Here is a 72,089-nt window from a genome sequence, read left to right on the forward strand (position 1 = left end):
TATGTTTTTTAAGGTTTTGTATCCTCACAACCTCTAGCACAACAAAAGTGCCCATTAATATTTACTGAACAAATGGAGGAATTAATGTACAAGTGAAAACTTCAAGGTGGATACTATGTGAGTGCCTGGTCTAAATGCTATGCAATGTCATAATTTCAACAGGAAATCTAATTAAATATCCTTTAATACTTTTTACCATCTCTAAAATACTAAATTTATATGAGAATTTTGAATTTCTTCTTTTATAATATTCATTTTAATGAAAATTATCTCTAAAGTCAATTTCTATTATTAACATTCTATTATCTCGTTATTCTATTGACAATTAAAACATATTCCTCTACTGAGTTCCCCATTGGTCCTTATACAGAGTATCCCAAGAAACACTTGGGGGAGGAGGAGTGTTCATGAAAATAAAGTGATACATGGAATAGTTCTTTTTAATAAAAAACATTTAAAATATATATGTATAAAAATATTTAAAACGTTTATATTGTTGTTTGTTTTACTGTGCAATAGTCTGCCTTGTAAGCAATGAGGTGCTATCATGAAGAATGTCAAGATGTTGCATGATTGATCACCTGATGCATGAGTAAATGACATTCAGTTTGTGCACTGATGCATAGGCAGCATTTACAAACTAACTATCATTTTGATGTATGCGGTCTATTTTGTCTTTGCTGGTCTATCTTATATATCTTGTCTTTTTTTTGAACACATATTGTGACATTTTATTATCTTGTTTATTCTTGTTTTTAATAAAATGTTTTGTCTAATTTGGATTTTTTCTATTACAAAATAAAAAACACATAAATCAAATTATTATGACTACTCACTGTAATTAAGTAATATGTGATGCTGTTTCTTGCTGTCTACTTTCATTCATTTGCACATTATATCTTATGATCTTTTGCTGGTGTTACATCAATACATTTTAATTTTTAATCAATTCAATGTTCAAAAGTTTGGGAAATGCTGACTTAGTCAAATAATTATTTGTGTGACTATTTGATTAATGTTTCCATCTCTCATGAAAATAAGTTTCTAAACAGGCTGATGCCAATTTTTCCTGTTATGTATCTAGTACTTAGCTCAGTTTCTCACACATGAAAGCATGGAAATAAAACTGTGTATTGATAGTTATACAATCAGGTAAGTTAGCAAGGATTCCCACTATGCACGAAGCCTCACGAGGGATTAGGAAACAAGTCCTTCTTCTTTCACTGGCATGTTATTACCACTAGGCCTGGGCTGTTCCAATTTCAGCCAGCCATTTATCTCTCTATTCTATATGGAATTACCTGTTTCCACTAATTGAATATGTTATCTCTTTTTCTGCCTTGCTCTTTTATGGCAGACCTTTCTTTCCTGGAAAGGAAATGTTTGATTTACCTGGTTGTGAAAAACCTACTTTTAGTGATTTGTGGAATTTAAGTTCACTATTAATGTAGGCTGTTCCTGTATTTTTAAATGTCATATTATCTTCCTAGAATATTTAAATTTGTATTTAAATTGAACATGTCCTTAAGCATACAGAAGTTGTTCTACAACTTTGAGTACAGATGAATGAGATTTGCGCCCATATACATTGGTACTTTTAGATTTTAAACTGCTTCATTTGTCATTTTATGGGTGATAACTTCTGTCATATTGTATTCATTAGTAGTGAGTCACTCAGTTCAGTCCCCGTTCAAGGGGAAGGGAATTTGTCTCTATCTTTTGAAGGATGTAGTGTAAAAGAATTTGTCGACTTAGGTATTTTAAAGCCACCACATAGAGACACTCACAAAAATCAGTATTGTTAAGTACAATACTCCATTTCTAAAACAACTACAGAATACTATAGGAATGGAACAGTAATAAAACAAGAAAGAAAACTCATAAAAATTAAGAGAAAAATTAATAATACGATTGCCAAAATATACACATAGAAATCTAATAGAAAGGGTAAAACATAAAATTTGTTGTTAGAATTTATTATAAAAACCAATAAAGATAATTTTGGGAAGCAAGGAATATGGATATAGATCATCAATAATGAAGATCCAACATTCACCCAATAGAAATTGCAAAATAGAAAAAGAGAGGATTGGCAGTCATTGACAAACGAGGAGGTAGAATAGAAGTAGAAGAGGAGGAAGAAGGAAAAAGAAATGAAAAGAGAAAAAAGAAGAAAAAGACAAGAAAGAAAAAATTTTCCCAGATCCAATAAGTTGAGTTTTCATTAGCAACCCAAAGTGCTAGAAGATAATACGACAAATGGCTTCTAAAATTTGAATTAAAATGACCAAACAAAATACCACTGCAAGAAAAACTTCCTATTGAATGGAAAACAAGTATTTTTTAAGACATATGAGAACAAAGAACTTCTATCTTTCACAAAAGCAGGGTTAGGGAATGAATATTGCATACTGGAACAGAAGAATTGATGACTCTGGCCAAAAGTCTCCAGAGGAAAAATGGGGGAAATTATACAAATATCAACATAAAAAGGCAACTGAGAATTCCCCTTCTACTAATGCAGACTAGATAGCTTAGACCATCCCTTCCACTGAAAACCATCTAAAAAATCTGGGAGAAAAATCTGTCTGAAGCATTGAGATTTAACAAGGCAGCAAAAAAGTATTAAGCCAAAAATCTTTAACAAAAAACATAGAGAGGGAGCTTTTAACCTTAGGGACATCATGGATTCGGAAAGCATAGTGGGGCAGAGCTGTTAGTAGACTCAAATGACTTGGGAGCAGATACAGACAATCTCCGATTTACAATGGTTTGACAACGAATTTTTGACTTACAATGGTGCAAAAGTTATATGCATTCAGTAGAAATAGTACTTTGAGTTCCTATACAACCATTCTGTTTTTCCCTTTCAGTACAGTAGTCAATTAATTCCATGAGATATTCAACACTATACTATAAAATAGGCTTTGTTTCAAAGAATTTTGCTCATTGATATGCTAATGTAAGTGTTCTGACTACCTGTAAGTTAGGCAGGACTGTGCTGTGATGTTTGATGAGTGAGGTGGCATTAAATGCATTTTTGACTTGCAATATTTTAAATTTAGAGTGGGTTTATTGGGTTGTAATCCCATCATATATTGATGAGCGTCTCTACTGGAGTTCACAACCTGCAAACACAGGAGCTTTGGCAAAGCCCTTATGCTTTTGGTTGAGGCTTGGAAGGATGATATGCTAGGATTAAGGGTAAATTCTAAATAAATATACCTCTACATGGACTGATGCCTCGCTTTTAATCAAATAAATCTCTTGTTGGATTATAGGGGTTTGGAATTGTTATTTCCCCAGTTACTTATCAGAAGAAAATGTTCTGAGGAAAGGTAATATTATTTTAGAATGCAAATATCTCTATGATTTTTATATGCAATGTTCAATATACAGTCAAATATAATCAGAAATGTAAGAGCACAATTAAAAAACAAGAGAAACAATAGACAATACAAGGGATCAAGTTAATGAAATTATCAACTTTAAAATGAAAGTGTTTAGTATGTTGAAAGAAGTAAAACATAAGATTAAAAATTTCAGGCAAGAACTGAAATATACAAAAATGAATTACAATGATGTTCTAGGACTGAATAATCAATAACAAATTAAACTCAATAAATATATATTTTAAAACAGAATAGATTCACCTAAGTTTTTTTTTTTTTTTTTTTTTTTTGAGACGGAGTCTCGCTGTGTCGCCCAGGCTGGAGTGCAGTGGCGCGATCTCGGCTCACTGCAAGCTCCGCCTCCCGGGTTCCCGCCATTCTCCCGCCTCAGCCTCCGAGTAGCTGGGACTACAGGCGCCCGCCACCGCGCCCGGCTAGTTTTTTGTATTTTTAGTAGAGACGAGGTTTCACCGTGTTAGCCAGGAGGGTCTCGATCTCCTGACCTCGTGATCCGCCCGCCTCGGCCTCCCAAAGTGCTGGGATTACAGGCTTGAGCCACCGCGCCCGGCCACCTAAGTTTTTTAGTCTGTCCCATTCACTAAATTCCCTTCTTTTGGAACTACAAATACATACATTTTAGACTTTTTTTCCACCATAGCCTTATATCTCTTATCTTTCTTTTTTCGTGTGTTTCAATTTGATACTTTCTTCAGATCTGTCTTCTAGTTTACTCATCCTCTCTTCCACTGTATCTAATATGCTTTAAAATTGTCAATATTCGTGTCTGATGAGAAGTCAATGATGATGAAAGGAATGAAAAGTGTGATAATGGTCTATATGAGAGTGAATCTAAATAAATATTTATTTTAGATAATAAGATAATGTCTAAGGAAGTCACACACATTTATAATAAAAAAGACATGAAAACAATAGAAAATAGGCAGACATTAGAAGAGTGTTAAATGTTCTAAGGTTCTAACATTAGCCAAGAATAGGTAAAATTATTAATTCACATTAGGCTTTTGATATATCAAGGACACATGCTGTACTCTCTAGCATAACCACTGAAAGAGCAGTGAAAAAATGTATAGCTATTAAAATAATAAAGGGAAATAAAATACTAAAAAATAGTTAATGTAGAATAAAACCTAAATTTAATCTAAGTGATTTATTTTAAAAGGAAATAATCTACAAAGTAAGAGAGAAAACAGGTGAGACAAATAAAAAAAGCACAATGGTATATTTAAGGCCAAATATTTCATTAACATCGAAAGTAAAATAACTAAATACTCTAATTAAAAGACAATGACTGTTATACCTAATTAAAAGTATAACAACCTAAACTGATACCCTTCCACAACTGTTATACTACATTAAAAACAATAACAACAGCATCAACTGCTAAAAGAAACATAACTCGTGTAACAGCAGTCAAAGACTGAAAATAAAAGATGTAAAAATATATATATTACATCCAACACTAACCAAGCAAAAGTTGGTATAACCATTTATTAACAAGGCAGAATATTTTAAATGAAATAAATTTTCTAGAGATAAATAGAAACATTTTATAATGATAGAGAATTGTTTTCTTTCTTTTCCTTCTTTTTAAAAATGAAAGTTTTTTTTTTTTAATTTGGAAAAAAAGATAGCCAATGTCTATGCAGACTGAAAATCTTATGGAAGGACTGACTCTAAATGTCAGATACCCAGATAAGTGTTTCATACAAGAAGATTTTAGGCCAGGCTCGGAGGCTCACAGCTGTAATCCCAGCACTTTGGGAGGCATAGGCGGGCAGATCACGAGGTCAGGAGATCGAGACCATCCTGGCTAAAATGGTGAAACCCCGTCTCTACTAAAAATACAAAAAATTAGCCGGGCTTAGTGGCGGGCGTCTGTGGTCCCAGCTACTCTGGAGGCTGAGGCAGGAGAATGGTGTGAACCCGGAGGCGGAACTTGCAGTGAGCCGAGATCACGCCACTGCACTTGAGACTGGGTGACAGAGCGAGACTCCATCTCAAAAAAAAAAAAAAAAGATTGGAAATTTTCCCTATAATTATGCTTTCTGAAGGTATTTTTATATCTGATATTTTAGCACTTAAATTCTGTTTTCAAGTTGAAATCTAGAATTCTCTTATCTTTGATAGTTCTGAAGGCCACTTTGCTTTGCTACCTCAACAGTGCTATCATTCAGGGTGCCTGACGTTCCTTATTGCATTGCTGTGGTGTTTAGATAGCCCCCTCTGCCACTGAGAGCAGTGCAAGCAAGTTACATCCTCATGTTTTGTTCTTGTGTTAATTTCTGACCAATTTCTTCCCAGGAAGAAGCTATACGTTTTTAAATTCTATTTTTAATTGAAATTTGCCTTGATGTAATTGTAGATTCACATAGAGTTGTAAAAGATAATACAGAGAGATCCCTTGCCTAATTTTTTTCCCATAAGAACATCTTGCAAAATTATACTATAGTATAACCACCAGGAGATATATATTTATGTGTGTGTGTGTGTGTGTATATATATATATATATATATATTTTTTTTTAGACGGAGTCTTACTCTGTTGCCCAGGCTGCAGTGCAGTGACATGATCTCGGCTCATTGCAACCTCTGCCACCTGGGTTCAAGCAATTCTCCTGCCTCTCAGCCTCCTGAGTAGCTGGGATTCCAGGTACATACCACCACACTTGGCTAATTTTTGTATTTTTAGTGGAGATGGGGTTTCAACATGTTGTGTTGGCCAGGCTGGTCTTGAACTCCTGACCTCAAGTGATCCATCAGCCTTGGCCTCCCAAAGTGCTGGGATTATAGGCATGAGCCACCATGCCTAGCCACAACCAGATTGTTGACACTGATACAATCCATTGATCTTATTTCAGATTTCCCATTTTCCTTGTACTCATGTGTTTGTGTATGTGTGTGCACCTGTGTATTTGGTTCTACATAATTTTAACAGCTGTAGGTTCATGTATCCAACACCACAATCATTTTAGTTAGCTTGGATTGCTATATCAAAGACCACGAACTGGGTAGTTTAAACAACTAATAGGTATTTCTCATGGTTCTGAATCCTGGAAGTGCAAAATCTAAGTGCTGATGGATTTGGTTCCTGGTTGTGACTCTCTTCCTGGTGGCTGATGGCCATATTTTTGCTGTATCTTTATATGGTAGAGAGAGAAAGAGCTCTGGTCTCTTCTTATAAGGGCACTAATCCCTTCATGGGGACTCCCCTTTCAAGACCTCATCTAAACTGAATTACTTCCCAAAGGCCCTGCCTCCAAATACCATTCTTATTGGAGACAAGGGTTTTAACATACTAATTTTTGGGGGGACAATATAAACATGAAATCCGTAACAACAGCAAAGATTCAAAACTCCTCTATCAACACAAGAATGCTCTTTTATAACTACCCACCTGCCTCCCATCCCGATCTCTAACCTCTGGCAAGCACACATCTATTTTCCATGTTCAATTTTATTTTTATTTCAAAAAGTTATATCAATGGAATTATTCAATGTAACATTTGGATATTGGCTTTTTCCCCTCAACATAATTCTCCAGGTATTTATCTGTGTTGTGTGTATCAACAGTTGGTTACTTCTAATTTCATGGAACAATATTCCATGGTGCATATATACCACAGTTTATCTAACCATTCTCCCAGTGAAGGACATCTGGGCTATTTCTAGTTTTTAGTTACTATGAATAAAGCTCATATGATCAGTTATGTATAGGTTTTTGTGTGAAAATATTTTCATTTCTCTGGGATAAGTGTTCAAGAAAGTAATTGCTGGGTCATATAGTAATTGCATGTCTAATTTCATAAGAAACAGCCAAAATATTTTCTAGAGTGGTTGTACCATTTTATATTCACATCAGCAAAGTATGAATGATCCTATTTCTCTTCAAATCTGTCAGCATGTGCGGTTTTCATATTTTTGTTTTAGCCATTCTGATGGGTGTATAGTGATATCTCTTTCTGGTTTTAATTTACATTTCCCTGATGGCTGACAGGTAGAACATCTTTTCATGTGTTATTTGTCATCTCTATATCCTTCTCAGTGACATGTTGAAATCTAGAATTCCTGTCTTTCGCCAATTTTCTAATCTTTAAATTTAGAGTTTTCAGAGTTTTAAAAAATGTATTCTAGATATTATTCCTTTGTGGGATATTTGGTTTACAAATATTTTCTTTGTTTCTCACTTATCTTTTAAGACTTTTCACATGAGTTATCGCAGAACAAAAGTTTTAATTTTGATGAGGTTTAAATGATCATTTTTTCCTTTAACAGATTACACTTTCGGTGTCCTGACTAAGAACTCTTTGCTGACCCCTGGATCCTGAAGATTTTCTCTTATTTTTTTTTTTTCTAAGGTTTTATAGTTTTATTTTTTCATTTAAGTTACATCCATTTGAATTAATTTTTATCTGAAAAATACTGCTTTTCTTTCATTGTAGGCCTGTCTCTGTATAAATTCAATTTGAAAACATGGCAATATGTATCCTTCATTTTCAAATGAATAAGCTCATAAATATAAAAATTAAAGGCATAACAAGAAAATAAGATGTTTTGGCCGGGCGCAGTGGCTCACGCCTGTAATCCCAGCACTTTGGGAGGCTGAGACGGGCAGATCACAAGGTCAGGAGATCGAGACCATCCTGGCTAACCTGGTGAAACCTCGTCTCTACTAAAAATGCAAAAAAAAATTAGCCAGGCGAGATGGCGGCCGCCTGTAGTCCCAGCTACTCGGGAGGCTGAGGCAGAATGGCGGGAACCTGGGAGGCGGAGCTTGCAGTGAGCTGAGATCTGGCCACTGCACTCCAGCCTGGGCGACAGAGCGAGACTCCGTCTCAAAAAAAAAAAAAAAAAGATGCTTTATGTCCTTTGATACCTTTGTTTTCTGCTGTGGTAGTTGTCAAAAATACTAAGTACCTAGGACTTTCCTTTCTAAAATCTTCACTTTCTTTAAAGTCTATCTCTGAGTTCCATTTTCTTGACGAAGTGTTCCATGACCACCTCTCCTAATGTTTCTTCTCTAATGTCCCATAGCATTCATTTGTACAGTTAGTTTTACAGGCAGCTATATTCTAGTATTTTTCTGATTCTTGTAATACATTATATTCTCTTCTTCAGCAGGGCCTTTGCATATACTGTTCCTCTACACCCTTCAGCTGGTTGCCTCTTTCCTATCCTTCAGTTTTTCAGTTCAAATGTTATTTTTTTAGCATGAATTAAGTCCCCTAATCTTAATCTTTCATAGAACTTGTATTTAGTATAGTTGTTAATTAGGATTTATTGATTTGCTTTATGCGACCACCAGAGCCGGCGCCAGAGAAAAAGGCAAGTGAGCAAGATAAAAAGGAAACCTTATTACCTAGCCAATGTAAAGAAAGAGGAGGCGAGGCTCACCGGTCTCCGGCGTTCTCTGTCGAGGTTCCTTGGTCCGCATATGAGGAGGGGCCCATTAAGTTCCTGTCGCGCGCCTGCCAGAGCGGCTTTTATGTTTTGGGCCTGGGAGTGGGCGGGCGGTAGGCGGGATGCGGACGGGTCAAGGGCCGTGCGGTGGGCGGGGCCAGGTAGGTTTCGGTTTCATCCGTCGGACGTCATGCTGCGCCTGCGCAGTTGACCTGTGCCTTCCCGGGCGCGGGAAAGTTGGCGATGAAGAACGCGGAAGTACGCCATCGCAGTCGTCTTTGGCCTCTCCCCACACCCCACGTCCAGTCATTTATTTGTGTGAGTATTTGACTTTTCTACTAGACTATAACATCTGTGAGGAAGGTGCTATTTGCTTTTAGTCACCCTTGTGTGTTTTATTTATAGTACAATGCCTGGTCAATAATTGAGGCTCAATAAATGCATCTTGAAAAAAAAAATAAGCGAATTTTTGATTTGTAAATTTCAAAAGGCAGGGGCTGTAACTTACAACTTAACTGCATAGAACCTAAATGCCAGAGAGACTTAATGCTTGATTTCCAGAGAAGAAAGCTGAGTATTTAATTTACCTATACAAGAAAGTGTTTAGGAGAATAGCAATATCTACCCAGATAATTTTTATTGGGAAGAGAGGGAAAGTACAGAAAACATTTCTAGAAACAGTCATGTAATTAGAGTTAAATAGAGATCATAATTTAAGCAATCAGAGTAATTACTTAAATTGTTTATTTCCTTTTGAATTGTAGAGTCATTGCTAACAAAACCTCTTACTATATTTTTTATATAGTAAAATAAAATTCATTAAGAAATATAGGTATGGGCAGGCAAAGGAGGCTATTAGTGGCCGAATTTGTTCCAGAGCACTTTCTAAAGACTAAATAAAATTGTGCTGGCCTATTTATGAGTTAAAAATATACACTATCTTGTTTGGCCCATTTTTTGTTTTACACTCTCCTGGGAGCCCAGTGGAACTGTAGCTCATTTTTAGCTCCCTCCCTAGCTCCGTATTTTCCATCCACCCAGGCTGGATGGGAGTGAAAGTCACTTTGCTATTGTCAGCTGCATTGGAGCAGCTGAATCTCTCTGTCCCAGAAGTAGGGAAGGTAGAGGACTTTCCATTCTTAGCTAAAGCTAGTTGCTTTGGCCTCAGGGGCTAATTAAGTATTATAAACACTGATTAAATAAGGTGAGTCCTTTCTGTCACCATTTTCCAGAGAAGGAAATGGAGGCACCACACCTGGGAATGACGTTTGCAGACTCAGGAAGACAATTTGCAGTTGCTTAATTCCTTTGCTTTGCAAATGCCAGCAGAGAGCACTGGAGAAGTTAGTCATAGTTTGAATACTATTCCAACAGGTCACATTTGGAGGCTGAGGTGTCTCATTAAAACTTCCTGTTACTGCTATATATCCCTACGCTGTATATCCAAATCCATGACAGAGGCGCTGTACGTCTCCTGTCTTAACACCTAATAGTCCTTGCCAGATGGAATGAAAAAGTTGATTATACACAGCTTTGCCAACGTCTCTTGACAGGAAAGAGCAAAAAAAATCCTCCTGAACAAATGAAATGTCAGTCAAAGCTCAAACACATTAAAGCAAGATATGCTATATTATTTTCCTAGATTAGAGATTAACTGGTTTCTAATTAATTCTGAAGATGTATAATATTTTAGCATGACTGGTTTTAGGATTCAGGAATATCCTTTAATCCAGTTTTGTTGTTGTTGTTATTTTTTTACTCAGGTGCCTACCTCCTTGTAAAGTGGGTATTATCATGCAACTGGAATCTTAGCTTTTCAGAAAGTCACTGCTTTGGGAATTGGAAGAGGGGCAGAGCTCAGGATTTCTTCTTTCTTTCTTAATGAGCTGTAGTCTATAAAGTGTTAAAACAGGCCAATATTTGAAGGGGAAAAAAAAGAGTTTGAGCTCTTCACATCTTGACAGTCCCCCACTCCCACCCTTGCTCTGAGCTCAGGTTTGCCTCACAGGGATGTTTCAAAGAAATTGGGTTGTGTGGGTGGGAGGCAGGGAGGAAAAGGAGGATTTTAGAATTAAATAAGACTTTTGAAATGGTTTGCAAATTTTCATTGCAGGGAATGTGTCATTAGAAATCACTGGAATTGGTGCAAGTTCTATCACATTCGCATTTATAGTTTTCAGTGGCTTTTCTTGATGGTTGGATGGGGGTGGAGCTCTCCAATGTCTACCCATTGACTCATGGGATCTTAAAGGAGAGACATGTTTCTAACTCTTGCTTTGGGGAGAAACTATAAAACTGTAGTCCAGAGACCTTCAAATGGCCTCCAGTCTCTTCTTTAGTATAGAATTTTAGAGCTAAATGTTACCTTATGAATTTTTCTAGATGCTTGCCCCTAAAAATGTAACTGGAGGAGCAGCAACATTGCTGTAACAGAGGAGGTTGCTAGGATTGTAGAATCCCCACCCTAGACCTTCTGAATCTCACCCTGCCTTTTTAATAAGATCCTCAAATGACTCCTAAGTGCATTAAAGTTTGAGAGGCATTGCTCTAGATGAAACTCCTTATTATATAGATTAGGAAGCTGTGGGCCTGATCTGGGGCATTATTAGTTCTTGTTAAAAGAACCACAAATAAGAGCCTACTCTTCTGCCTTCTCTGCCCATACTGCTCTTCCCCATATGACACTGCCCCTCTTGAACCTTGAATTCAGTGTTAATTGTGTATATGTGATCGCTAGTAAAAAAGCAAGTGGCCCCCCCATTCACATAAACAGATACTGTGTCTGGGTTTCTGTGATCTCTAATATCATTGCAGAAACTGTTGTGCCCGAAGTCGCAAGACCCCAGTAAGTGACCACCAGAGTCCATAGTCAAAGCCAAATAGCCGGGGTCGCTTTATTACGAGTTCGAACCCGGACCTCTCCGCTTTATACAATGGCAGGTAAAGAGAGAGGCCCCAGCTGCTGTTTTAGGGTTTCTTTTATAGCGAGGTACAAACAAGTCACAGAGAAACAGTAGTTACAAGCTTATTATTGGTTAACATTTAAAGTTGAACATTCGGCAGTTTCTGGGTGGTTCCCGCCCTTTTCGCAACCTCAAACGGCTGGGGGTTTTCCAGATAAGTTGTTTGTGTAAGCCCAGGGGGTGGTCACATGCATGTGTGTTGCAACCTCAAACGGCTAGGGGTTTTCTAGATAAGTTGTTTGTGTAAGCCCAGGGGGTGGTCACATGCATGTATGTTTAGAATTTTTCCTTTAGGGGCTTTCTATCTCAAAACAACTAGCACAGTGTCTGTGTATGTAGTGGGTGCACAATGAATACTATAATAATATTAATATTATTAGTACTGACAGTTATTAGTGTTATGTACATGGTAAAAGCAAGAGAAAATGGTGAAAGTTTTTCAGGCAAGGTGTCTTATCCTCTTATCCACCCAAGTAGCTTCAAGACCAGACCAGGAAATGATGGAAGGAAGTGGCTTTGGTGGGACCTGGGTTTATTTTCACTTAGTTTCCTGCCAGAGGCAAGGAGGTGATCAGCTGGTACTCAGAACTGCTCGTAACCACGAGGATTTTCTTTACCTGCTTCCGTGGCACTAATAAAGTAAAAAGATGAGGAGTCATTTAGAGACACCACCAATGCCTTTTGTGCTTTTGGGTAGAACCTCTACTCTTCTGCTAATTGCAGGTACAGTCATTCTGGACAAATGGAAAACAACTCACTCCTGGGCAGCAATCTGCCTTCTCATTTTTCCCCCCCATCCTTCTACACTTTCTTTTTCTACCTTCAATATTTATTGAGCACTTACCATATACCAGGCTCAACGATAAACGGAGGGTAGGCTCACACAAAAATGTATAATGCTTGGCTTCTGCCCTCAGAAAGATCTTATTGTAGCAAGAGGAACAGACAATGTAGAAGGGCCATGAGATGAGAGCTATGGGTGAACATGAACAAACACCATGAGAGAATAAGAGAAAGTCTGAGGAAGAGGAAAACTAAGTGAGCACCTGTAATAGCTGCAGATTGTGACAATACGTTACATATCTGTGTTACTGAGTTTTTCAAGGGGTAGGTAATAGGACAGTCTCCTTCGAGGTAGTAATATTTGAGTTAAGCCTTGCCAATCAAGTAGTCTTTCACCAGTTGGCAGAATGAAGAAACATCCTTGTAAGGAGAAGGACTAGCATAAGCAAAGATGGGACACAGTGAAAGTGTGTCCAGAGAATAAAAAATAGGTTTGTTAAGTCATAAGGTATACAGAGAAGAATAGCAGAGGATGGTATTGGAAAGGTAGGTGGAGGTTTGATTTTGAATAGACTCGAATGTCCTATCTAATAGTTTGGCCTTTATTTAATCCATTGCCAAATTTTAAGTAGTACAGTCACATAAATGCATTTGAGTTTTAGACATGTATCTCTGGCATTTTGGTTGTGAGGAAAGTTGAAAATAGGAAGAAGGAGCTTATAATACTGTTACCATGGGTTCTTGCTCCCAGAGCTCCCAAGATGGTGGCCGGCTACTTCCAAAATGGTGGCAGGCCACTTTCAAGATGGTGGCAAGCCTCGTGTTCTCTGACCCAGCGTTCTTGGCCTCACAGATTCCAAGGAATAGAATCTTGGGCCATGTGGTGAGTGTTATAGCTCTATTAGAAGCCGTGGGTCATGGAAGAGAACCGTGGAACCCAGTGACTAGTGTTCAGCTCGATTAGGATGAGCCCAGGCACTTAGCCGGTCAGGAACAATGGCAAGCCGTTAGCCCGATCTTGAGTGGCAATGGGCGCCTCACTGGATCAGGAGCACAGCGGACACCCTGCTGGATCCAGAGGGATGGAAGTCAGTGGCGGGTCTGCGATGGCGGCAAACAGCAATGGTGGATGGCCAACGAAAGCTCAGCTCCAGCTATAACAAACATGGACCAAAAGAGTGTGGTTGCAAGATTTAATAAAGTGAAATAAAGTGAAAACAAAGCTCCCATACAAAGGGAGGGGACCCAAAGAGGGTAGCCTGCTGGCTTGAATGCCTGGATTTATATCCCAATCATTGTCTCTCCTGCTGTGCTCTCAGGCATTAGATGATTGGCTATTTCTTTACCTCCCGTTTTTGCCTAGTTAGCATTTTAGTGAGCTCTCTGACTGGTTGGGTGTGAGCTAAGTGGCAAACCCCGTGTTTAAAGGTGGATGCGGTCACCTTCCCAGCTAGGCTTAGCGATTCTTAGTTGGCCTAGGAAATCCAGCTGGTCCTGTCTCTCAATACTATTAACGTAGTTCAGGCAAGAGTTGCAAGCCCTCGTGTCAGCACAGGTATAGAAGAAACAGATATGGTATGCAAAGATCTCTTCTCGTCCCTTCCTTGTGTCTCCCCGGGAAGGGCAGAGAATGAACTGCTTAGCTTAAGATCTAGACTTGGAGTTCACACAGGTCACCTGTGGTAGAGTCTCCTTTGTTCACACATATTTAAATACAAGAAAAGCTGTAAAGAAAAGGAAATTACATATATGCTTAGTTTTACTAGGAAGTTAATCACCAATTGCAACCTTGGTACTTTTCTCTACTTGGATTGTAAGTCGGAAACAATTTGTATGTTTTACCAAATGCCCTCACCTAGATTCCTACATCAGAACAGCACCAAGATGCTCAGCACTTGTCGATACTCTTTCCAGCTGGGAGGTGACGTAGAACTGGGCTCAGCCTTTGACAACTGTAATGGCGTCTGTGGGATTTCTTTGCAAGAAGCTGGATGCCTTCTCTCTTTAGATGCTTTCACTTCTGGGCGTGGGATGCCACATCCAGGGCCTGGTGCGTGTGATGAGTGGCAGAAATGAGCACGTCCATTGTAGAAGATGTTAAAATTACTTACTTTGGGGTCAGTTCCTTTTTGGGGGAAAGGGGCATACGTGATGGGTGACAAGGCAACCCTTCCCTGTGGAGGAGAGAACTAGGACAGTCCTAACTGAGCTGTGTCATGGGTTCTACACACAGGCATGGATCACCACCACTCTACTAACTGCACGTGGAGCAGTGTTTTACTTCAAAGGGCTGAACCACTGTTACATCTTGTTCTTAAATCACAAGGTTTAAATAGCAATGCCATGTTTAATTAGGGCCTGAGTAAGACTTCTGCTTTGAGACAGAACAACCTCTGAAATGGATCCTTTCATCTCTGAAAGGTATGCCATAAAGTAAAAATGTTATCCATGTGTAACAAGCAAAGGTAGAGTAAATTAGAATTAGAGATCTGAATTCTAGGATTTTGGGAAGGACTCTGAAACTATACAGAAGAACTAATTGATTGTTATTAAGAGCTGTCTCTCATTCTGGCTAACATGGTGAAACCCAGTGTCTACTAAAGATATAGAAAAGTAGCCAGGCATGGTGGTGCTTGCCTGTAGTCCCAGCTACTTGGGAGCCTGAGGCAACAGAATCACTTGAACCCAGGAGGCGGAGGTTGCAGTGAGCTGAGATTGCACCACTGCACTCCAGTCTAGGAGACAGGGTGAGACTCCTTCTCAAAAAAAAAAAAAAAAAAACAGGGCTGGTTTAATAAATGCATGTGTTTTATGGTTTAAATACAGTTTTAAAAGTGATCAGAAAGTGTATTTTCTTAAGTCGTGTTAACATATCTCCTTTGAGTGTTTGGGAAGCTGTGGCATAGCAGGTGGGCATGTAGTCTTTGAAAGCAGACAAATGACTTTTCAAATTTTTATTCCTCCATTCATTAGTTCTTTAATCTTGAGCATTTTACTTAGCTGTTCTAAATGCCCATTTCTCATCTTTAACCTGAGAATAATAAAACCCAACCAATTGGAGAGTTATAATAATTCCATGAAATAATGTAAGGTATCTGTCCCGTAAGAGTGTGCACAATTCATTTTCTTTGAACTTTTCCCCCACAGAATAAAATGTGCTTCCCTTCAGACACATCAAGTTGATGTCATTTGATCTCTTGTCAGCAGGAATTGTATTTAAATTTTTAAATTTTTAAATTAGCATACAATCAAATTGAATATTTTGGGGATATAGTCTATGAATGTTACCATATTTATAGATTGATGTAAATCTGTAACAGAATGCATAACAGTTACATCTCCCCCAGAAGACTCCATTGTGCTATTACTCTGTAGCCTTTCCATACCCCTAATTCTTGGCAAACACTGATATATCCTCTATCACTACAGGTTTGTCTTCCTGAGAATATCATATACATAGAATTATGCCCTGTATAAACTTTTGAGACTAGCTTCTTTCAGATTGTATAATGCCTGTGGGATTCATCAAAGTTGCATGTGTCAATGGTTTGGTTCTTTCCATTGCTGAAGGGTATCACATTGTATGGATGTGTCACTGTTTGCTTATCTATTCACTCATTAAAAGACACTTGAATTGCTTCCAGATTTGGCAACTATGAGTAGAGCTGCCATGAACATTTGATGTACTGGTTTTTGTATAAGTACAAGTTATTATATCTCTAAGATAAAATACCCAGGAATAGAATTTCTGGGTCATATGGTCAATACTTGTTTAGCTGTATAAAGTCTGACAAGCTATATGTGTTCTCACTAGCTACATGTGCTCTGTGTCCTCACTAGCACTTAACATTATCAGGATGCTTTATTTTAGCCATTCTAATAGGCCTAGAGAGGTGTCTCACATGGTTTTAATTTGCATTTTCCTAATGGCTAGTGATACTGATAATCATTTCCTGTGTTTTTTCATTTATTTTTTAACAACACATGTCCTCTTTTAAGTAAAGGGTCTGTTCAAGATTTTTTTGTTGTTGTTTTTTTGTTTTTTTGGTCTATTTTTAAAATGGGTTGTTTTTTACTGTTGAAATTGTGTTAACCTGTTAAAGAGTTAACATCTTTATCTTATTGAGTCTTCTATTCCATGAGCACTGTATATCTCTCCATTTAGTTCGTTCTTTTCTTTCTTTTATTAGAAGTTTATAATGTTCAACTTGGAAATACAGTGTAAGCTATGTTACCTTTATAACGAAGTATTTTGTGTTTTTTAAAGCTATTGAAGACTGGTCTTTGAATTCTGAAATGTCATTGCCATTATATAGAAAGATAGTTTGCTTTTGTATGTTGACTTTGCTAAACTCATTTATTCATCCCAGGGGCTCTTTTGTTGTTTTCTTAGGACTTTTCTACATAGAGAATTATGTAATCTGTGAGTAGGGGTAGTTTTATTTTTTTCCAGGCTTCTCCTAAAGTGTTATCTGTCCAAGGTTAATAACCACTTCCTGGTTTTATGCTCCTGTGTGTCTACACTGAGAGGGAGGGGAGGAAAAATGTGAAATTCTCCGCTAGTTTCTTGGTACTTTAAATTTGTATCTTCTTTCCCAACTCTCCAACTATTTTTACCGCTAGAGTCCTCAAAGTGATGCTCCATCCATTCTGCACAGGTTTTACACCTACATTCGACAAGAGAGACAATGTGAATTCTGTTTACCCATTTTACCTCAAATCAAAACCAAAGAATGGTTTGGGACATTTTTTTCTCCAGTAGTTCTTTGTATTTCTCCACCCATACTCTGTTTTTCATTTCTGACCCTTAAATTCCTTTTCTGACCTTAGTCCTAGATAGATAGCCAGGGTTGTGAGCATGAGGCAATGCCAGTGGGACAGAGTAAAACCAAGTGGATATTGAACACTGAGCTTTGGTTTCCTTAGCACTGTGCACTAAAAAAATTGAGTTAAATGAGTCTGGACACAGGACAAGAGAAAACTTTAACCCGGCTTATGTTCAGATTATTTCAAATTAGTGAGTTAATGAACCTCTTAAGTCACAGAAATTATCTGTATCAATTTACAAAACAGGAAATCAATGAACGCTTTCTTTGGCTGGGAAGTGTGGTTGTTGGCAATTCTGTGACATTTGCGTTTTAAAATGTGAGTGTGTGCGTGTGTTGCCAGCATCGGTGACGGGCTGCAGGGAGAGTGGCTTGGGGACCCAGTCAACGGAAAGAAAGAAATGGAGGAAAGTGGTGATGGAAGCCCTGGAGTGCTTGTTTTGACGGCTTTTACTGGTTTCATTGGGTTTCGTCTCTTGCTCTGGAGACATCATGTAAACTTTGGCTCTCTGAGAACATCTTTCCTTTCACAGTGATCTGGCTGTTAAGGTTAAATTAATCTAATCCCATGAAACTGCCTGGTAGCTTCCTGCTGTTTCAGAGTAAACTTTGGAAGAAAAGTCATCCCCACCTTTAAGTTGCTGTCCTTCTTCACAATGCATTCGGCGTTTCGGTAGCGACGCAAACACCAACATATTTCAGGCATCGCTTTAATATTGACACTTCTTTCTATTCTCTCATTTCCACTGCACCCGGAGGCTCTAAGAGCTGGTCTGCAACACCGCCATCTGGTGGCTCCAAAGCTACATGGATGAAAAAAACCAAAATCTTGCTGGTTTCTAGTTTTTTGTTGTTGTTTTGTTTTGTTTTTGTTTGTTTGTTTTTGTTTTGCAAGCCATTTTTTCTGCTGCTTTCAGTTGACTTAGGACGAACTTATGGCAGATATGTGCACCATTTTATGCCTCTGCTCAAGCCATTTTTCTCTTCCTGGGGGCACATGCCCAGAGGCGTCCCAGGTCAAGAAGAAAGAAAACAGAGGGATTTGGAAAGCAATAGTGTTTCTGATAAGAAACTAAGAATTATACAGAGAACTGGTGCTACTGGGATGCATCTGATGTGAATGTAGTTGTATGAAGTTTCCTTATCTTCTTGGGTAATTTCAGGAGTTTTTAGTCTTCACACAGACAGCAGACAACATATTTGTACTAGGAGATCTTTTTGCGTTTACATTTCTGGGTTTTGGAGTCGTGGGTAGAGAAAATGACTTCCACACCAAACTTCCCCCTGCTCAGTCCCATCCCTCAGCCCCTTCTCCAGCCTTAGCCCCTAAAAGTGCTTTGTTGTTTCATGTGTAATGATTTTTCCTTCTAAAGAAATCTGGAGAGTTTTACTGTTCCCTGAAATTTTTTGTATCCTAGTTGAAAATGCCAAAATGAACACTAGCTGCTTCAGTAATCCTGATGGGGACATAAGTTTGTAAGAAACAGGAATCTGTGCTGTGTTTTTATTTTACTACTGTGGGCATCTCATCTCTCTCCCCATTACTCACCTTAGGAATTCCTTTTTCATTTATTTTTCCAGTTTCTCCTTAATGTGGTGTGTGTATATTTTTGTATGTATGTATACATTTGTGGGTGGGGTGTATGTATGTGTATTATATATTCTCTTTACTAAACTTAAATTCCTGCATAAATAAGAAAAAAAAAGAGGCACATCTGCCTTGTAGGAGTGACTGTTCCTTCAAGATTTTTAACTATGCCTCCAGGTTGTGTCCCCACCCCTCAGAATCTTGTCAGTTAGAGCATTCACTGCAAGATCTGAAGATGTGGTAGCAAAAGCATCAGCATTGCTGCCTAGCTTTCTCCCCTTCATCATTTGTCCCATAGTTGTCAACCAAGTTCAACCTATTTGAGAGTTGTCATAAAAACCAGCTAGAAGCTCAGAAATTAGTGTTAATACAGCAGCATCTTCACTCTAAGCAATGAAAAGAGACGGGTTATTGGGCAACAGAAAAAATACAGTGAAGATGAAATGGTACCAAATTATCTGTATGCTGTATGACCAATCTCTGGACATTTGAGTATCAAAGTGATTTATTATTACACATGAACTTAGAAACATTTAAGGACAGAGACTAAAGCTATTTCATATCCTTCCCGCACCTCCCTGCCATCCAAAATCTTAAGAACTTGGAAATTGCATACTAGTTCACTCAAAAACATACATAGAGACTTAATGATCAGTTAGAACCCAAGTTCCAACTTATTGTAGGCAAACTCATGAAAAGTCTATAATTAGCTGGATCACTGATAATAGTTGCATCAAGAATACAGAAGTAAAAGAAAAATTAAAGTTTCCTGATAATCCAAAATTGTGTCACAGATCCCATTTACCAAAACTTGCATTTTAGTTCTTCATTCGTAGGTGAATTTCTTATACCCATTGTCAATCTACGTAAATGACTTAATTTTCATAGAATTATCTCAGTGAGTTTGGCCAAAACCACATTAGAGATACAAAGTTTGGCAGTTGAAATTCTGATTTAGGCAAACAAGCTTACAACACTAGGACATTAGAGGTAACAATTTGGGAAAATTTTTTTAAACACACAAAAATAAAATCAAGAAGTCAAGGTTCCAGTGGCCTGGGCCATTTTGTATAGGAGTCAGTAGCCTCATCAATCACAATACTTCTAAGTATCCTAGAGTATTACAGCATCCCATAAAACATTAACTGCACCCCAGAATCTAGATTACGCTCTTCGTCCTCTGTTTGAAAGGCAATGAATATGTATGATATATTTTAGGGCTATTTCCATAACAGAGTGGTTGAAAATATTAAAGATACATAACAGTGAAACCCTCTGCTTTATAGAAATCAGACGTATTACTGATATATTTCTGGCACCAGAATGGACCTCCTGAAGAATCCCAGTCACTATAAGTGTATAGGCAAAAATGTCTGACAGTAGCATGAATGTTCTGGAAAAATGGAATGTAAGTAGAACTGAAGGTAGGAGAAGAATGTTAATTTCATGGAGGTGATTATCAGTACAGAATTTGGGTTGGAAAGGAAGTGATGGGAAGGAGGAGTGAAGAAAGGAGAGAAATTAAAAACAAATTCATATATTCATGTACCATATTATTTATTAATTAAACAAATTTTACTGAATATCCCACAACAAAAATTAAAACAAATATTGGTCTCTGAGATAGTTCTAGCATCCAAATTTCTTGGCTAATCTTCCAAGTAAATATCTTATTTTAAAGAAAATCAAAAGTCAATGAACAGAAAGTATAATCCAAAATGTGTGTGTGGGGAGCAATGTAGAACATTTTTAGACCTTTTTTACTCAAATTAGAATCTATGGATCAGTAGCATCAACTTCATTTGGGTGCTTGCTGAAAATGCACTTCCAGGAATTGTCAACATGTGACTCGTGCACTTACACAGGGCCTTATACTCAGAAGGGCTCTGGGATTGGTTTAATATGTTGTTTTTGCCATCTTGAAATTCTTAATTTAGAACAAGGGGTCCTGAATATTCACTTTGCACTGGACTCCGCACATCATGTAGGTCCTGTGCAGGCTTTTGGGCCCCATATCTGAGCTGCTGAACAAGAATCTGCATTTTACCTTCAGGTGATCTCCCTGTGCCCTAAAATTTAAGAAACACTGTTTTCAACCATACAGAACAATTTTAATAAGTCGTATAGTTTTTTCTCTTGTATCACGTGTATCATTCACATGTTTTATTGTTCATTGCTCCTGCTTCAAGTTAGCGGAGGATTCGCTTACATAACCTACTATACAGATGACCTTCATTGTTGGTGTTTTGTATGACTGCTAATGAATGTGTGTGTCTTCTTACAAGTTTCTCCTTCATGAAACAAAGGGGGAGCACCATTTTCAGTTCAAAATGTGGGTAACAGGATGAAGTCAGAAAATCAGTTAAAATTGGAAGAAAAGGAAGAAATAAGAGGAAACTAAGAAAAGAAGGCCAAAGAAGTGGAAAGGCAATATTGAAAGAGTGAGATTGTTAAGATTGTTGTATCATAAAGAACTTGTGTGGTCTTTATCTTGGGTTCTTGGTGTGGAGCTTTTAAAATCTTTGGGATTTCCTAAGTGTTAAATGTGTCTTTGTTTTTTTTGAACATCTTGGATCACACCTGAGTGTAGGGTAAGAGGTGATTCACAGCGGGCCCAATGATAGCTTCAGGAAGCAGTCTGGTCAACAGAAAGGACAACCGTGTGATTACAAGGTTGGGCCTTGAGTCAGCCCAATCTCCAGGGAGAGGGGAGGAACTGGAGATAAAGTTCAATTACATGTCCAGTTGCTTAAGCAGTCATTCCTATGCAATAAAACCCAATAAAAGCTCTGGACACTGAAGCTCAAGTGGAGCTTCCTGATGGTGTGAATACGTTGATGTGACAAGAGGGTGGCGACCCTGATTTCATAAGAAGGTACAGAGCTCTGCATTTGGGACCCTCCTAGATTTCACCCTACATGTCTATTTATTAAGCTGTTCGTGATTTGCATCTTTTATAATAATAAAAACGTAATAATAATTCCAGCACTTTCCTAAGTTTTATGAGTTATTCTAGCAAATTATCAAACCCAAAAGAGTCTTAGAAACCCTGGAATTTGTAACCAATAATTCAGAAATGCTGGCGATCTCAAAAATATGGCTGGCATCTGAATTGGTGATAGTCTTATTGAGAATTGTGCTCTTCAGCCTGTGGGGTCTGCATTAACTACAGGTGGTTAGTGTTAGAATTAAATTGTAGTCCCCAGTGGATAGCCAGATAGTTGGTATTAGAGCAAAGGTGAAAAAGGAAATGCAAGATGTTGACCCTGTTTTGTGTCTCCAATTAGGTCAAGTCCCTTGTCACATAGATGTACACTGAACTGCAATCAGTCATCCCAAAGTCACCCCTTTGGGATGACTGATTGCAGTTCAGTGTGCATAAGCCAAGCTTGCAGTAAGACAAGCCTGTACTCTGCTATATACACATAAAGCTGGTGGCCTATACAGGTTATGAGACTCACCAAGAAGATGCCTGTTCATTCTCAAAGCAAGCTCCCAAAGCTCCTAAAGACAAGAGGCTGGGGGAGGTAAGGGAAGAGAGTGGGAAGTGGGGACAACATATTGTCTTCTATAGCTGGGAAATTCTAGCATCACAAAAATGGGACTAATGATCTACAAACCCTTGCTACCTGAAAATCAGAAGTCCTTAATCTTTTTGCACTGCATACATGGACTTTATGATAAAAGTTGTAGACTCTTACTTCAAAGCATTCAGCTACAAATGAAATTTTGCTTATAATTTCATCAGGTTCACAGGCCTCCTGAAACCCATCACGGTTATCTGTTCCAGTGACTCAAGGTAAGAGCCCTTGTGTTATGTAATAGCATGGATTGGTGAATTCAGTGGTGCCTGAATTCAAAATGCTAACTGACCCACTCCTTTGTTATTTAGACTTGGATATATTGCCTAACTTCTCAATTTGTACCTTTCATAATTTTTGTGAAAGTCACATTTGACATAAAATAGAAATCCAATAAGTGGTAGCCGTTATCATATTCCTGAAAACCCATCTGCTAATAATATGCATGTGTGTTAGTAGATTTATTTTTTCTCTTCCTTTAAAGAAATAGATAATAAACATATAGAATATAGATGTGCTTAATTATATAGAGAAGTGCTCATTGTTTTTTTTTTTTTCACATTGACATTAGGTTTATTTAGAAATTTCCGTTGCCTTTTCTTTGATAAACATCAGGGCTCTTATGCAGTTTTGTTCAGAAGCAAATAAATCAAAGCATCCTTTTCTGCTATATTTCTAATTAGTTTTACAAAATGAAAATTAGAAACAGCACACATTCCACACGTGTGAATGATCAGATTTAAACACCACGTTTTTGAAACTTGTAAATGAAAAATTGATTGTAAGATTGCAGGTAAATTATAGGTAGATCTCTCAGTGTTAGAAACAAAAAGAACACATTATTTTCCCTGGGGATAGTTGATAATTCCATTTGAACATCTGAGCTTCATTTTAAAGACGAACATGAAAAAAACCTGAAAATGGTGGAATTGGCATAAGTAAAATACCAGTACTAGAATTAAAATGACAAATGAATTAATTTCCAAAAGTTAATCAGATCATGTATGTGAGAAAGGGCTAGATTTATATAGGAGTAGAATTTAAATTTAGGACTACACTTCTCAAAGTGACAACGGGAGGTGAAGCTCAGGGAGTAATGTTGGACATTAATTGAATGCATACAAGTAGACAGTTTCTGCTTCTAGTTCTTGATTAGTTGGAAGGATATGGAATGATGACCTAACAGTAGAAGGATTGGGAAAAGCTTCATAAAGATAGTGATATTTGCTAAGTGTGCTTGTTGAAATATGAATTGAGACAATTTGGCAATTTTTCTGATGTGGCTCCTGGATTCAGTTTTCTTTTTTTTTTTTTTTTTTTTTTTATTATACTTTAAGTTCTAGGGTACATGTGCATGACGTTTATATCATGTATAACTCCCCAATGCAATCCCTCCCTCCTCCCCCCTCCCCATGATAGGCCCCAGTGTGTGATGTTCCCCTTCCCGAGTCCAAGTGATCTCATTGTTCAGTTTCCACCTATGAGTGAGAACATGCGGTGTTTGGTTTTCTCTTCTTGTGATAGTTTGCTAAGAATGATGGTTTCCAGCTGCATCCATGTCCCTACAAAGGACGCAAACTCATCCTTTTTGATGGCTGCATAGTATTCCATGGTGTATATGTGCCACATTTTCTTAATCCAGTCTGTCACAGATGGACATTTGGGTTGATTCCAAGTCTTTGCTATTGTGAATAGTGCCGCAATAAACATACGTGTGCATGTGTCTTTGTAGTAGAGTAATTTATAATCCTTTGGGTATATACCCAGTAGTGGGATGGCTGGGTCATATGGTACATCTAGTTCTAGATCCTTGAGGAATCGCCATACTGTTTTCCATAATGGTTGAACTAGTTTACAATCCCACCAACAGTGTAAAAGTGCAAGGCCGGCGGACCCCGCCCCGCCCCATCGCGGGGACGGGGGGGCGCCGGGGGCCTCCCACTTATTCTACACCTCTCATGTCTCTTCACCGTGCCAGACTAGAGTCAAGCTCAACAGGGTCTTCTTTCCCCGCTGATTCCGCCAAGCCCGTTCCCTTGGCTGTGGTTTCGCTGGATAGTAGGTAGGGACAGTGGGAATCTCGTTCATCCATTCATGCGCGTCACTAATTAGATGACGAGGCATTTGGCTACCTTAAGAGAGTCATAGATACTCCCGCCGTTTACCCGCGCTTCATTGAATTTCTTCACTTTGACATTCAGAGCACTGGGCAGAAATCACATCGCGTCAACACCAGCCGCGGGCCTTCGCGATCATTGTTAAATAAAATACATAATTTGGGAAAAAGAAAATGGGGCCAGGTGCAGTGGCTCACACCTGTGGTCCCAGGGTTCTGAGAGGCCAAGGCAGCAGAATCACTTGAGGCTGGGAGTTCAAGACCAGCCTGGGCAACATAGCAAGATTCCATCTCTATAAAAATGAAACTAAAAAAACTAGCCAGATGTGGTAGTGCATGCCTATAGTCCTAGCTACTTAAGAGGCTGAGGCAGGAGGATCACTTGAAAGGTTACAGTGAGCCATGATCATGCCAGCAGTTCCAGGCTGCAGTGAGCTACGATCATGCCAAATCAAAAAAGAAAATAAAAATTCCATGAACTTCCCATTTTCCAGAGAAATCCAGTGTTAATTCTATAATCTGTTTTCAATCAATAGTCAGCATTTCATGTGTCAGTAATACTGGTTTATATCATCTTTTAAATATTTGCATAATACTGCATTGATTTAATTCGTTTATTTATGAAGCCAAGCTCCTGTTGATATAGGCTTTTGGATTTTAGTTATTGTAATTAATGCTGTAATAAATCCCCCTAATACAGATGCTCTTAAAAAGTTGTCTTTCTTTTTCTTAGAAAATGTTTCTGTAGGTAAAATTTCTTACTCAAAGAGTGTGCACATTTTATACTTTGAAACCTCACCAAATGCACTCTTGAAAAGTTTAATCAGGTTACATTAGTAATAATAGGACACAGAAACAAAAGTATGGCTAAATCCTAACAACATAACACACTGTCAGTCTTTCTAATCTTTAGCAAAATGATAGACTGAAAAAAAGACCCTATTTATTTGCATTTCTTTGATTAGTGATTTTGGATCCTTAGCATTCATTATTTGATTTATTACCTGTTTGTATCTTTTGTTCCTTGTTTTGTTTTTGTCTTGGGGGGAAGGGAGCTTATTTTTATTTTTTGTCTTCCTCCGCCAGAGATAATTAGGTATTGGGCATATAAAATTTTTGTCGGGCATGAACAGTTTTGTTTTTCAAATTTCCTGTTGCTTTTCATATTTGCTTATGATGATACTTCTTGACAAAAATGTTTTAAAAAGATGTCATCTATAATCAAATTTTAGAGTGCAGTTTCTGTATTTTATGTCAGTCATAGAAAATAATACGGTTTTTCAAGAGAGCACTGTAGGACGTCAATTTACACAGTATAAAAATATTTTATAATGTACATCTATAACCTAATAATCATTTTTAAAAGCCTAGTCTTGATGTAAGATACTCCTAAATGGAAGATATTGATTACCATCAAAGACTTTCCAAAACTCCCAAACTTTGGACTTGCAGTCTCCTGGAAGGAAGGTTAGTTATCAAAGATAGAACAAAATCTTAAATAAAGAGAACTATTTTAAAATGTTGATTTACCACTTAGCAGTTAGGTGACATGTGGAAAATCAACTCTCTCAGTCTAGATCTGTTAAATATGTTAAAATCATACACATTATCTAATCAAAATGTTAATTGTTCAATAAATTTTTTTAAATGTTCAATTTGTTGTATTTTTGAAAATTTTGCACTCACTGTAGTTTCCTTCCTCTCTCCCTTCTTCCCTTCCTTCCATCTTTCCTTTCCTTGTATCTTTCTGTAATCATATGGCACTTTTTATACCTTGATTTTAAACAAAACTTTCTGAAATATATAATTTATAAAAAACTGTTTTGATAAATGCACAAGCTTAAAAATGACTACCGACACATAAACATTAAATTACCAGCACTTTGAAGGTCTGAACACACTTCCTAATCCATTTGCACCTCTTCTGCCTCCCCCACTTCTTAATAATTATGCCATTGCATTAATAATTATAACATTGCAATCCTGGAATTTGTTTTACTTTTTTCTGATTTTCTTTATATTTTATTTAATGTACATGTTTCTGAAGTGTATAAAAGTAAAGTTATATTGAATGTATTATCTGCATTTTAAAAAATTCAATGTTGTTTTATATTTCTGAGAGTCACCATATATTTTGAGTTGATTCATATTTATTGCTTTTATAGTTTTCCACTATAAGAATGTACTGAAATTCATTTCTACATTTCCTTAAGCATTTCTAATCATTTTTTATGTATCTTTTGGTGCACAAATGCCTGAATACGGTTAGAATTTTGGAATTCCTGGATTCCAGACAAAGCAAAATTGTTTCTTAAAATCATGACTACCCTGCCAATAGTGTATTAGTATTATTTCCTATTATTATTGTCATTTTAAGAGAGGATCTCCCTCTGTCGCCCAGGCTGAAGTACAGTGGCATAATCACAACTCACTACAGCCTTAACCTCCCTGGCTCAGCCAGCCCTCTTGCCTTAATCTCCCTAGTAATTAGGCATGAGCCACCACGCCTGGCTAATTGTTTTCATTTGTTGTAGAGATGGTGGAGTGTCTCACTATGTTGCCCGGGCTGGTCTAGAACTACTGAGCTCAAGCAATCCCTCTGCCTCAGCCTCCCATAATGCTAAGATTACAGGCATGAGCCACTGTGCCCAGGCCGATTTCCTATTTTCATCACTATGAAGAGTCAGATTTTCTAATTTTTGTCTATTTCATGACTGTTAAATGCCATTGTTTTATGATTCTAACTCACATGGACCTCCTTGTTAGCCACGTTGAACATATTTTCTTATGTTTGTGGCCAATCATTTTTCTTTTCTGTGAAATAATTCAAACCCTTGGTCAACTTTTAATTTGGTTTCCTTTTTTTTTTTATTGATTCATATCATTCTTTATATATTCTTCATACTAAAACATGTCAAATATTACAGAAGTCTACAAATATAAGCTTCCCATTTCTGGTTTGTCTATTTATTTTCTTTAGGGACCACAATGTGTTTTTAAAATTACATGATATTTAATCCAACTAAGGTAAAATGCTGTGTATGACGAGGCCCAAGGAATCAATTTTGTTTCCTTCAGATGAAAAATTAATTGCTCTAAAATCATTGATTTAAAACTCTTTCCTTTCTTTGCTAATTGGCAATGCCAGTTCTGACATACATGAATTTTCCATTTATATGCAGGTCATTTTTTGGGCTCCCATCCTGTTCTATTTATCTATTGATCTATTACTGTACAGTTTTACCACAGTTTATAAGTGTTGATACCTGGTAGAAAATGTCCTCCTAAATTATCTGATAGATTCAGAAGTGTCTTGGTTGTTCGTGGACCTTTGCTCTACCAAAAAAGTTCAGAAACACCTTTAGTTACAAAGAAAATTACTAACTTAATGGGATTTTCATCTGAATTAAATCGTTCTGTGGGTCAATGCAGGGAGAACTCACAGTTTTGCAATGCATCTGCTGTTCCACAAAAACAGAATATTTCTACATTTATTCAGGTTTCCTTTACTTTCTTTCAATAAATATATATGGTATATATATTGTGTATACATGAAGGTTTGCACACATTTTGCTAGTTTTATGCCAGAAGTACTTCATATTTTTGGTTTCAGCAGTAATGACATCTTTTAAAAATTATGTAATCTATGTATTTAAAACTAGTATAATAAATGAAAATGAGTTGTGTATAAGAAGAAGAAAACTTGGAAAAATTTTAAAATATTACTGCTTTTTCTATATTTTTATGTTTTTCTGTTTTTTCTACCTCATGAATCTTATCAGTCAGTGGTATCAGTTTTATTTCATTCTTCACAGTTCTCTCTGTTTTGTTTTGTTTTTCTATACCCTCGAAACTAACTAGAAAGAATTCTGTTTGTATTTCTGATTTTAAGGAAAATGCTTTCCAAGTTTTACCATTAAACGTAGTCTCGCTTCTGTCCCTCCATCCACCATCTTTTTGTTTGGTTGATGATACTAGAAAGGCTAAAAAAGTTCCTTTGAATTTCTCATTTACCAAGAGATTTTATAATTAAGTGCTGGTTATTTTGATACATTGTATTATTCATCTATTGAGGTGATCCTATGTCTGTTAATGTTATAAATAACATCAGTTGATTTTCTGATTATGAACTACCTTTGAATTCCCACAAAAAGCCAATTAAGTCATTTATTTTTATAAACTTTTACTGTACAGCTTTATTGGTTGCTAATATTTTGTTTGGGATTTTTGCTTCTATGTTTACAAGTAAAATTGTCATGTAATTTTTCTTATAGTTTCCTTATCTGCTTGCAGTGCCATATTAAAGATGGTATTATAAAAATATTTTGGGTATTGTCTTTTTCTCTACTCCAGTAGAATTGAGTAAAACTGGAATTATTGTTTTCAGATTTATTAATAGAACCCACTTGTAAAATTTTCTGACCTTGGTATTACTTTGGGAAAAGGTTTGGAACTATTGATTCGATTAAGTAAATTATTATAGAATTATTCAGAATTGTCTTTTTAAATTAAGTGAATTATGTAGATTTTCTAGGTGTTTGTCCCTTCCATCTAAATTTTCATCTTTATTAACATAAAGGTGATAATTATATATTTTGAACATTTTGAATGGCTACTATGTCTGTGGCTGTGTTCTAATTTTTATTTCTAATACCATTTATTTGTATCTTCTCTTTTTTTGTGGTCAGTCTGGCCGGTGATCGGTCACTTTTTCAGTCCTTAAAATGAACTCACTTTAGGCCTTTATGTTTTATTCCCTCTAGTTTATCAATTTCTTCTCATATTTATTCTTTCTTTCTTTCTTTTCTTGTGATATTCTTTGTTAAATGTCTGAATTTGGATATTTAATTTGTCTAAAAATAATTTCTTCTCCTCTAGCCTAAGGATTTAATAATGTTTATTTTGACATCAGATCACAAGCATCTTGGTGATTGTGCAGGTATTAAAAGAGTAAATGGTATCTTATTGCCATTGTGTTTTTGTCATCGATGCCTATTTATAGGAATTTTTGAATTTCCAAATTAGTATTCTTTTTCCAATTATCTTTTTGCTAATAACTTCCGTTTTCATTGTATTATAAGAACTCCCAATTTTTGACATTTGTTGAGATTTGATTTATGGCTCTTTATGTGGTCAATATTTGTAAATGTTTCGTGTATGCTTAAAAAGAAAGTATATGCTTCAATTGTTGACTGGTACTTTATAAATGTGCACTAGACAAGATTGACAACTTTATTGCTCAAAATTCTTTATCCTCACACATTTTCATCTATCAATGACTAAGAAGGACATTAAAATTTTTCACAATAATGGATGTTGCATCACTTTTCCCCTCAAATTTTGTTAATATTTGCTTCAGATTTCCTCATGCAAAGCTATTAGTGTCATAGAAGTTTCAAATTGTATCGTATTTGAAAATGGATCATTATGAGCTGACTATATTTCTTGCTAGTAATACTTTGCCTTAAAGTCTATTTTCCTGATATTAACATAGCCACACCAGTTTTGTTTTTTTGCATTTAAATTCATTTATTATTTTTTATTTTGTTTTATTTTATATTTTGGCAGAGGGTCTTGTTCTTTTGCCCAGGCTGGAGTGCCGTGGGATGATCACAGCTCACTGCAGCCTTGATCTCCTGTGCTCAAGCAATCCTCCTGCCTCAGCCTCCCAAGTAGGTAGGACTACAGGCATGTGTCAATATGCCTGGCTAATTTTTTTTTTTTTTTTTTTTTTTGGTGAAGATGGGGTCTCATTATATTGCCCAGGCTGGCCTCAAACTCCTGGGTCCAAGAAATCCTCCTGCCTTGGCCTACCAAAGCAGTGCGATTACAGGTGTGAGTTTTGCTTTTTCTGTCTTTTTGGCAAATGTTTCAATTTTTAACCCTTCAGTATCTTTATGTTTTAAGTGTATCTCTTATAAAGAACACAGAGCTAGATTTTATCTTTTTGTTCATCCTGACAATCCCCATTTTTAACTAGAAAGTAACAAATTTATGTTTACTATAATTACTGATATTTTATTATCATAATATTATATTATCCCATCTCATTGTCTTTCTTTTTCTTATATTTATTATATTCCCTTATTTTCTTGTTTTCTTTTTTAAGTTTTTTTATTAATTGAATGTGATAGTAGCCAACCTTCAAGATAGTCTCACTTCTTGGCATTCTCCTCCCTGTGGAAGCCCTTCCCACATTGTACCATTTCTGGTTTATGTGATCAATAGACATGGCTGACATGATGGCATGTCATATCCAATAGTTGGTTATAAAAGGCATCGCAAGTTCCATCTTGTTGCTTTTTCTCTCGTGCACTAAAGAGCCACTCTGGGGAACCCAACTGCCTGCCAGCTTGTGAGTACTCACATGGAGAGGCCCGTGTGGCAAGGAACTAAGGTCCCTGTCCAACAACTAGAAAGGAACAGAGGGTCTCTGCCAACAGTCAGGTGAGTAATCCTCGAAACCGATCGCCCAGCCACAGTCAAGCCTTCAGATTACTACAACCCTGAAAAACATCTTGAATGCAATCTCATAAGAAATATAAAGCCAGAACTACACACTAAGCCTCTCCTAAATTCCTGACACCAATTTATATTAATTCCTGATTTATTATCTTACAGTTTCTATAACTGCAAGATAGTATAGTTATAACTGTAAGATAATAAATGTTTGTTGTTTTAAGCTTAGTTTGGGTGGTAATTTGTTATATAATAGATAACTAATACAATGTGTCTGTGTGTGGATATATGTGTGTATAAACATACAAATGTCTGTGTGTATATATATGTGTGTATAAATATACATTTTTTCTTTTATATTTCAAGATTTTTACCCCATCTACTAGTTTATAAATTGTATAAACTACTCCTACAATTTTAGTCTTTATCCAACAAATTATATCACATAATAATTAAAATCAGTAAATTTAATAACCAATGAATCAAAGAAAATTGTAACAGTTTTTGCTTATTCTCTTTTTTACTGATATTTCTATCAAATAATAATTCTTTCAATACATTTTAAATCCGACAGATTACAAATTATTACTACTATCTTATTAAATCCATATTTGTTTAGATTTAATGACCTATTCACTAGTTTTTTGCTAATATCTATTTCTTTCATTTCAGATCTTCTATCTGGGTTCAGTTTACTTATTCCATATCAAAACCTTTAGAAATGCCTTCCTATATGGTCTGTTGGTATAATGCTCTCTGGCTTATCTGAAAACACTTTTATTTCATGGCTGATTTAATTTTTCAATTATAATATATCATACCCACATAAAATTGCAGATAGCAGAGGTGCTTAGTTTGAAAACAAATTTAAGCAGTGAGTATACCAACGGATGGTAACCTAAATCAAGAAATTAGGGCATTATAACCTTCTAGAGGCTTCCTTCCTGATCCTTCATCTAAACTAGCCCTGCAAAGTTAATAACTATCCTACATTCTAAAACTGTAGATTAACTTTGCCTTTTGTAAACTTAATACACCATAACTCTACAGTATGTAATAATTTATATCTGACTTCTGTTCCTCAAAGATGTGTTTGTGAGATTCATCATGTTGCTACATTTTAATGTAGTTTATTTGGTCATTGTAGAATATGTTACTGTTTTTGTTCATTCCACCATCCATACACATTTAAATTAATTTCAGCATTTGTCTGTTAAAAGAATACTTCTGTGAACTTTGTTGTATATTTCTTTTGGCATATATATATATATCTATTTCGTTGTAATCAAATAGAAGTGGTGGGTCATAGATGTTCACAACAGATACTGCCAACACTTTTCCAAAGTTCTTGTAGCAATTCTACTTCTAGTTTCTCCACATTCTTGGACTTGGAATTGTCTACCTTTTGTATCTGAGCCATTCTGGAGACTGTGTAGTCACTTTGTTGTTTTAATTGGCATTTCTTTGGCTAATGAAATTAAACTCATCTTACATCTTCATTGGCTGTTTGGGCATCCTGTTTTGGGAAATGTTTATTCAAGACTTTTGCCCCTTTTTCTTTTAAGTTGTCTGCACTTTCATATTAACACGTAAAAGTCTTAAATATTCTAGATGTGAGTCCTCTATTGTACAAATATCTTCTCCCACTCTATGGCTTACCTTTTCACACTCTTAACAATGTCTTTGCTGAGAAAAATTTCCTAGTTTTAATATACTGTAAGGAATCAATTGTATTTTTTATGGTCGGTGATTGTATGCATTATTAAAGAAAACTTTGCCTACTGCAAGTTCATGGAGATAGCTCTTTTTCTTTTTCTAAAATCTTTATTGTTTTATCTTTAATCTTTAGAGCTATGACCTATATGGAATTATATTTACATAGTGTTAGGTAAGGATAAAGTGATTTTCTTTTTTATATGGATATCCATTTGATCTAAAAACTTTTATTGAAAATTTTTATTGTGCTTCTTTGAACATGGTTTATTTATTTTGATCTTGTACAATTTCTCTTACTAATGTTTTTATTATATAGTCTTGCACATCTTTCATTAGACATTTGAAATGTATATGCTATTCTAAATAATTTAGTTTAAGTTTTCATTTGTATTTCTTTGTACTTTTACAAAAAATAGATTTTTGTTTGTTGATTTTGTCCAGGTATCTTGCTCAATTCACTAATATTTCTACTAATTTATCTATAGATAATTTTTTCTTTGAACACCATCATACCATATCTGAAGCAATACAGTTTTATTTCTTCTTTCTAATTTTAATACTTTTTTCTCCTTACTAGTACACTTGCAGGGATCACTAGATCAATGTTGAATAGAACTGGTAGTGTGCATAATTGTTTCTTTCCAAGTTCAAGGTAGAAACTATCAATACCTCTAAAAGGAAATGATGTTTTCTTTTAACTATTTTAAAACTGTACCATATATCAGAATAAGAAAGTTTCCTTCTACTCTCAATTTGCTGAGTGCTTTTTATTATTAATGATGATTAAATTATGTCAAGTGCTTTTTCTGCCTCTATTAAAATGATTCTATTACTTTCTTGTTTTCTCCCCACTGTGGTAAATTATGATGATTGATTTTAGAATTTAACCAATCTTGCCTACCTAGAATAAAGTCCACTTGGTGCACGATATATTACCTTTTTGATATATCACTGGATTCTGATTTCTATCATTTTATTACTTATGTTTGTATCTATGCTTATGAATGTTTATGAGAAAGATTAGTTTTAATTTTCCTTGTAATGTCCTTGTTACAATTTGTAATTCAGGCAATTATGGCTTTTTAAAATGAACTATGGAATAGTCACTTTTTCAATATTCTAAACAAATTTTTGCAATATTGATAATATTTCTTTCTTAAATAATTTAGAAAAAGTTACTGATGAAGTTAACAAGGCCTGAGGACATTTGTATTTATAATACATAATTATTTTATAGTAAATTCACACCCATCTCTACTAGATACAGGAATATTCAGATTTTCTATTTCTTCTTTTCTCAATATTGGTAAATTATACCCCTCTCCCCTCCCCCGGAGGTGTACTAGTCAAAACTGATTGCAGTAATGCTAAATAACCCCGAAACTGAGTGGTTTGCCATCAGCATTGGTTTTACTGTTGTTTTCACAGATCTGTAGGTCAGATGTGGTTCTGTATTGTAGCTTAGGTTTAGGCCAGCTTCGCAAGCCTATTTCAGTCTACATACGGCCTGTTTTTCTTCTGGTTGACAAAAAAAAGATAAGCAACAAAGCCAAACCATGCAAACACATCTAAGACACTGGATGGCAGTTCATGGTTCATTAGCCAGATCAAGGCACAAGGCCAAGCCCAAACTGTGTGTGTGGGATGCATAGATCAAGGGCATGGATGATATCAAGCAGGAAGAAAAAAACGAGTACTACCCAGATATTGTTTATGTCATCACAAATTTCTTATTTGTTACCATAACATACATTGTTACATATTTACTATTTTAAAATTTGCTAGTGATATCACTTATTTCATTTCTGATCTTGTCAATCTGTATTTTTCTGCTTTATTTTCTTTTTCAGTCTTACAAGAAGTCTATCAATTTTATTATTAGTTTCAAAGTACCAAGTTTTCATTGTATTAATTTCTATTCTGCATATTAAAAAACATTAATGTATACACTTATCCTTATTATTTTTCTGTACTTTCTGTGGGCTTAATTTGCTATTCTTTTTTTCCAATGTTTGGAGATACACGCTTAGATAATTGATTTTTCAGATATAAATATCCTTCTAAATACATATTTTGTACATCTGATAAGTTTTGGTATGCAATCTTTTTATTGTTATCCAGTTAAAAAAATTTTTTTAGTATACTTTAAGTTCTAGGGTACATGTGCACAATGTGCAGATTTGTTACATATGTATACATGTGCCATGTTGCTGTGCTGTACCCATTAACTCATCATTTACATTAGGTATATCTCCTAATGCTATAATTTACTCTGTGATTTCTTCTTGACCTATAGTTTATTTAAAAGCATATTGGTTAATTTCATAATAGAGATTTTCTACCTATCTTTATTCACTTACTGGCAGCTTAAATTCGTTTTGGTCAGGCAATACATTCTGAAGATCTTAAGTCTTTGAAATTTATTCAGGCTTGGGTTATGATCCATCATTTGGCCTATTTGGGAGAAATTTTTCTGCATGATGTCATGAAGTTGAGAAGAATGCCTATTCTATGTCCATCTTAGTGTTTTAATTGGATTTAATCTAATTTGCATTGATGAAATTGCTAACGTAGTTAAGCATCTATTCACCATTTTGCTATTTGTTTTATCTTTGTTCCAGTAACTTGTATTTTTTTATCTTAGCCTACTTTTGGATTATTCAGATATTACAATTTATTTTTGTTTTCATTTGTTTGATGATGCATATATTTTACTTAATTTCCATGGTAAATATAGAGATTGCAACATGCTTTCCCAGGTTCAACAGAATTTTTAAAAATCACTTGAGAAGGCATAAATCACATGATACATTAACTCCATTAAATTCCTCTTTTATGTTAATATTACTTTGCAGTTCAATTCTGTATATGTTTTGACACCATTAACAACAGTCTGGCTATTACTGTACTCCACCTGCTTTCATCTGGCTCTGGTGTGTCCTTGCTCTAAGTTTTCCAAATGACAGCCTGGAATGCGAAGTCCTGTTTCCACTGGTAGACCTCAAAACCTGATCTTTGTATTCTCGGCAATGTGAAACCACCAAAAGCACCACTCTGCTTTTACAAGGACATTTGTTTGGTCTGTAAGCCTTCTGTCCCAAGCAGCTTCAGAATTTGTTCTACGTCTTGAAAGAAAAAAAAAAAAGATAACATTAGTTTCTGATCTTCACCTTTCCCTTCTCACTGAAGCACCTGGCCCCTCAAGTGTGTACTTTTTCTTTCTGTAGCCTATTGTACTGTCAGAAGAGGCCCTGTTTTCTCCACTTACTGGATATGATTTGTTTATGTACAATGTTTACTGAAATGCATTAGTTTCTTACTGACCTGAAGTGATTAGCTATAGTGCAAACATGCACACATATAAACACACAGACATGAGTTGTTACTGTGTGTATATCCATATATATGTGAATGCATAGATTTAAATATATTTGATAAATTTAAATCCATTAAAAGCATTCTCTTTACTGGAACAAAAATTGTTTCATCTTTTGCCACTTAGAGTCTCTTCAGGTTGTTTCTGAAGTCTTTGCAAAAGGACCCTGGATGCTTCTGGCTGATCTTGTAAATTTCCTGCCCCAGACTTAGAATCAATTGCTTTTCCATGAAGCTCTGTCTTCTTTTAGTGAGAAGTCATAGTTGGAAACCAAAGTCTAAGTAATAGAAATGCTCATTTTATTTGATTGTACATCATTTATACACCTTCACAAGATACTTATATATATTTCGTCCCGAATTTATTTCTCGGCAGGACAATTGCTTAGTTTATTTTTCTAACACATTACAAGAAAATGAAGTCTATTGTCTGCTGGTTAACTGGAGTATCATACTATATTTCTACAGCATGAATATTAATTTAAAGTTTAATGTATATATGCATGGCTAAATTATATTTTTAAAGGTGATCGTTTTTAGGTTTTTATTCTCCCAAAATGTTAGGTTTCTATAAGCAATCCTTCCTGTAACTAAATATTCACATAAAGTCCTAATGATTTCCTTAGTTCAAGTTTCTTTAGATGCAATTGCAGGTACAAATTTGCAGAGTATTCTAACAGCTTTGAAATAGATTTCAAGTCTCTTTCTGCCTTAAGGGTAGAGAATATAGAAGACACAGACCATAGAACAAGAGTGTTCTAATATTTCTCACTGTAAAATAACCTAATGGCAGTCTGTTTTATCCATAGGTAAAATAGGAACTTGGTCAATATATTAGATGCCCCAGGAACCTAATCAGCACTAAGCAAACTGAGAAACATCAGTTCCTAAATCTATAACTAGAAGAAGCAAGCCTTGGATCTAGGTTGATCCAGTTACAGGAGGCTTAGCCAGAGCAGCCAGACAATACATAAGACATGTTCCTCTCTTGGCTGGGCCAAGAACCAAAGTGATAAATATGGGGAAACAGCCCCTTCAGTGCGAAGGCTCCAAACAGTTACTGATGGAGACCATGTATGCTTCCCCTCCTCTGCTGCTCCACCACCAAGAGGCAGCTGGGCTCTGAATATGACTCCCTCCTCACTCCACTCCTATTCCTAATGTTTTCTCAGTGCCAGCAACGCAGACTTCATTCACTTAGTTGCTCCACACCCCCCAAATTAGCAGGTAGTAGTGTGTACAAGGGCCTGTGTGCACACAGCAACTGGGATGAAAATCTTGCTTTCTCCATGGTGTGGAGCCCTGAGTCCCAGATGCTAAGAAAGGCATAGATTTCTCGGGAAGGGGGGCATGGGCTCCACATCTGACAGCCATTTCACAAGGCGCGACATCATGAAGGAAGGGGGTCAGGCATTAACACAGCTGGCAACCCACAGTGTTAAATTGTCCGTAAAAGCAGTTGTTAAAGCTGAAAAAAAAAATAAAAAAATAAAATGCAGCCCTTCTGCAGACACTCCATGGGCTGCTTATTCAGGAATTTTGCAAAAGCTCAAGGCCGTAATGAGGCCTCTGGTACTCCTCAGCGGCCGGCTCAGCGTGACCGGCAGGCCACGTGATCCCTGTACATTGAGGCCTAATTGATGAGGTTTTGATGCTTAAATGGAGCGCTGATTGCGGGAGTTTCAAGGAACTGCTGCCAGTTAGGGCTCTGAGGTGAGGGGACATTTTTACACTTCATTCCCAGAGCTTAGCTAATGACTGTTATGAAATGAAAACTAACTTAGGGAGAAATGGAAAAGGGGAGAGGAACGAATGCCTCTGGGTCCAACTCTGTAATCTGATAGTCCTTTAGCTGAAAGCAGCTGGAGAACAAAATACCCCTGGAATACCTTTTGCTCATTCAACTCCTGAAGAACAGTCAGCTTGTTTCAGTTCAGATTGTAGACGGCGCATCTGGTTCTGGAAGGTTACATTAATTGGAAAAGCAAATGCCTTAAAAATGAGGTGTGGTAGTCGCATCTCAATGAATTGTAAAATGCTTCCCCTGTCGTGTAGAAGCAGACAAACTGGCTCCAATACTGGTTCAGCCACTTACTAGCTTTGGGCTGGTTTCTTCCTTCTCTAAGACTCATTTTCCCCATCAGTGACATGTGAGGTGAGTTGGCACCTTAAGCTTACAGCATTATTATGACAATTCCTCACCTTCATTTCCTCATGACCCCTTCCTTTTTGCTGATAGTGGTGGCAGGTGAGCTGATTGTTCTGTGTGAAGAACAATATCAACCACCAATACAAGAATCACAATTTACTTTTATTTTGTGCTTTCCATATACCAGGCACTCTGCCCAAACTGGATCATCCCCTGTTATCCCGGTACGGTCCCAAGATGCCACTGTGTGATTAATACCCTTGTCTTAGACGCACCTTGTCATGAGTGGCTCAAGGTCAGACATAACCAGGTCCATGCATGTTTGTGTCATTCCAGAAAATCAGACTTTGATTGATGCAATTTCAATCATAAAAGCCACAAGATATAAGGAATTCCCAAGGGCATTTCTTTTTAGGATGTCCTGTTCACTCAGTAGTCAGAGCTGTGGGCATGCAGGCTCAAGCCACTTCACAAGTCAGTCAATATTGCAAACCATGCATAATAATGTACTTAATCAATATATAAGTGTTATAGATTAAACATTTCCCATCAAACAAAGTAACATTTAACATGAAGAGAAAAGGAGATAGAAAAAAAAAAAAAGCTTAATAAACCAGCCCAAGGAGAGTGATGTGGATAAGGAGAGTGTCTTGGCCTGATCCAGATGGATGTCAATGTCTTGCAGGGAGCAGTCTCTGATTTGGGCAGAGTCTTCAGCCATAGATGCTGAGTGCTGATCATGAATGACAACAAGATAGGGTCAATCAAGACAGCTGTCTCAAGGTGGTGAAGTCCTGCTTTTTTTATTGCCACAGAGTGCTCTGGTGAGGACTTATAGTGAAAGAGTATGCCTGCTTATGTTCTTATCTGGTTGGGTGCAATTTTTATTGATTAGGTGAATATCTGGTCCTAGTTGGCATGATACCATTTGAAATGTAAAATGGAGTCTTTTTCTAAGATGGAGTCACTTATGTTAAGGGAGCTCTGTACACCTCTTCCTATAATTTGCTTCCTTCCTTTCTCATCTCTCTTCTCCATTTCTGGCCTAGAGCTTGCTCTAAGCCTGGGTTCTAGTAGCCAGGGTTGCTGTGGGGACAGTCAGGCTCCTGCCAGTGTGGGCTTGACATCCAGGGCTGTGGATGTCCAGGTTCTTAATGAGACTGTGTCAAGAAGCAAGGGAAGCTCTGAATAACAAGGTCCATGTGTAGGGAGATTTAGATCTGAGGTTAAAAATCTGCACTACTCAATTGTCAAGGTAACTCAAAGAGAAGTCAGGGAAAGACCCTGGAAATATTCCAAAAGCCAGCCATATCCAGGGCATAGGAGTCTTCTCGGTGTGTCTGTGACTGAGCCTGTGAGGAGGACGGCTTTGAGGCATTTCCCACAGGAACAAGCTTCCAGACTCCTTGGTGAGACATGGTGGGTCTTCCCTATGCTCATGATTTTTATGATTTGTGGTATAAGTGTAACTTGAAGCTTATCTCATTACAGGATCTTGTACCATTGCAATACCTTTATTCAAAAATATCTTCCCCATTCACTCTTCTTCCCACTTCAATTTGGTGTTCCTACACCATCCAAACCGCCCTTGTAAGGTTACCAACATATCCCCCGTGTTGACAAGTTAATGAGAGTTCTTAGCTCTTATCTCATCAGACACCTCAGTAGACTTTAACTTAATTAACACTAGCCTCACTCTTTTCTCTTAGTTCTTGGAACACTCTAGTGTCCTTCGTAGTTCTTGGAACACCTTAGTGTCCTTTTTAGTTTAGTTTCGTTTTTGCGGAAACTTTAGTTCACTGTAAGCAGATTGCATAGGAGGAGGGCTTCTTCAGTCTCTCCCCAAGGCTGAACCTTTCTTGTGGACTATGCATCATGATGGACAATGAAGTCACGCAGATTCGTCATCCTCACAGCATACTGCTATTCACACCTACATCCCTAGAAATAACATTTTTAAAGGTAGCCAAAGGCACTTTCTCACTTTCTCATTTATCAACCACTACTCAGCCCAGCGCCATCTGGGTTCTCCCTCTATGGCTTCTAAGAAACTTAGCTTGCCAAGTTTCTAATGATCAACAACCTAAATCTAATGATGGCTTTTTCACCTTTATTTTATATGCCCTTGTAGCATTTGAGACAACTAAAGTGAAGTTCTCACTCATGTTTTCTCTTCTAACACTACAATTTGTTAGTTTTCTTCCCACACGCTATCCTTTCAACTCACTCATTCAAGCACCTCCCAGCCCCGATTATGATCCTTTGATATCACAGGGACCTTGGATCCAGTGACCTGGCTGTGATCATCTATGTTTGTACCACCTGGACAGGTCCTCGTATTTCCTTATCTTTGCTTTTCTGTTTTCCATCTCCTTTTTACTTTCTGCTACATATTCTGTAAGAGATTCTCAATGTTGTCTTTGAAACTTCTCTTTAGTTTTTCCTTTCCAGTATATGATTTTTTAGAATGTCCAGGGCCTCCTTTTGGAGCTCCTAGTGTTTCTTTACTTGACGTCTATTCCTGTTTCATGGTTGCAATTTTTTCTTATTTAAAAGTATGGAGATACAAGTTTTCTTCTCCGTGCAGAGTTACTGTTTTCTTTGAGCTGTGTCTGTTTATATTTGATTTGATCTGTATTTTTCATAAGTTGAACATATCTAATTCAAAAATCTGAAAAGGAATGCTCCCAAATCCGAAGTCTTTTGAGTGCTGACGTGATGCCACAAGTGGAAAATTCTACACCTGACCTCATGTGATGAGTCTCAGTCAAAATGTAGTCAAAACTTCGCTTCATGCACAAAATTGTTTAAAATATTGTATAAAATTACCTTCAGGCTATGTGTATAAAGTACATATGAAACATAAATGAATTTCATGTTTAGACTTGGGTTTCATTCCCAAGTTACCTCATTATGTATATGCAAATATTCTAAAGTCCAAAAGAATTTTGAAATAAAAAACATGTCTATCCGAAGCATTTCAGATAAGGGATGGTCAACCTGTATAAACTATCCTCAGATGTTTGGTAGTCCTTAGTTACCAGATCCTGTTTTTGAGTCATTGTTACAAAGCTCATTGGAAATTCTGATAGTGTGGCTGTGGGATGTACACTTAGGGGAATCAGACTCAGACAGTTAGTGGGAAAACCTCTTGTGTCAATTTCTTTATGTCTTTCCTCTTGGCACGGTGAAATTCCCCAGAGAAGACTCTACTAGTCTCTTGCTTAGCAAGTGAAGAACTGCTTCTCATCATTTATGGGGCTGAACAGAAAACAGGACATGGGCTATCAGTTCCCAGTACCCATGCATGCACTTAAATCCCCTGTTTTAGTATACAGACTCGTGTCCTAACCGAACCTATTATCCACGAGTACAGAGCTGCTGTTTTATTCTCTCAAAATACAAGTCTCAGTTCTTTACCAGGGTGAAGGAAACACTGTCAGCCTGGTAACCTGAGTTGGTGAGAGGATCTGATTACTTCTCAAATCAATTTCCAATTGATCCTCGTTAATTTAGCTCCTTTCCTTCAAACTGGCTTCTGGCATGCATGGTTTCCTCAATTATTGAGACTTTTGGAGGTTCCAGTATAAATTGTGTTAGCTATTGCATTTCTCTCCTGCTTGTTTGGAATTCAGTCTTCTCAAGCCTCAAAAATATTCATTGTCCATCTGATATGCACCATCCAAAATTTTGTTATTGTTTACCCCTTTCTCATCTTTCCTATCGCTGGAGAGTTTTGCTTTTAAAATACATTTAGAGTTATTTTCATGAGATTTTAGTAGAAAAAAAAGTTGCTTCAGGTGTCCAATCTGCTATCTTTACCTCGTCTTCTTTGATTTTTATTCACCTGAATTAGTAGCTTACATTCAGAGCCACAAAATTCATGAGACTCGTAATTTTCGAAGATATGTTTACTTCTCATACTTGAATGAGAATATGACTGGGGATAACACATTTTTGTTCCAAAATTATTTTTCTTATTAATCTATAGATTATTTCCATTTTTTTCTTGAAACGGATGGTGGCAGTAATAAATCTTATTTTAATCTCCTCATTCATGCATAGATGATCTCCGTAAGCTATTATGATTTTCTTTATTTGATGGTGTTCTAAAATTTCTCTACCTTCCCTTTCTGGATTTGCTGTTGAATAGCTGCTAAAACTTCTGAATCTATCCCTCTTGGTTCTAATTTGTCCTGCATTTGGGGGATAATTCCTCAGCAGGAGTTTCCAGCTCAGTTATTGGCTCCGCTATGTTTACTCTAGTCCTATCCTTAACATTGCCTTTTAAGTGCCCTAATGGTACTCAGTGTCTCAGGTCATGAATCCCATCATATCGTGTTACTATGTTCAAAATATCCCCATCAGTTGATCCCTGTTGAAAAGTCTGTCCTTCTGGGGCTATTCTTCCTCAGATATTGATGCATCATTATAAAAATGTATCTTTATTTCTCTACAATGCTGGTTTTCTGTGATGATGGGAAGATAGTACTACTTGGGAGCTGCTCAGGTAGCTTCTCTGCTATGAGCATATGCTCCTTTCCTTTGTATCACCAGACACAGGGCACTGCTCCCTTCCAGACCCAGCCTTCAGCAATACCTCAGGGTGGGGCTGGTAGAGGAGGCAGAGAGAGAGACCAAATTGCCTGGCTGTTCTTTCTATTATTCTACAACCAAACACCCACCAACTGGCCTTTGCCTCTGATTTTAAAATCCACCATCTTAGAGCGTGGGAGGACTCTAGATTCACTCCTGCTTTGCCTATCAGCCCTCTCCTGCACGGGTTGCACTTGGTGTTCTCATTCAGTCCATCCCATCTACATTCCATTGTGGAGACACCAATTCCTGGCCCATTGGTGGCATGCTTTCTCATCTCCCCGTACATTCTAAAAATCAATCTTTAAAAATAGATCTTTTCTATAATTTTTATGATTTATGATATAAGGGTAGCCTGTGGCTTATCTCATTACAGGATCTCGTACCATTGCAATACCTTTATTCAAAAATATCTTCCCCATTCACTCTTCTGCCCATTTCAATTTGGTGTCCCCTACACTATCCAAACTGCCCTCGTAAGGTTACCAACATCCTCCATGTTGAAAAGTTAGAGAGTTCCTAGCTCTTATCTCATCAGACTCCTCAATACATTTTAATTTAATTAACACTGGCCTCACTCTTTTCTCTTATTTTTTGTGACACCATAGTGTCCTTCTCTTCCTCCTACTTCTCTCATTTCTCTTTCCTATTCTCTTCTGCTGGTCCTTCTGCTCCTACCAGAATGAACCTGGTAGGGTCCTTTCAAGTCTCCATTCTGAGACATTTTTCTTCTCTTTCTTAATGATTTCATTTGAATCATCTCGAATCTGATGTGAAGGCTCCAAAGAATATATCTATATCTATATATCTATATCTATATCTATATGTGTGTGTATCTATAAAATCTCAAAGATTTTTCTCCTGTGTTTCAACTCAAATACGTGATTTCTAGGGTGATATAGTCCATCCTTGTCTTTTAGATTTTTCATGATAAAATCAGTCAGTCAATATTTCACATTAGAAAACTGTCCCTCTTCTCTGTGTCCAGTTGGTCCCCCAATCCTGTCAGTCCTATTACCATCTATGTCTCCAATTAGTTTGTGCACCCCGCCTACTTCTTAGTACCCATACCCTGGTATAGGTCTTTGTCCTTTTTACCATAGGCATGTTTCCTGGAGACACAGACCTGGAGATGGAGATTAGCAATTAGCACACAGGTACTTGACTGGAAATGCTTTCGGTATCACCACCTTGGGAGGGGGTGGACAGAAGCAGGGCTGGTCAGGAGGAGAAGCTGAATTTCAATGCAGTCCCAACTTGGGCTGCAGGGGACTCCATTAAAACCTGGGATGGTCCTTCAGACTTGTTCCAAGTTGGGGGTGGAGAAGCTGAGCCTTTCTACACCACACTCAACAGATGTTAGATGTGAGTTGCTCGTGGAAGAGGGTGTGACATTGGCCACAGCAGTTTTCTCAGCCAAGACAATTCTCAAAAAAGGCTGACAGCTGAGGCCTGTCTTTTGGAAGCACTCCCAGCTGCGGAGGGCACAAGTTCTTGGTCCCTGAAGGGGAGTCTGGGTGGCACATCCTACTGTCCATCACACTTGTTTTCTGAGTCACTGGAGCAACCTCCTAACTGGTTTCTCTGAGCACTCAGCTTCCCCTCCCCTCCAAACCCATTCTCACACAGCTGCTGGAATGAACCTTTAAAAAGATATTGGTTATATCACTTTGGTGGCTTCCCATTGCCTTCCAACTAAAAAGCTGAAGCCTATTGACAGTATGGTATAAAGCTCCTTCAGAGTTTGTCACTTACCTTCATCACAAGTGCATCCACACCTGCCACCACGTCCACATTCCAGCCATGTGCAAACGCTTGTCATTTTCCTAAACTTTGTTTTTTACATTCCTGTTTTACATTTCTGTGCATTAAACATTCTGCCGTCTCTGGTACTAATAATATTCTTCACTTCTCCACCTGACTATCTCCTATTCCCTCCTTTAAAATTCAGCTGGGGCGCCATCTTCCCTGGTGAAGCTTATCTACCTTCCATATTCAGCTGGGGCACCATCTTCCCTAGTGCATGTTACCTAACTTCCATATTCAGCTGGGGCACCATCTTCCCTAGTGCATGTTACCTAACTTCCATATTCAGCTGGGGCACCATCTTCCCTAGTGCATGTTACCTACTTCCATATTCAGCTGGGGCACGATCTTCCCTAGTGCATGTTACCTAACTTCCATATTCAGCTGGGGCACCATCTTCCCTAGTGCATGTTACCTAACTTCCATATTCAGCTGGGGCACCATCTTCCCTAGCGAATCTTATCTACCTTCCATATTCAGCTGGGGCACGATCTTCCCTAGTGCATGTTACCTAACTTCCATATTCAGCTGGGGCACCATCTTCCCTAGTGCATGTTACCTACCTTCCATATTCAGCTGGGGCACGATCTTCCCTAGTGCATGTTACCTAACTTCCATATTCAGCTGGGGCCCATCTTCCCTAGTGCATGTACCTAACTTCCATATTCAGCTGGGGCACATCTTCCCTAGTGCATGTTACCTACTTCCATATTCAGCTGGGGCACCATCTTCCTAGTGCATGTTACCTACTTCCATATTCAGCTGGGGCACCATCTTCCCTAGTGCATGTACCTAACTTCCATATTCAGCTGGGGCACGATCTTCCCTAGTGCATGTTACCTAACTTCCATATTCAGCTGGGGCACCATCTTCCCTAGTGCATGTTACCTACCTTCCATATTCAGCTGGGGCACCATCTTCCCTAGTGCATGTTACCTACCTTCCATATTCAGCTGGGGCACCATCTTCCCTAGTGCATGTTACCTACCTTCCATATTCAGCTGGGGCACCATCTTCCCTAGTGCATGTTACCTAACTTCCGTATTCAGCTGGGGCACCATCTTCCCTAGCGAATCTTATCTACCTTCCATATCTGATGAAATGCTCCTCCTCTGTGCTCTCACAGCCCAGTCTGATGACCTCTTTCATTGCATCTATCACAATATATTTTCTCCCTGTTTGTCTAATTCCTTCGATGCACTGAAATCTCCTCAGGGCCAGGGACTAAGTCTTTTTCAATTTTGTGTAGCTTAATAAAGTTCATACCTCCTATTTATTTTTTGAATTAATTATCTCCCTTACCCCTGCCATGAATAAAGATGTCATAACCATAGTGAGCTGAGTCGAAAGGTAGATTAGCAGTTCTACCTGCAACATGACATTTCTCTAGAGGCAGTTCAATTTTGCATGAACCAACTATTTTGAGCACACCAAACAATGCTTCATGAAGCCAGGCAGAGTATTTGGGGTCCCAAGTAGACTGCACATTGTGGTGAAGAACAATACAGGATTTTGAGCCAGAAGATCTGGTATCATTTCCTCCTTTTTCATTTATTAGTAATGTGACTTGGCAAGTAAGTCAACTTCTCTGGCTCCTTGTAAACTAATCTCCTTGTAACATAGTGGGATTGGATTACATCATCCCTTAGTCTTTATAAAATTTGGTGGTTAGATTGTTTGTCCAGCAAATGTGTGATTGTCCTCTGCAAAGTTCCATTCTGAACTCAACTCCCAATTACAGATTCCTGCTTTGTCTTGTTCTATGTGAGCATTGCTCGTATCTTATCTGACAACTCTGGAGTGCTTCTCTCTCTACTCAGCCAGTCTCCTCTAGATTGAGGCCACATACATCTCTGAATTCCAGATAGACCATTTACTGGTGGAGAAGACACAGCAGCTGTCCTAGGATGGCCTGAAACACCTCAGGTCCCAGGGAGTGTAGGCAGAAACTCTGTAGATCTGCAGTATTACCAAGAGCACTCTGGATGACACTAGGGATGGCAAGTTCTCACTGCAGACACTTGCAGACCCTCTGTCTGATGTCTGTTAGATTTCCATAGCATTCATGGAAACTGACATACATTGAAAACTCAATAAATAAGAAATCGTAGTCAAATTTGATTCCATTCCATAATTAAAAGAGAAGGGCAATTTATAACTCCAATTACTGAAATGTTCACTATATGTTTACATTTAAAAATGCTTAAGAAATATAAATACAACATATATTCCAAACTCAAAGCTCTATTTGTTTGCCACTATATATAACGCATATGACACATGGACCACCTTTCCCTTAAATTTTTAAAAATAGGGAAAATTTTTACAGATGGGGAAATTGAGAACCAAAACTGTATGCATCTTGCCTCTTGTCTCGGTGTTTGTTATGATAGAGATGGGAATATTTCAACTCATTTGACATGAAGTGCACTAATGGGTATGTATTCTTTTGTTAGAATTTTTCTCTTTCTTTGGAAAACACAATCCTTAAATAACTTTGGTCCAGCAGATTGCAAAACATGTTTTTGGCTGTGTAGTTTGAGTATCACTTGAAAGCACAATTCTTGTAAAAAGAAAAGTTATTAGGAAATAAAATTCTGCTCTTGATTCACTTGACATCACTATAGCAATATGTCATGGGGTCTTCTGATCACCCACAAGTGTCATTGTTTATGTTTAACAGTATTTGAGTCTAATGAAGGGGCCGTCTACAAAGTGGCTGAGCCTGGGGGTTACTATGTCTCTCCTCTTTACTGCAAAATGTCTCTAGGTTGGTTCTGTGTCTGGCTTTGCCAAGGGAGTAACTGAAGCTTGCAGATACGCAGTTTGTGCCTGAAGTGGTCTGCTTCTGATTATGGGCCAAGAGACACCTACAGTTATTGGTCTTTAAACACACTTCCAAATCTGAGACTTAATTCTATCTATCTATCTATCTATCTATCTATCTATCTATCTATCTATCTATCATCTATCTATATGTTTATCCTATCTATCTATCTATCTATCTATCTATCTATCTATCTATCTATCTATCTTACACACACACATACAACTGTAATTAAGACTCACCAGCATTGGCATCCAGAAAGGAAAATAATCAAGAATGTGCCTGCCATTTTCCCTAGTGCACGGTAGGCAAAAATGTTAATCTGGTGTTCAGGAAAGGGGAACACAAACCCCAGCTTAATAACAGTGTACAGAAAGGACGCAGTTATTAAACTGGGGTATTGGGGACAGGCGAACATGAAGGTAGTGCTTCTATAACAAAAGGAAACTCTCCAATAACCCTGTTCAGGATGTAGTGACAGTATTAGCTTTTGGAAATGTCCTTTGAGATCATGAATAAAAGGTCTGAGATAAGTAGCAATTACAAAAATAAGAGTGCATCCTGGATGTAATATATCTTACATATTAGAGTTATTTAACAATATATTTACTGTGTCTCTCCAGCACACAACGCCTGGAATTCCCAAATTAGCCATTGAGGGTTTCAAAGAGTTTTCCCAGACACCTTTATTTCCCTTTATTAGTATGCTGGCTGGATTATTCTTCTGCATTATCCATTTTGGAGAAAGAAAATGCTTCCTATTGTATGAATAACAGACCAATTTGTAATGTGAGGTGAAATTACCTAAGGTGTCTTTCTGCCACGCACACACTAAACCTTCCTAGGATGTTGATTTGATGTGTTTGTAATGGACACAATCCACTTAGGGAATATTCCAGCAGGTTGTAAGATGGAGACACCCAGAGAACAGACTCTCCCTCCTCCACCTTCCGTCCCACAAGCAATCAGATGCTTTGTTTCAATTACATTTAATACCTATTGCTTCCACAACCCTTCGCCTGCTGTGATTAAATATCGATGCTGTTCTTTCAGATTGGGCTTCTGTTTTACTTTCGAGTTGTATTTCTGGGGAAAGAGGGCTTCTTAAATTCTCCCCTTCACCCCCAAAAATTACATAAATGAAGCCAGAACCCTAACATTTGCCTCTTTTAAAGAAATTGATTGAGGCATCTTTATAACGGTCACCACCTGTAAGTATCCACATTGGATACCAGGCTAACCAAGGTCTGTGTTTAAAAGTGAAGCTCTTCATGGGAGGTCCAGGCCCTTTCTTTGTATCTGTTCTTTGTGTGCGTGCATAATTCCTGGCACATAACAGGTGATCAATAACTCTTCCGTTAACTTAATTAAATAAAAATCCAATATTTCTCTTCCATCTTCCTTTGTCATTATTCTTACAGAGATTTCCACATCATGTACACCATGGCCAGTTTAATGTTTCCATCCTTCTAGAAATGAACTAAGTGACTATGATGGTTAGTTTCAGTGTAAATATAACTACACTGAGGGATACCCAAATAGCTGCTAAAGCATGATTGCTGTGTACGTCTCTGAGGGTATTTCCAGAAGAGACTGGCGTTTGAATCAGTGGACTGAGAAAAGACGATCCACTGTCGCCCAGTGTGTGGGCAGACACCATCCAATCAGCCAAGGGCCTGGACAGAGCTAAAAAGGCGGAGGAGAGGTGAATTCACTCTCTTTTCTGGAGCTGGGACACTCGTATTCTCCTGTGCTTGGACATCAGAACTCCAGGTTCTCAGGCCTTCAGACTCTGACTTGTACTAGCGGCTCCCCTATGTCAGGCCTTCAGCTCTGGACTGAGAGTTATATCATCAGCTTCCCTGGGTCTCCAAGCTGCAGACAGCACATCTTGGGACTTCTCAGCCTCTGTAATCATGAGAGTAAGGCAATTTTCTGTATAAACCGCCTTTCGTCTCCCTCTCTATCTTTCTATATCCTATTGGTTCTGTGTCTCTGGAAAACCCTGACTAATATAGTGACTTTTCCAAATTTTATATAAATAGCACTGGTGCTGGGGTTAAAACTCAGGAGTTTTGCAGCCCCACAGTTGTACAGCCGATGTGTAAGATATTTATTTATTTACTAAGCACCCACGTGCTACTCCCTACGCAGAGGATAAAGAGATGAATGAGACATAAACTATTCCTGGAGAAGATTCTTTCCTAATAGAGGAGATACTGGCTTAATACATCTTAATGTCATGTGTATTTCTCTAACGGAAGTGGCACCTAGTGAACACACAATTATTGACATTCAGTGGATATGCAGTTGCTATTTGTCGATTGGATATTTTGGAATGTCTGGTTTGGTACAACTGTATCTTGATGTAAATACAGGCTTACCTTGTTTTATTGCGTGTTACTTTATAGCACTTTGTAGATATAACTTTTACTGTATAGGAACTGGGATATCAAAAATTGTGTATGACTCTTTGTATTGTGATTGGGCTATTCACTTTAGTGTGGTGGCCAGAAACCAAACCTGCAATATGTCAGAGCTATCCATATATTTCATTTACTTTCATAGGGAAGGAAAATGAGACTCTGGAGGGAAAAAATAACTTATTACCATGGAACCCTTGATCCTAGAGGCATGGTCAGAGTCAATGTCCAGTCCAGTCCAGAAGGCATGAGATAGGTACATAAGAATTTCTGTAGCGACTCTTGCATTTGGGATATTTTCAAAGTCTAGAGGCAAAGTAACAATATTAAAATCATTCTAATTAAAATTAGAGAATCATATGAACAGAACTCAAATTAAAACCGCATGACCAAAAACAAAAACAAAAACCCAATAAACTCAAACTCTTTTATCTCTACAGACCAGCCCCTTTCCACCTCTGACTTTCTGCAATAGATTGTGTTACAGGGTCATCACTCAGCACAAAATATTTGTTATTTCTCTTTTTTCGGCATTTGCACCGAGCTTTTGGTCAAGACTTACCCTGGGCATTCCAGCAAAGATTCATATCAACTCACCAAATGGCCAGTTCATTTCCAGAGTCTCTTTAAACGTTTCTGGTCTGCAGGATATAGCTGAACATTTTATTACATATTACTTCTACTAAGATGTAGAAAAACACTTGTTTGTAACTCCTGCTCTTTCTAAATTCCCCCTGTAGAATGGGCAGCCTAACACAATGCTGCATGATTTTTACTTCTCTCAGCTTTGCTTCCTGTGCCAACATGTTAAGTGTTGGATGGATTTGTGTTAGAAATGAAGGGCCAGGCCAGGCACAGTGACTCATGCCTGTAATCCCAGCACTTTGGGAGGCAGAGGCGGATGGATCACTTGAGCCCAGGAGCTTCAGACCGGCCTGGGCCACATGACGACCCCGTCTCCACAAAAAATAAAAAACTTAGCCAGCCGTGGTGGCATGCACCTGTAGTCCCAGCTACTCAGGAGGCTGAGAGGGGAGAATTGCTTGAGCCCAGGAGGCAGAGGTTGCAGTGAGCCGAAATCATGCCTCTGCACTCCAGCCTGGGTGATAGGAAAAAGAAACAGCAATGAAGCACCAGTCATCATGGCTTTGGTGTTTGAACTATATGCCAGATTAACCTTAATCGGTGCTACCTGCTTAATATGCACAACAAAACTAAATGAAACACAATAATCAACATTATTACTCTATTAGTACTTTAAAAAGTGACTTATCCCTTTAATCTTAAAACTTTCATTCAAACTTTTAAATTTAAAAATTAATTTTAAAGAGTCATTTAGTCATTTTCTTTAGATCATTTAAGTGTCTCCTTACAGATCGTACATAAGCCACACAACAGAAATGGAAGGCAGATATATTTAAAGGTGAAGAGGTAGGTGATGCTTTTAACTGGAAAACAATCAAAGTAAAGCTAAAATGTGCCTTTGCAAATAAATGCAAGTAAACATGAAGTAGGATTTGGTTTACCAAAATTAAATTATACTTAACATTTTTGTTTTGACTGGATCTGCTCTTTGAAGGGAAGTGCCTGTATATTCATTTGACTAAAGATGAATGAGAAAAGAAGAAACTCCTGTTGCTTGCCTATTGATTTGAAGCATGTTTTGAAACTAATTTGTAGGGAAAGGGATATCTCCAAGTAATTCACAACAGTGTCTGTTCCTAGCCAGTGTAAACAAACTAGAGCAGTAATGAATTCTTGGTGGTTACTGAAGTCAGCTTGCTGTGGAGAAGCAAAATGATTTGCTTTAGTGGATTCCTGATGTGTTGACTGGCTGCCCAGAATTGAGATCCAGTTGCCAGAGGTGGGTGCAGGGAGTAGAGAACTAAGTCTCAGATTTCCATGGTTCATGAATGTCTTGTGCAAAGACAGGGTGGAACAATTTGCTGCCCCCATGAGCTGGTATGAAGTGAACGATCGAAAGGGTTATGCCTATACCTGAAATAGGACCGTGATTATTAGAGACTGGCCACCACCTAGGTCCCCCCTTTCAAATGCCAAGAGCAGTGAAAGAGGGAACAACGCTGCTCCACCTGACCAGATGTGGTGGGTATGTTTCTGCTGAGCCAACCTACCTGCTCCTAAAGAGTCTTAACTATGGTAGTGTAGACCCAAAGGATGCTTGGTCTTGTTTTTCACTCATTTATCTTCCTGGGAAGAAGAACAACTCCTGTGCTGAGTGAGACTGGGAGAAATAAATGAGAATGTGCTCCCCAGCTCCTTCCTTTTTGTCTCTTTTGAGTGAGTCTGGTGGTTGTCAATCCTGAAAGTACATCATCATCACCTAGTGAGCTTTTGAACAATCCTCAAGTCCAGGCCCCACTTAATTCGCCTGGCGTGGAGCTCTGGGTGTTGATCGTTTCAGAGTTCCACAGCTGCTTCCGGTGTGCAGCCAGTTCCAAGAAACCATGAGCCAAGCTGCCCCCAGGACACATCGCTCCTCTGCTCTTCCTTGCAGCGGTAGCCTGCACGTGTGGAGGCCTGTGATGTCCTGTGACAATTCGGTGAGAATGTCACTTTAGGGAAGGTATTAGCAAACCCAGCGTGGCAACACATTTGAGAAGAATTCTTAAAAATGTTTTACCAGGAATAAAGCTAAATCTTTCCTTGGTCTCTCTGACTGCTATGCTGGGTTTTGTTTTGTTCCAAGTTTAGAAATGTGAGAAGTGTGATTAACTTTCAGCCTCAAACCTGGGAGAGGTATTTGCCATCTTTGGCTTAACTTCTTCAGTTTCTATGAGTTACTTCTGCACCTGGAGCTCCTCCACATCATGCCTTGAACATCCCTGAGAGGACGAAGGATGCTAGTCCAAGCGAGGGCTTGGAAATATGCTTAATCTGTGCCAAGAGCCTTTCTCCCTTACATTTAAGAAGTGTAGGCTGGGCGGGGTGGCTCACGTCTGTAATCCCAGCACTTTGGGTGGCCAAGGCAGGTGGATCCCAAGGTCAGGAGATCGAGACCATCCTGGCCAACATGGTGAAACCCTGTCTCTACTAAAAATACAAAAATTAACCAGGTGTGGTGGTGGACACCTGTAGTCCCAGCTACTCAGGAGGGTGAGGCAGGAGAATCACTTGAACCTGGGAGGCAGAGTTTGCAGCGAGCTGAGATGGCACCACTGCACTCCAGCCTGGGTGACAGAGAGAGACTCTGTCTTAAAAAAAAAAAAAAGAAGAAGAAGTGTAGCAAAAATGGAAGTAGCTTCTGCATATTGGTCTTCTATTTCTCCTAAAATCTTTAAAACATTAATCCATAGATATTTATCAAATATTTGTATAGAAGAAGAATGTATTTCTAAAGATAAACTGAAGCCAAAGAGCCTAATGGCATATGTCTTGATTTTGAATGCCACAGTAGGAGAATTACACAAATATCCTGCCCTCGAAGACATTTCAGGATACACTGCCACTAATCAGAAGCCTTGTATTTATTAAAACACAGTTTATTTGAGAAAGTTATTCATCTCCTTACTTGACAGAGTCAATAAAGTCCATCTTTTTTTGTTTGTTTGTTTTTACTTTAGTGAAAAGCCTCTATAACTCTGCTTTAAAAAATATTTACTTATTCTGGAGATGTAAAGAAAGCACATCTTGGTGGAATACGTTTTCAGCCATCCAGTCTACACAGAAAATCACGATTGTGTTGTCTGTGTTGGGGAATGATTGTAAACGGCGCACCAGCTCACTGCAGTGGTGCCAGCCCCTAATTCCATAAGTGGCTGTGGATGCTTTAACCAGGCAGCACCACACAATGTGTCTAATCTGCTATGCAGCTGCAATGTTAATGGGCCAACTGCGTTATCTCACATTTGCCTGGAAGGAACAGCGGTTTCTAAATGAATTGCTATGATTTCTAATACAGATAGAAGGACCAGCCACCACGGGCCCATGTTAGCAACTGACAGACCATACACAATGATGGGGCCTTGTGTTTATCTTGCTCCTCCCAGACCCCAGAGAGTGACAGATTTGATGCAGGCAGATAAATGAGGAGGAGAGCAGACTTTGAAAGGGAGAAGGTTATAGACTTTTCTTAAGTGCTCAAATGAGGGAACAAGGTTCCCATTTGTACCGACTTTACGACAGGACAGGGCACTTGTCTCTAGCTGATGGTTAGTAGGTGTAGATAGATCAGATCATTTTAGTGGAAAAGTGAAAAGGCATTTGGAGTCAGAACTCAGGATTTGCTGTTGATTGTTATTGGTAACTTAGGATATTACCATCATATCTTTTCCGTATTTGAAGTCAATGTTTGTCACTCATTAATTCCCGGAGAAAGACTACTTATCCTTAATTAATGTTCTTTGTCAAAGCTCAGCAGAGGATGAATGTCAGGTTGGTTCAACACCATCATCTGCACGCATGGCCATTTCTGCAGCTGTGGCTGCTGGCTGGTGCTGGGCTGCAAAGGCAGAGCCAATGTCTATCCTAAGAGGAGGCTGGGTTTAGGGAGGTTTTCTACTTTTCTCTCTGACTTTACCCCATTATCACAAACATGTAAAACCTGTTATTCTTTTAAAGACAAAATTAGAGGAAAGTAAACAATTTTCTAGGGGAGCCCTTGAAACAAGAATTAGTCACAGATGGCAAGATTCTGAGCCGTTTGTACAGGATGCATGAAGGCTAAGCCACCTATATTGTTCGGGTGATGGGAGCCAGCTTGCCAACTTGAAGTATAAATGTCAAGAAGAGGATGCATCATTTCTTAACAATAGGAAGCCTTCAGGCTACTCTTTGGGCCTTGATGAAGGAAGAGCTAGGATCATGGTTACATGTTCTGATGGTACATTGAACTTCTTTACAGTAATTAGTACATTTATTTTTAAAATATTGTGTAAACTAATTCATGAGGCTACGTACTCTTCTTGAAATATTAGTCAACTTGTTTTTTCTATCTAGGTAGTTTTCTCCTTTTCTCTTTTCCCCCATTCAAGCATGGCCCCGGGAGGGCTTATGAGAGGGTGGGAATAAAGGAATCTTCCCAGATTTGGTTTCTATAAAATGAATGGTTAAAAAAGAAAAGAGTAGAGTTTAAGAGTATTGGTAAAAAAATATTATGAAAAAGATGGACCATGTTATCTGAGATAGATAATAATAAGTAATTTAAGATGGATAAGAAGAGAAAGAAAAAAAGAGAGGGGCAACAGATTAGTTAAAAATAGATGGTTGATGGACTGAAAGTCTATGAGTTCAAACAACATGAATGGAAGAGGATGTGAGATTCTGAGATAGAGCAGTTGCGAGTCATAACAAGGCTTGGGAAGTCATTATGGGAAAGAGCAGCTTATGGGACTGGCAAGCACCATTGGAGATGATGAGTTTTAGAGCCCAGGCGGTGCTCATGTTGGAGGACGTGCTCCACCTTAATGCCGATGTCTCCCAGTGTCCTGGCCGTGCCCGAGATGGATATGAAGACCATCCTCCTGGTGCTTAATCCCTCAGTAACTGTGAAGCTTAGAGGTATCCAGTCTCCCTTTAAGAGATCTGCTTATGGCCGGGCGCAGTGGCTCAAGCCTGTAATCCCAGCACTTTGGGAGGCCAAGACGGGCGGAGCATGAGGTCAGGAGATCGAGACCATCCTGGCTAACATGGTGAAACCCCGTCTCTACTAAAAATATAAAAAACTAGCCGGGCGACGTGGCCGGGCGCCTGTAGTCCCAGCTACTCGGGAGGCTGAGGCAGGAGAATGGTGTGAACCCGGGAGGCGGAGCTTGCAGTGAGCTGAGATCCCGCCACTGCACTCCAGCCTGGGCGGCAGAGCAAGACTCCGTCTTAAAAAAAAAAAAAAAGAGAGATCTGCTTATTTAAAACTCCCTCCACTAGCCTCCATCATGCCTCCAGGCCCCTTTGAAGGCTGCACATGCCATCTTGCTTTCATGATCTCCTGAGTACACACAGGAGTCTTAAGCCTTTTTAAGCAGCCAGTTGTAGAGCCACCCTTGTCTTTCGGTAATTTGGTTCTTAACAATTGCCCGTCACTGCAGTAAGATGGAGCTTCCTTAAATAGGCAACCGGGGGGAGGCCGCTCTGGTTTACTGAACTGTCCCATTGAACTCTGCTGGATGAGATAATTTTAAATGTCTTATTATTAGGTTCATATTGAGGATTTTTAAAAAATCAAGATACTCTATAATACTCTACTCTTGGTATATTGTCCCCAGTCTTCGTGCTGATGAGCTGATAAGTCAGTATGTGTTTTCTGAATATGGTCACAACTATCTCTTGTATCTCACAGCTTTTCCTCCAGTGGGACCTTGACATTCCATCCATCGGAGTGGTGTGTACATCCTTCCCTTTGAACCTGGGAAGAACTGTTTGACTGTCACAAAGGAATGTATCAGAAGTAATACTGATTTCTCAGGCTAGATTAGAAAAGAAAAAAGCTAGGCATTCCTTGATTGTTGTCTTGGAACCCAGCCTGCTTGTGAGGGAGTCTGAACTAGCCTGTGCAGAGAGACCACATGGAGAAGCCATGTGGAGGTGTTCTGGTTGACAGTTCAGCTGAAGTCCCAGCAAGCAGCCAGCATCGAGTGCCAGATGTCTGATTACAGGCACCTCTGAGATGACTTCAAGCCCCAGACAACAAACTACCCAGCCCTTGAATTTTTTTGGTTGAGGCCCTAGACACTGTGCAACTGGACACGCCATTCTTGCTGCACACTGTCCAAATTTCATATGCATTGATTCAAGAAGCATAGTAAAAAGAGTACATTTTCACTTGCTTTATTATATGGCAATAGATTATCAGAACAACATGGCATTAATACAATTTTTGGAGTTAAGTGCTTGTGAGTCTGTGTGTGTGTGTGTGTGTGTGTGTGTATTCACTAAAACACAAGCCTCCTCCTGATTTAACCAAATTCATATCAGCCTAGCAATTAACCTGTTCTTGAAAACAGTCAGGATGCAGGTGGTGCTTTGAGGACGCCATAGAGCTGGAGCCTATGTGAGTACAGCTCTACGATGGAGAACAGATCTCAGGGAGATTATACTGGATTGCACAAAAAATTCTTTTTCTACCCCTCAGCAGATTCTTTTGGTATTTTCTGAGTTATTTACCTTCAGCTTCTCTTTTGTAGCAAAAGCTCTCCTGTTTAACTCATGTTAGTTGCTGGGGAACTTTTAGTACTTCACTTCCGATGCCAACCGCCCTTTCTTCCTCTGCATACCTCTGATCTCAGATCTCGGATTGGACATCATACTTAATATTGGCTTCTTTAGATCCAACACACCCTATCTTTTCCTGGTTTTTATTCTGTCAAATTTATGTATCATATGACATGATACATATCATATCATATAACATATGGTACATATCATATCATATAACATGATGCATATCATGTATGTATGTATCATACATTTTATATATACAAATGATCATACATACATTTATGTATCATATCACATATCATATGATACATATGATACATATCATAAAAATCTCAAGTATCTGTCTCCCATTTTGTCCATTCTTTTATTAGAGGTATCTTTACCACTTACACATGTATGTATCTCAGTACCTCTTTGTTTATAGATGCATAAATGACACACTAAGTGACATGTTGGTTGACTCATTTTATGTTTGCTTTGAGCGTGTCATTGGATAGATAACGTAAAATCCTTGGGATAGATTATAACATTAAGACTTCCTTAGGAACAGTGTCTCATGTCTTATTAACTTTAGAGTTTCAAAGACTTTCCAATTGTGTAGCTTAAAGATTTTATACTAAAATTTAAATATATAGCCTCTTGGCTTGCTCTGAGTGAATATAAAGGAAATGTTCACAAAACCTGCTTAACCATTCATGCATTATTCCCTCACATGCTTGAATACTGGCATGAGATGTGGTTTCAGAATGCAGAGAATACATAAACCCACTTGAGGAATTAGCCCTTACCCAATATTCCTACCTTGGGTGCACAGAATGCTGCAGAAGTACTTCCCAGCATATTGTTTCACTCTCAGTATCTGTACAAAATACACTTAGTCCTTCACATTTTTTTTTTTTTACAAACAAAACCTAAGAGAAATAATTCTCCTCCTCAGAAAGAAGAGCATCACTGCAGTTATTAATGATCTGCAAAGGGTAGACCAGAAGACAAAGCTTTGTATTTTGACCAATCTATTCTTGAGAAAATCCCCAAGAGTTGTTGTTTGTCGGTTTGTTTTTTAAGGGTGGAGGACTGTCACTAAAAGGAATAAGCCCCTAGCAGAAGAAACAGATGAATATTTCAACCTGGTGCTATTTTGCTTTTGGCCCAGAAAGGCAAAATACATTTTTGCTAATAGATTTTTTTTTCTCCTGTCACATGTACAGCAGGTTATAGAATGCAAATTATGGTAAATCTCCTGCTCTTTGCATTAGAAACAAATAAACAAAAAATGCCAACCAAACAAAAGAATATGATTTGTAATCGTCAACAATTGCATCTCTTTCCAGCAGTATATAATCACACTGCCACTCTCATTTTACAGCTTGGGCGGGATGGGAGAAATCACATTTTTTTAAACTTTTGCCGATAAAAAATAATAAGTAGAATAATAAAAGTCATTCGTTTTACTGAGTGTATTGTAGAGAAAGAGCAAAATTCTGTGGCTATTTATTAATCAGCTGGATTTGTACATGCAGAGTATTTGACTTAAGCTCAATCTGCTCCCAAACAAATATCCCCACAGCAGGTTATGCATTAGAGCCATTTTTCTCGGATTAAAATCTTCCAAGTGGAGCCTTCGGTGCTGTCATCATTCAGGAACTGAAGGCTTACTGCAGACTTTTGTTCTGATGGAAGTAGTACTTTCCTCCAACTGCCATTCTCCTGGGCTGCCTCAGGCTCATCAGATGCCCAGAATACTCTGCTCTGTTGCTCCATCCAGAACCCCAGCTAGAAAGAGTGCTGTGGTTGCAGCTTCTAAAGTAGGGGGGCACTATTTATAGAAAAATTGGAGATCAGTTGAAAACAGGGTCAATACTTCCATTTAATGTTTCATAGGCTATTCATTTTTGTCAGATTCTAATCAGGAATATCATATGTTACCTGCTCTGTGGTATGTTCCATCTATCTATACATCATTCATTCATTCATTCATTCACTCAATCAAACATATTTGTTGATTACTTAGCATATGAGAAGTTACATGAATATAATAATGAAAAACATAGACAAGATCCCTATTCCCCTAAACCTTATTTACTGATGTAGAGACCAACAATTAAACAGACTCATGCATAAGCAGACTATTTATAGATTGCGATAAGATTATGATGGCCACAAAGAGATTGATGAGCTGGAGAGTAACTGAAGAAAGTTATTTCAAATAAAATAGAAATGGCCTTTGGGAGAAGGTGCTCCCTGAGTTGATATTTGAAGAAGGGACCAGCCCTGCTGTGCTGCAAAAAGCTGGAGGAAGGGTGTTTCGAGGACAGTGCATGGCAAATGTACATTTTCAGAGCTGCTCAGAAATAAAGGTAAGGCAGTGGAATTGAAGCACAGTTAGAGAAAAGAAGAAATTTGAGATAAGAAGAAAGAAGAAGTAGGCTATAAAACTGAGTGTGGACTGTATTCTAAATGCCATAGGATAGTGTTGAGAGAGTTTAATCTAAGAAGTAACGCACACTGATTCACAATTCTAAGAGATGACATTGGCTGCCCTGTGAGCAGATGTCATAACACTAGAACAGGGAGACTGTTTGGCGTCTGTCACTACAATCTACAGAAACAAGGGTAGCTCAGACTGGAGTGATGGCCATAAAGTTGGAGAGGATTAAAAGTATTTGACATATATTTTGAAAGCAAAACCACTGGAATTTGATGATGGAAGAAAGGTGGGGAATGAGGGCACGGTGTATTTATGTACAATGTAGCAGTGGTATTTGACTTGATACACTGTGATACCATTTTATTAAATGGGAAAAATGGAAAGAAAGAAGGTAGAAAAAAGATGTTTGGATAGGAAAAGGTTATCATCAGCTCCACATTGGACAGATTTTGTTTGATATGTCTATTAATATTTCCAAGTGGAAATGTACAAGTTTGGTACTTAGAGAGGTCAGCCTGAGAGAGTTAGATATGGCAGTCATCACTGTAGCAATGGTTTTTAAAGGCATCACACTGAATAAGAGTGCCTGAGGAGAAAATGTAATTCACAAAAGAAAAAGGGCTCAAGACTGAGCTCCAGGACATTTCAACATTTAGAGGGCAGCTGGAGAACTATCAAAGGGGCAGCTGAGAAGGTGCAGCCAGTGGGGTGGAAGGCAAATCAGAAGAGGGTGTTGTCATGGAATCTTAGGGAGGAAAGTGGCTCAGGATGACAGAAGTGCTCATACCGTGTCAAATGCTAAGATCTGGCAACAGGGAGTACCCTGATTACTTTCAACGAAGTTACTATTTAATGGAGTTGGGAGGCAGGAAAGACAGATTTGAATGAGCTTCATAGTAAAATGGTGCCAATAACAAAATAGACAACTTTTGAACATGTCCAGGTGCTTTGCTTGAGATAGTTATGAGCTGAGACTTTGTGCTGAACTGAGTCTAGAATCAAGGTCTCAGGCTCCTTTTCTTTAAAATACGGATGTTGGTGACATCTTCTTCATGGAATTATTTTGAAGCATACTTTAGATAATACATCTAGAAGACTTATAAGAAGTACCTGGCTCATCATTTGTGTTCGATAAATGCGGGTATTGAATTAGAACTTTTGACTGAAGCATAAAGATACAATCGATATGAAATTCCAAAATGAGATGCCAGCTCACTGTGGGGCATTTGCAAATTAGGATTTAGTTGTGTGACTCTTGAATTTTCCTGTGACTCTTGAATTTTTAGGAGGTTTTTGTAAAAGGAATTTCTGAGAGCGCCATGGGAGTCCTGTTGGCCCGTGTCCAGAGGCCTCTTGCAGAACTTCCTGTATGTTTTCAGCAGTTGTGGGATATGGTGGACCCTTATCTGATTCACACTTAGAAAATCAAGAGGGCACCAAAGGAGGGCTTGTGAGCTGCTTTGGAAAAAGGAGACTGCAGCTGCTTCAGTGGGGTTATGAGCCAGACGCTAGCCCCGTAGAATAAAAGCCAGTTTGGGGACATTGAAATTCTTTCCTAGCAGACTTTGAAGGAGTGTAGATCACCATAGAAAAAGTCTGTGTGGTGATGACTCTACCAACAAGGAGCAGAATGTGTGGTCCTCTACATGGGGATTGCCTTGTAGGGGCTCAGCAGAAGACACTCTCAAAATCCTAGAAAACATCCCGAGACTATAGAATCAATGCCTTAAGACAGTTCCATGAGATAAGCACTTTTTTTTTTTTTTTTGAGACAGAGTCTCGCTCTGTTGCCCAGGCTGGAGTGTAGCGGCTGATCTCAGCTTACTGCAAGCTCCGCCTCCTGGGTTCAAGCAATTCTCCAGCCTCAGCCTCCCAAGTAGCTGGGACTACAGGCATATGCCGTCACACCCGGCTAATTTTTTGTATTTTAGTAGAGCTCAGGTAATTCTTAAGCTCAGGCAGTCTGCCAGCTTCGGCCTCCCAAAGTGCTAGGATTACCAGTGTGAGCCACTGAGAGATAAGCACTTTTCTGTGCACAAGTTTAGCATTCCTCTCTTCTTCCTGTTCCCCTCATCAGCCCACAGCAGAGTTGAAAACAACAGTAGTGAGTGAGAGACATAAAGAAAGGCAGCAGAAGCAGTGAGCTACCCTGCCTTTCTACATGACAGACAGATGCCCTGCCACAGACAGGCTCGGGAGAAAAGAAGCTTGGTCTTTGCATGGAGAGTGAAGTGCTGATTACCATATTGGATTAGACTTGTGTGACTAAGTCTCAGTAGGTGAGCCTGCCATACACACATCTTCAGCTACTGTAGCAGCCCTTGGTGGTCCTGGCCCTTGGAGCTCTGCTGTACAACTTTAAGTGTGTCAGCTCTGGGGAAGACTGGCTTGTTTAGGATTCCAGCTGCCTTATTCACCACGAGACTTCAGTCAGGTTGTCTAACCTCTCTGGTCTCGATTTTCTCATAATAGTATTTTCTACTTCTTGGCACTTACATGAGGATTAAACAAAACGAGGTGGAAAAAGTTTAGAATATTTTATTCTAAATATATCTGATAAATATTACCTATTGTTATGACTTTCACTGAGAGTTCAATAGAGGCATATTAGTAAACCGTCCTGGCATTTCTAACGATAGCAATAACGTAAGGAGGATTGAGCAAAGATGTTGATGAATCCGTATCACAATGCTAGATAATACAGATTTTAGTCTAGGTGCTCACAATGGGCAGACAATCACTTGTAGCAGCCCCAGGCCTCAGATCTCCCTCCTGCTGTATTCAGCCCATCTTCACCCTCAAACGCTTCTCCAGATCATGCAGATCAATTTGCCCTTTCTTCCCAGGGAACACTCACATTAATTCATATATTATTTCTTTATCCATGATCTCAGCCCCTATTGTACATGACCACATCTGTTCACCAGCAGGCATTGCTGTAACACACAGTTCTCCAATTCACTTTACTTGTTGACTCAGCAAACGTTTTCCCCAAACACTTGAAGCTTCAGAAGAGAGGCCACAGGCTGGATTGGTGGTTTGTGGATTCAATTCCCCTTTCATTCCTATAAATAGCTGTTTTAATTTGAGACTGGGGCCCATTTCTATGGGAACCTGGCACTTTCACTGCCTATAAATCAAGGATGTCAATCTTCCCTGCTGTGAACCTTTAACCAGAGCCAATTGCACAGGGATTTGCGTTGCCCACTTCAGTGTCCTTGGGCTATTTCCTTTCTGGTTTGCCTGGTCTTGGCTGAAAGTTCTGGATTCACTTCCCAGGCAACATTAAACTTTCTCTCCCATACATGTTCATGCTCACAACTCCTTAGAGTTTGACAAATTGTTTCAGTTCCCACCAAAGCCAGCTTAGCTTGGCAAATCCATCAAACCTGCCAGCACTTCACAGAGGGAGTGTAGAAGGGAGGATATCTTGTCTCAAATGGGAGCTCCTTTCTAGGTAGAATACTAATACATTTGCGATGTTCTAAGTCACAATGAGTGCCTAGCACATTGTAGGCAACAACAATGACAATAGTTTTTATTGTTTGGGGATGCATATCCAAGGAAATACTCTGAAATGCTTTTTAGAAGCATCAACCTTAGCTATATTTTATACTTTGCCATTTTAGTCATGGCTCAGGCACCTTGGATCTAGTAGCTAGCAGTGCATTTGGTACAATACTTCAACAAATTCATTGAGTATTTAGGGAGCCTATTATGTGAAGACATTGTGCAAAGCCAACAGGGGATACCAAGATGAACAACATGAGGTTCTCATCCTAGAGAGATGTTGATACAGTTTGGTTGTGTCTCCACCCAAATCACATCTTGATTTGTAACTCCCGCATCTTCCACATGTCGTGGGAGGAACCCAGTGAGAGGTGATTGAATTATGAGGATGAGTCCTTCCTGCATTGTTCTTGTGATAGAGTGAGTGGGTCTCACGAGATCTGATGATTCTAAAAAAGAGGAGTTCCCCTGCACAAACCCTTTCTCTCTTTGCCTGCCACCATCCATGTAAGATGTGATTTGCTCCTCCTTGCCTTCTGCCATGATTGTGAGGCCTCCCCAGCCACATGGAACTGAGTCTAGTTATACCTCTTTCTCTTATAAATTGCCCAGTCTTGTCTTTACTAGCAGCCTGAAAGCAGACTAATACAGATGTATAATCTAGAAGATAAGTACACCAACAACTGAGAACGAGCCTTTACTAGAAGAAGAGCCATGGGAGCAATAGGTGGTGAGCTCCGTGGGTTTAGAAGAGGGGGAGATATCATGACTGGTCCCACAATCAGCAAAGCATTTTTAAGGAGGTGACATTAGTGAAGAAGGATTTTTAGGTGAGAGACAACCTTGGTAAACAATATCTAGGAAGGATTTGCTTCCTAACGAAAAGAAGAACAGGTTGGAGTGAGTGGAGGGTATTGAAGAAGGAAAGAAATAAAGCCTTGAATCGAGAGTGAGGAAACATTTTTCTCTCAGCCACTAACAGACTATCTGAGCTTAACGAGTCACTGAAGGGCACAGTGCCCAGCTTTATCTGTAAGATAAGAAGTTTGAGTTCTGTAATCTTAATGTCTAGTTGTCTTTTGTTTTTCCTGGCTAAATAGCCAGGACTTTTTAATGCTCTCCAGTTGTGAGATATGTATGTCTGTATGTCTGTGGAGTGGTAAGTAGAGCATTTCTTTTTTTTTTGAGATGGAGTTTTGCTCTTGTTGCCCAGGCTGGAGTGCAATGGCACGATCTCAGCTCACTGCAACCTCCGCCTCCCAGGTTAAAGTTACTCTCCTACCTCAGCCTCCTGAATAGCTGGGATTACAGGCATGCGCCACCACGCTCAGCTAGTTTTTTTGTATTTTTGGTAGAGATGGGGTTTCAGCGTGTTGGCCAGGATGTTCTCAATCTCTTGACCTCATGATCAGCCCACCTTGGCGTCCCAAAATGCTGGGATTATAGGCATGAGCCACCGTGCCCGACTTAGTGTCTCTCTTATCTAATAATGGGAAGTTCTCACTGCTTCTCCTTCAAAATGTAATTTTGTTTGTTTGTTTGTTTGTTTTAAGGTCCTAGGTTTGAAAGAACATGAGCATTTTAGGTTTGTCTTCAGCAAACCCAGCCAGAATTATATTCTCTTGTCAGACATTTTCCGCAGTGTAGGCTGACCTTCTCACTGGCTTGTGAAGCACTTCATGAGCCATTTTTCTTCTCACCTTCTTACTGGTTTTCATTTTGATGGGTCCTCCTAATACCCACCTCAGCCAACTGTGCTTCCCCGGCAACAATTCTTCATGCTGCAGCTCAAATCTCACCTTCCTTAAAAATCTTCACTCATTTCAGCAGATGCATGGTTTCTTCTGTCTCTCCTTAAGTATAGAAGCTATTTTCACTTTCAGGCATCTGAGCTGTGGGAATTGTCATTTTCATATTGTTTCAGGAGCATAAGTCTCCCAGCACAACAGCCTGCACGCTCCTTGGTGGGGCATATCCCACACTTGCTTAGTGTCAGCAATGCCTTATTTAGTTCTGAAACATCGGTCTGTCAATGCTTACTGATAAATCATTGTATCATGGAAGCCATAAGACTTCTCTAACTTTAAGTACAAATTCAGATAAGCAAAGAGACTCCTACATGACCATGTTACTGTGGAGAGCTGTCAACCAGTTTTCCAGGGAAAACTTGAATTTTTTTTTTTTTTTTTAAATCTCTGGGAGGGAAGGAAGAAGAGGTTAGATATATTTCCTTAGGAAGCTCTTCTTGGTTTCCTCATGTCACCTGACTGCTGTATTGTATGGAGATTCACTGCTATACCTCTCCTTTCTGATAAGAGGTGAAGCCAGCTGGACTTCCTGGGTTAAGTGGGGTGTTGGAGAACTTTTCTGTCTAGCTAGAGGATTGTAAATGCACCAATCAGGACTCTGTGTCTAGCTAAAGGATTGTAAATGCACCAATCAGCACTCTGTAGAAATGCACCAATCAGTACTCTGCATCTAGCTAAAGGTTTGTAAATGCACTAATCAGCACTCTGTAAAATGGACCAATCAGCACTCATAAAATAGACCAATCAGCTCACTGTAAAATGGACCAGTCAGCAGGATGTGGGCAGGGCCAAATAAGGGAATAAAAGCTGGCCACTGGGAGCCGGCAGTGGCAACCCACTCAGGTTCCCTTCCATGCTGTGGAAGCTTTGTTGCTTCCGTCCTGACAATAAATCTTGCTGCTGCTCACTCTTTGGGTGCACACTACTTTTATGAGCTGTGACACTCACTGCAAAGGTCTGTGGCTTCACTCCTGAAGTCAGCAAGACCACCACCCCACAGGGAGGAACAAACAACCCCGGACGCACCACCTTTAAGAACCGTAACATGCACTGCGAAGGTCTGCGGCTTCACTTCTGAAGTCAGTGAGACCATAAACCCACCGGAAGGAAGAAACTCTGGACACATGTAAATATCTGAAGGAGCAAACTCCGGACACACCATCTTTAAGAACTGTAACACTAACTGTGCGGATCAGTGGCTTCATTCTTGAAGTCAGCGAGACCAAGAACCCACCAGAAGGAACCAATTCCGGACTCACTGGGATGGACTGACCTAGCATGTAAGTTCACCAAAAGGAAGCAATCAACACTTCAGGACTTTCACAGATTTTCCGTGACTGAAAATCAACCTGTCTGGTTCATTAAATGAGTTGTAAATAAGGAGAAGGCAATAGACAATTAGACAAGGTGGTGGGATATATTAATTGGCGTTGTGTAAAAGGATTTGGAAGGACTCTGCATCTGAAAGTTCCAGGGCTCTTCCAGTTGCATTCTTCTCATGGGGCTGAAAGCTAGGATGGCTGAAAGTCCCCACGTGAGTTCTGTGCATTTGAAATGACGGAACTAAAACCCTGAAAACATCCACTGCTAAAAACACACACAAAAAGTTCCTCTTAAAAATAATTTAATACATATTTAAGAAAAGAATTAGGTTCCCTGAAGGAGGCATAATAAGTAGTGAAATTCAGCCATGGAGTCTTGGCCCTAATTTATGCTAAGTGGACAGTGATTTATGCCAAATCGCAGAGGAATACCTAAGAAATTACCTACCACAGTAGCACAAATATCAGAAGAATTTATCATAATTAATGGTATTGCGTTGGGAACCAAAGGAAGGGTAAGGAGTGTGCATTTCTTATAAAGTGCTGACTATATTATTTGCTTCAGGTAATAATTACAGCACCCAGGCTTGCTAAATGGCAGCGGTTAACATGCGAGAGTTGTAAACAAAGACGCTACCTATAGGCAGGTTCAGTTTAATCTTTAGTCTGAATGCGAGCTGCCTGTTGGCGTAACATATCATGTGTCAGTTAGTTCAATCCTCCTGTGATTTGGAGGACTGGAGGTTAGCAGGAGCAAGGGAATGCAGATCCCTAATGCGATCCCACATCACCAGCTAAGCCTTTTCTCAAGAGATCTTTGGGGTATCAGAATAAAGTGAGAGCTCAAATAATCACTTTGGATTTCTACAATATCTATCACTCCTGACCTCAAAGCTTACAGAACCGGGGAAGTGGTACACATTTTTTTTTTTGTTTCACATAAAAACGAAACGAAGGAAGACCACTGGCATATTTTTATTTTTCATATCTCATCTGAGAAACTTTATACCCAGTCTCTTATTAACCCTCATGACCATCCTGCTGTGGTAGAAGTATTATTTCTATTTTAGAAAGAGAGAATTGAGGTGAGGGAACATCCTGTAAACTTGTACCAGGTCACACAGTTGATAAGCAGCAGAGAGAAGACTACATCCAGATTCAGGACCCTCCTGTCTTACCATCCCAGAGAGATCAGCCTGCTGTTGAGGACAGAACTGTGGCTTCCCTCTCATGGGCCACCTATTTACCGACAATATTTTGGTCTTTACTTCTTCTGCACTACCACAAAGCCCTGTGGAAGTCACTCTTATGCCATATGACTCAGTGCCCTCATTTGTTAAATGTGTGAACCCTTGTTCCAAATATAAATTCAACAGGGTAATTTGGCCAGAGCATTTTTTTAAATAAGGTTAATACTATATTACTGCACAGTGCTATGTATGATACACAACTTGTGTGTGTGTTTCACGAGTGGTCGATTTACATTGATCCATTCACACTCTCATCTTATAGGTATTGGCACATAGATACTGACTGTCACTCCATAGTATCAGTGGCTGGACACAGTTTTTATGGCCACAGTGCCCCCAGGAATCAGGCTGGGGACATGCACTGGTCCTCACTAACCCCACTAACCCTGATAGGTATTTGCAAGAAGGACTGCTGGCATAGGCTGAAATCTACCAATCTACCTCGGAGCTTTTCACTCACTTAGAGATACTTTGAGTTGAAATTCCCAGGTTGTGACATGGCTGTAACCTCAAGGGGTGATGGAATTATCCACAGCTCCTCCAGGATGGTTTTTATACATGTCTCATGGAAGGACTATGTCATATTTCACAGTATGTATCTCATTGCCTATGTGCATGGCCCCAGAGCCTCCAGCAGGCTGATGAGGCCCACAGTTACAGGATAGCTAATTCATACTGTGATGACACTTCCATTTCCTGGCAACAGGCAAGGCTCTAGGATTGCTCCTCCGTGCCGCCATCAAAGCAGTTTGATTATTCGTCCTCTGATGACTTATTCTGTGTTACTTTACTGTCATTGTCCTCTTTTCATTAAACCGTGAGCTCCTTCCGAGTAAGAACGGCAGCCCCCCGCTTCTTTTTTTTTGAAACCGAGTCTTGCTCTGTCAGCCAGGCCGAAGTGCAGCAGTGCGATCTCACCTCACTGTAACCTCCGCCTCCTGGGTTCAAGCGATTTTCCTGTCTCAGCCTCCCAAGTACCTGGGATTACAGGCATGCGTTACCCTGCCCGGCTGATTTTTGTGTTTTTAGTAAAGACAAGGTTTCGCTATGTTGGCCAGGCTGGTCTAGAACTCCTATCCTCAAGTGATTCGTCCGCCTCAGCCTGTCAAGCTGCTGGGATTACAGGCGTGAGCCACCACGCCTGGCCTGGCCCCTTTTCAGTTGTGTATTGCCTTGCACTTGATCTGGTACCTAGTAAATGCTCAATGAATGGCCATGGAATGAATGGAAAGGGATGGAACGTCCTCACGGGGCATCACTGGCATCAAAGCCACAAGCCCAACCTAATTATTACAGTGCCTGAATCACCAGAGCTAACCCGGAGGCATCAGTCTAATTCCCAAAAAGAAGAGGATCTAAGAGCAACACCACAGAGGTCAGAAAATTGGCATTTTGTATCAAGTTAGAATCTGTTGACTGCCTTGTGTTTCCTTTGCTAGTTGTACTTTGGTGTGAGAAATGAGCAGAGATGGAGAACGAGAAAGTGACTTAACTTGTGAGGTTTTTGGTCCTCGCCCCGCCCCCGCAAGGAAGCGGTTCCTTTGTCTTCAGAGTGGCTGCTGCTGTCATCCCGACTGTTGTTCTTTTTCTCTGATAGATACCACGCAGCTCCTTTAATGGAGCGTATAGTATATGCAGAGAGTTGATAAACTTAATGACCAGGAAAGCCACTGTTGGCTTTCTTGACTTTGGACTGACTTCCAGAGCCTAGAGCCTAAAGAAAGTCAGGCAGCGTTCAACTTTATGCTTAGCATAACTTTGCCAGCAGTTTCCTGAAAAAGTTTGAAATAATGGCAAAGGAAAACAGAAGGCTCCATAAGAGATGACATTGCCTACGGAGTATGGAGTAAGAGTGTGGGCATGACAGAGCTTTTCTAGGGAGGTCTGAAGAGTAGTCATTTCCTAAAAGAAACTGAATTTGGTGCTTATAATCTGATGACCAGAAAAGAAATGTGTGTGTTGGGAGAAAGGCAGGGGACAGCAAAGGAAAATATTTGCTCCCGAATTTAATTTCCCATGAAGCAGGATCAACTGAGAAAATTTTACAAAGTATATGACAAGAGAGTACTTACAGTGGAAAGATTAGATAGTCTTTGGGCATGGTTTCAAATTCTGACACAGCTCTTACTGTGTGGCTTTAGGCAATGACTGACACTCTCCAAGCCTCAGTTCCCTCCCATGTCATATGGAAAAATATGGCTCTGCAGTGCACTGCAGTAGGAACTAAGCAAAATAATACATTCAAGCTCATAGTGAAATGCGTGTCACCTAACGGGTACTCAGTAAATATTTAGGTTCTGGTACCTATCTATAGTGGTGAACATGCAACTTCACATTCTTTCTACCTGGGATACTTTCCTGCTTTCGCAGGTGCTGTGACCTTTTTATCTATTAAACCCTACAAAGGAGGATCCATCTCTGTGAAACTTTCTTGACTCTCCAAACGGAGTTACTCTCCTTCCTCAGGTCTGCATCCCAGTTTTATTATCACACTTACATTATTGTATGCAACACCATGTATTGCAATTATTTGTATATTTGCCTTTACCTATAATGTGTTCTTTGAAACAAAAGCCTCTTGTCACATTCTTCTCTATGACCTGAGGTAAATAGGGGTTGTGTTATGAATACTCTTAAGTCATAAGTAGGAGACAACTTGGTAGTTTGTTTATTTCAGTGTGGGTAAATCTGGCAAAGTGGAATGCTTTTGATGGGGACTACAATGGTATATTGGAAGGGAATATTATGAAAAGATAATGTGGTGGTCAGGCCCAAGGTCAGCCAAACAAAGCTAGTACTTCCAATAAACTGAAATTGTAGAGAACTGGTTGTACTTTCACTACTGAAGGGAGCTATTCATTCACATCAGGCCTCAGATTATTAAAAACTCTTGTATGCTCTATTGGGAAACTAAGAGATATAATTAAAAATATATAAATATGTCCTTGAAAACTAACTCAGCAATATTTATGGGTAATTAGGTGAGTGTAAGAGAAAAATAGGAGGAATAAGGAATGAGTTCAGTAGTTTCCATCTGTGATTCAGGTGAAAAGGCTGCGTGGAGAGAAACAGGGGATCCATCTGGGGTCCTGGGGCTTTGTGTAGGAGTACCATTGTTTCATGAAGAAATAAACACACCTGTGCCCGGAGCTTGCCAGCAAAGCCAATCTGTTTTGCATTTTAAACTCCACTCAATTATAAAATCTATGGGTCTCTCTGGAATACAAGTGTGTCAGGACAACATCCCCCCCATCTCCAAATTGGTGGTAACAACCCAATACCATTGCCCAAGCTAATGCTTTTATCAAATGTGTGTGTCTGCAGAGCTTGCCAGCCTGGATAGCAGCATGAGGATCTTAGTGTGGTTCCCATCTCATCCCATTGACTAGGATCTAGTATGCTTAGTAGTATAAAATCTGAAGCAAAATCAACATGAATTAATAAAAAGGCTTTGAAATTTTGAACAGTGGTTGCCTTTGAAAGTCTGGAAGAGTAAAGGTGAGGAAAAATCATCGTATGGGTATTTTGTATAAAAATGAAGCAAAAGAAGAAAAAAAAAAACAAGCCCACCATGTCATTTTCCTGGGATTTTTTTTTTTTTACTAGTGTATGAAAAACCATTGTGTATTGTGTGTGTGCATGTTGAGAGGGCAGTGGGATTGGTGATAGTGGTCTCTAGACCCAATTCAATGTGTTCATTCAAATTCTTATGAAGCAAAAGCCCACAATTTTTGAAAACCGGTTTTTAAAATGATTTTTAAGTTATTTATTTGCTTTTTCAACGTAATGTGACTTTCTTAAGGTTAAGGTCTAAGACTAATATAGGACAAGTATAGAACTAATGCTCCTTACAGTGTCTGGAACATGATAGACAGCCAATAAATGATTACTGATTAAGCGAAAGATTGGGAGGGAGTAGAAAAGGAAAGAAAGGGAGAGAAAGAGGGAAAGAGAGAAAATGTCAATTACTAACATCTTCTGATAATTCCTAAAGTTTTTTGCACTTGTGGAATTAGCTGTCCATGGAAATTTATCCCTGTGTGTCCCATGATCTAGGATAAGGGTTGACAGCCTATAGTGCTTGTGAAGGCATTCAAACCAACTGGCACTAGTGTATAATCTGGCATAAACTAACACATTCACTCTCATGCCCTGATTTTCTAAGACTCAGAATGTGAACTAACAATCTGACTCTTCTCAATTAGAACCTCCCAAATCTCTCCTGATTCATCTTGCCCAAGACTGTCTTTCACATTTGGCATCACCTCCACCCACCAGTACATATAGATACAGGATTCTTTCCACGTAAGTCATGTGTATTCTAATGTGATATTTTAGAGAAAATGGCCCCATGCTTTACTGTGTAAACCAAAGGGGTCACTCCAGAGATGCTCATTTCAATCCAGGTTGTGGAAAAGAGGTACCAAGGTTTGTTTGTATATCTTAATATATCTGCAGTTATTGGCTTGTCAGCTGCAGTATAGACAGACATTGCTCTAAGTGCCTACTCAGAATGTTATAAAATTCAGAAAGTCAGAGAGTCTGAAGCAGAGGCCAGTCTTTCCCATTAGCCAAGTCAT

The 72,089-nt window shown here is 38.8% G+C and overlaps 2 long non-coding RNA genes across 2 annotated transcripts; both read left to right on the forward strand.

Annotated features, from left to right (window-relative positions):
• Window positions 1-5,941: 5,941 nt before the first annotated feature.
• LOC117081794 lies at window positions 5,942-7,958 on the forward strand. The gene is made up of 2 exons (XR_004436281.1): window positions 5,942-6,063; window positions 7,686-7,958. It is a non-coding gene; the product is annotated as an uncharacterized LOC117081794 (long non-coding RNA).
• Window positions 7,959-8,906: 948 nt separating this feature from the next.
• LOC117080657 lies at window positions 8,907-31,172 on the forward strand. Its single transcript, XR_004435915.1, has 3 exons — window positions 8,907-9,128; window positions 22,719-22,769; window positions 30,989-31,172. It is a non-coding gene; the product is annotated as an uncharacterized LOC117080657 (long non-coding RNA).
• The last annotated feature ends 40,917 nt before the right edge of the window (window positions 31,173-72,089 follow it).

The sequence above is a fragment of the Trachypithecus francoisi genome, unplaced genomic scaffold (genome assembly GCF_009764315.1).
Source record: "Trachypithecus francoisi isolate TF-2019V2 unplaced genomic scaffold, Tfra_2.0 Lachesis_group8, whole genome shotgun sequence".
Taxonomy (NCBI): domain Eukaryota; kingdom Metazoa; phylum Chordata; class Mammalia; order Primates; family Cercopithecidae; genus Trachypithecus; species Trachypithecus francoisi.